This window comes from Papaver somniferum, chromosome 8 (assembly GCF_003573695.1).
Source record: "Papaver somniferum cultivar HN1 chromosome 8, ASM357369v1, whole genome shotgun sequence".
NCBI classification, from domain to species: domain Eukaryota; kingdom Viridiplantae; phylum Streptophyta; class Magnoliopsida; order Ranunculales; family Papaveraceae; genus Papaver; species Papaver somniferum.
Window position 1 is genome coordinate 27367954 of NC_039365.1, and position 72089 is coordinate 27440042.

At 37.1% G+C, this 72089-nt stretch overlaps 4 protein-coding genes and 1 pseudogene across 4 annotated transcripts; 4 read left to right on the forward strand and 1 right to left on the reverse strand.

Annotated features, from left to right (window-relative positions):
• Nucleotides 1-12448: 12448 nt before the first annotated feature.
• On the forward strand, nucleotides 12449-20049 carry LOC113304654 (K(+) efflux antiporter 5-like). The gene is made up of 21 exons (XM_026553795.1): nucleotides 12449-12858; nucleotides 14346-14389; nucleotides 15038-15105; nucleotides 15252-15336; nucleotides 15431-15492; nucleotides 15571-15646; nucleotides 15887-15961; nucleotides 16141-16212; nucleotides 16313-16396; nucleotides 16517-16585; nucleotides 16683-16760; nucleotides 16872-16960; nucleotides 17129-17225; nucleotides 17787-17840; nucleotides 17928-18023; nucleotides 18524-18712; nucleotides 18802-18879; nucleotides 19003-19047; nucleotides 19131-19223; nucleotides 19317-19418; nucleotides 19588-20049. The coding sequence occupies exons 1-21, from the start codon at nucleotides 12645-12647 to the stop codon at nucleotides 19609-19611; spliced, it is 1794 nt and encodes a 597-aa protein (XP_026409580.1). The 5' UTR covers nucleotides 12449-12644; the 3' UTR covers nucleotides 19612-20049.
• Nucleotides 20050-20697: 648 nt separating this feature from the next.
• Nucleotides 20698-22404, forward strand: LOC113305310 (11S globulin subunit beta-like). The gene is made up of 3 exons (XM_026554373.1): nucleotides 20698-21043; nucleotides 21172-21434; nucleotides 21526-22404. Exons 1-3 carry the CDS (start codon nucleotides 20698-20700, stop codon nucleotides 22402-22404), a joined length of 1488 nt encoding a protein of 495 aa, XP_026410158.1.
• A 789-nt stretch (nucleotides 22405-23193) lies between these two features.
• LOC113301950 (serine/threonine-protein kinase fray2-like) lies at nucleotides 23194-24291 on the forward strand. Its single transcript, XM_026550781.1, has one exon. The coding sequence runs from the start codon at nucleotides 23200-23202 to the stop codon at nucleotides 24289-24291; it is 1092 nt and encodes a 363-aa protein (XP_026406566.1). The 5' UTR covers nucleotides 23194-23199.
• A 6898-nt stretch (nucleotides 24292-31189) lies between these two features.
• On the forward strand, nucleotides 31190-32293 carry LOC113305311 (annotated as a pseudogene).
• Nucleotides 32294-33365: 1072 nt separating this feature from the next.
• LOC113304656 (argininosuccinate synthase, chloroplastic-like) lies at nucleotides 33366-36665 on the reverse strand. Its single transcript, XM_026553797.1, has 9 exons — nucleotides 36456-36665; nucleotides 36212-36334; nucleotides 35841-35976; nucleotides 35607-35655; nucleotides 35246-35428; nucleotides 34787-34861; nucleotides 34518-34703; nucleotides 34142-34230; nucleotides 33366-34017 (listed from the first exon to the last, which is right to left on the reverse strand). The coding sequence occupies exons 1-9, from the start codon at nucleotides 36523-36525 to the stop codon at nucleotides 33465-33467; spliced, it is 1464 nt and encodes a 487-aa protein (XP_026409582.1). The 5' UTR covers nucleotides 36526-36665; the 3' UTR covers nucleotides 33366-33464.
• Between the last annotated feature and the right edge of the window lie 35424 nt (nucleotides 36666-72089).

Consider the following 72089-nt stretch of genomic DNA (forward strand, 5'->3'; position numbering starts at 1 on the left):
ATTTTTCCAAAAATGTTTACTGGCCAAAAATACCTACACACATAAAACACCATAATAAGTAAAAAAGTGAGCACTATCAATATATAGAATCAAGATAAATTAGACACAAAAATGTGTCTATCAAATACCCCCAAACCTATTATTTGCTAGTCCTCGAGCAAAATAAAATAAAATAAAATCCTAACTCACTGACGCAGGCATCGTCGATTGCATTTAGCGTATGCAATAAGCCTTTAAACCCCTAAGTGTCCCTAGTGGCGGAGTGTTGTCTCCGGAGGGCTTACAAGAGGTATACCCACAAAACCTTTACTCCAGACCTTAGATATCTACACAGAACCTTGGAAGGCACTAAAGAATCTCCTTGGTTGGCATACTTATTGACTACAGGAGGAAGTACCCTGATGCGAAATTCCAATTGATGTACACGAGTTTGCACTCAAGCATACTAAAATTCATATAAAGTGACAGAGCTCTACTCAGATAGTTGCACTATGGACATCAATATTCGAAGTCAAACCAATCACACGGATAGATTAAGAGATGGATATAGAAAAACATAGAGGGTTTTGATGTTTACTAAGTGAACGACGTTTCCCATATCTGTCTGAAGGCCTCCGCCAAAATGAACCTATCCTAATGGATTGAGATACTAGTCTGACTAATATCAACACACTGGCATATACAAGGGTACCAGTGGTCGATAAGCTAACTCTAGGTCAACACAACTGGCATATACAAGGGTACCAGTGGTCGACTTTATTGAATTTTCCTTTTGGTCAAATGGTCCGGTCTCAATTTTTTTTTCATTTTTTTTTTCACTTTTTTTTTCAATTTTTTTTTTGGTATCTCAATCACTCTAATTCACCCTAGCATTGGTAACAACTTGAATCGTGGCCCCACCTATCACTTAGAGAAACATAGTTTAAAAACAAATAAAAATAGAAGTGAAAAGGACTCAACGAGATATGGTGAAACTATCATGTTATTTCTAACACCTGAGCTCTGTTTTTATGAATAGACTCTAGATGTTGCCATCTAATCAGATTGGTTCCTCAACTCCTACAACCAAAATGTTCCATCCACTTAGATTAGTTAGTGCTATCCTTAATATGCATAAATTTCTAGGCTCTGGAGTTTATTAATGCAACTAAAAAGTTTCTCCCATACCCCAAACTTAAATCTAACATTGTCCTCAATGTTCTAAAGATGAAATTAAAAGCATGAACAAGGAGAAACTGTTACCATTGAAGCAAAAGAGTTAAGGAAAGATATTACCTTGTTGCATGAGATTGGGTTACCTCCCAAGAAGTGCTAAGTTTAAAGTCTTCAGCCAGACATCAAGTTTTTAAAATGGCTAGTTACCTTTCAAATCATATATCAGTAGTCGAAATAACTGTGGGTCATCAAAACCAAATAAAACTGCCACTAATATGAAACAACTGCACAGGATCAGAAAAAATAACATAAGGAGCACAACCTCATTGAAAGTTTCTTGCAAGACAACTGGATTTATTTGGGGCACCCAATTGGGCTTCATATGAGTGTCTTGAAAAACAGATTCATCCGAAAAACGGGACTTTAATAGCTGGATTTCCTCCTGGACAGTATCAGGAGGATCGGGTTGTGGAGTCTGAATAGACTCAAGTGATACCTCATAAGCACTAGGATCGAGTCCCAAGTTAGGGACTTCTACTGGGGATAATTGACGATCACTACCCCCAAACTTAGAATTTTGGGTGTCTCTAGATAGACTAGTCACAATATTCCTAATTTCTAGACCATCAGGTTTCTGAAAAAGGTCAATTGCTTTATCTGGTCAGGTGGTTCATCCTCTAAATTCTTTTGAGGTATACTAGCTGTAGGACTTATATGTTTCATATCTTGTATGGTCAACCCTAGAGTTTCCTTATTGTCTTGAAGCATGATTTCTGGCCTGCTGTCCTGATCGGATGCTATAATCACAGGAAAAGTCTTAGATGGCCCTAAGAATGCAGATTTAGGGTCCAACTTAGGAGGCTCTTCTGAACAAGGGATTAAGGTAGACTCAAAAGCTTGTAATGGTTCGAACCTAGCTTTCCATTTATCAGTATCTAACATAGGAATAGAATCCAACATAGCATTCACTTGTTCAATATTGCTATCTTCGTCGAAATCCATGTTAAAGTGGGCTAGACAACTCTCTAATGGATCTTCCGATGCGATATTTGGTAATGACTCCTGAACTAAGGTTCCTATCATGTTCACCTCTTCAATGCACGTGTCATCTAGCTCAGAATGTAGCTTATTGACATTAAAAATATTTAACTCAATAGTCATATTACCAAAAGATAGATTCATAATACCATTTCGACAGTTTATGATCGCATTAGACGTAGCTAAAAATGGGCGACCTAAAATCACAGGTATATGGTTCTCTGGGTCAGGGACAGGTTGGGTATCTAAGACCACGAAATCCACAGGATAAATAAACTTGTCGACCTCAATAAGAACATCTTCTATCACACCACGAGGAATCTTGACAGACCTATCAGCTAACTGCAATGTTATCTTGGTAGGTTTCAATTCACCGAGCCCTAGCTTTAAGTACACATGGTATGGGAGTAAGTTCACACTGGCTCCTAAGTCAAGTAAAGCTTTGTGTACCCTGTGTTTTCCTATCGTACAAGCAATGGTAGGCGCACCTGGGTCTTTATATTTAGGAGTTGTGGGGTTCTGAATGATCGAACTTACATGACTAGCTAAAAAGGCTTTTTTAGGGACACTAAGCTTTCGCTTTCGCGTACACATATCCTTAAGAAACTTGGCATAAGCTGGAAGTTCCTAATTGCTTCTAGTAACGGAAGGTTTATGGTAACTTTCCTAAAAACCTCCATTATGTCATTAAAGTTGGATTCACTCTTTGTTGGTACTAATAGCTGTGGAAATGGGGCTCTAGGCATAAAATAGGGCCTCTCAGAGCCGAATTGACATCATCAGAAACTTTATCAGTCTCCTCAGCTATGGTTGGTCCTGAGGGGTGAACTACAGTATGCTCACTATCGGGCATGGTTACCTGATTGTCTACTACTCTGCCACTCCTAAGGGTTCTAACAGCATTCAATTGATTCGATGGTTTTGCACCTACTTCATGAACTCCTCTAGGATTGGGATTAGTCTGACTAGGGAACCTTCCGTTATCTCTCTCACTTAAGGTCTTAGCTATTTGGCCGACTTGAAGCTCTAACTTAGCAAGAGTCTGAGCATTAGTTTGAAAGTTCTGCTTGGTTTCCTGTTGAAAACTAACTTGGCTCTTTAATAACATGTCCTGGCTCTGTGCTAACATATCCTGGCTCTTTCTTAATATACTAAGAGATTCCTCTAAGCTCGTTATTCTATTCTCTGAAGAGTTCTGAAACTGACCTGAAGAGTTCTTATCTGAACCAAAACCTGGGGGAGCATTAGAATTACTAAACTGACCTTGACTCTGGCCTTTAGACCACGAAAGGTTCGGATGGTTTCTCCAACCAGGATTATAGGTTTCTGAATATGGGTCAAACTTCTGACGGTTATCGAATCTAGTGTTATTATAGAGAGCATTGGCTTGCTCTTCATTATTCTGGCCTTCCCAAAAAGGCTCCAATCTACCACTAGTGTGACCCACTTCTAAAGCTTCTAACCTTTTCGCTATAGCAGCAATTTTGGCATCTGATTCAAAACTTCCTTCTACCCTATTAACGTTTCCTCTGCCTAGAAGAATTTTTTTCTGGGGTACCCTATTACTTTCCCATTGTTGGGTCTTTTCGGCGATTTCATGCAAGTATGTCATCGCATCATCAACTGTTTGGTTTTCAAACCCACCTGTACACATGGACTCTACTGTAGTTGTGGTGGGATAATCTAAACCCTCATAAAGGATCTGAACTAACCTAACCTTTTCTAAACCATGATGAGGACATTGGGCTAATAAATCATTGAACCTTTCCAAATACCTATACAAGACTCTCCCTCTTGTTGCGAAAACGTGCAGATTTGCGTCCTAATAGACGATGTTTTGTGCCTAGGGAAAAACTTGTTCAAAAAGGCAGGTGTAAGTTGTTCATATGTTTCAATTGATTCGGAAGCCAAACTATACAGCCACGACTTGGCTTTATCTTTTAAGGAAAAGGGGAATAACCTGAGTTTCAAAGCATCATCATCAAGGTTTCTAATTTTCAGGGTACTACAAATTTCCTCAAAGTTCCTATCATGGAAATAGGGGTTTTCATTTTCTTTCCCTAAAAAGATTGGGAGCAACTGTAAGGTTCCAGGCTTAAGTTCATAATTTGCTTCAGTTTCAGGTAACCTGATACACGAGGGACGAGTAGTCCTAGTAGGGTTCAACAAAGCTTTGAAAGTTGTCATTTCTGGCGCTATTGGACTATCAGGGATTTTCTCCTCAAACGGACGTTCAAAAACGGAATTTTCAAGAATCGGACTTTCTAAATTGAGGTAATCGAGATGCTTAGAACTACTAGGTTTCTCTTTAACAAATCTACATAGGGCGTCTCTTTTACGTTCAGGAATACAACAAAATAAGGTAGGGAATTCTATGCAATCACAAAATAAGGCTAACTCAACCAAATCAAACCTAAATTTCTAGCAAACAAAAAGCATGATGGCTCCACTTAGATTATTTCTAGACCAGCTTCTATTCTTTTGAAAAGGAACTCGTTACAATCTGAGCAAACCCCTCTGGAATCAATCCGAGTCAAAGTAAGTTGAATCGAGGCGATGGAAGCTCAGTGGAGCTTTGATATCCAAGGCTTCACCGGTTACAAGGCGGCGTAGTCACGCATTCAACTCACAGAAACCATCAAGAACTTCGAAGTATGCTCAAAAGAGTAACCAATATTTTTCTAACGACTTTCCTATTAAGCTCGTTACCCTATAGGTCTCGTTCTAGTCAAAACATTAGGCTTAGGTTCGCGTTTGGTTTCGTTTTTCTAAGGCGGGCAAGAAGAGAACGATGATGAAATCCGAACCCTTATCTTGTATGGCCAGTCCTTGCCCTTTACTAGGAAATTAAAGCAGCCGTTTTCAAGTCCTCAACATATATGCAAATGAAGGAATACAGTAAACCCGCTGACAGGGGATTCGCGGGTGTTTCGAAAAACTTACCTCCCGTACCAGACGGGCGAAGAACCGCTGAAGTCGACTCGGGCCAAGACTCCTATGTCATGTACGAACCTGAGGGGCCGAGGCGATATCGTAATCATCGTCCTTCCCTGCACACAGTTTGTATTTAAACCAACCCTTCCTTATGGTTTAAAAATAATAATGTCCCAAAGTTCAATGTCCAAAGTGTCCAAAAAGAAAAGAAAAATAACAAACCCTAATACAGTTCTCTCTTTTTTTTTTAATAAAAAAAAATAAACAAAACCCTAGAAAAAAAAAATATCTAAAAAGAAATTGTCTTCTTTTCCGTTCTTTTCGCTTTAATCTTTCGCTCCAAGTCTTTATGCTTTAAGATCCAGTCTTTACGAAATCACCAAACTCCTTGGCTCAATTCTCTTTATGATCCAAAACCTGTAGACAAAAGATAAATACCCAAAACGTAAAAAGAACAAAAATAATAAAAACCTAAAAAATAAAGAAAAATAAGTCTAAAACCCTAAGAGCAAATCCGCGTCGGCGGCGCCAAAAATTGATGTGGTTTATAGATAGTGGTAAAAGTGGTTCGATTCTCAGACTTGCGAAGGATAAAATATAGACTTAAATTCTAAAACTAAAATAGAAAACAAACTAAAAATTGTCACAAACTCAACCAAAGATGATATCAATATTAAAAGAACACTGAGGCTAAGATTCCACTATTTTCCAAGTTCAAAGTGATTTAATCCCAATAATTATATTTATGCAATTTTCTCGTTCAAGTTGATTCTAACTATTTCAACAAGTAGATTCTCAAAATAACAAGTGTAAATCCGAAGCATAAAACATCAAAAACCTAGGTCCAAGTATGCTCTATCAAAAGAAATAACAATTGCTTAACAAAAATCATTCAAACAATTTTCAACCAAGGAAAATAATCATAAAATAATTGCAAATAAATAAGTAAAATAGGATATACCACTTCTTGTTGGAAAAATAGCTTCCTCTATCGCCTCAGCAATGGGGTTTAGTTCCTCATATTAATCACTTGCTCAAAATATTTGTTTATGGTTCAAAAGTTGATTAAAAGAAGAAAAACTATAACACTGATTGTTTGCAACGATGTATTGGTGTTGCAAAATAAAGGACTGTCTGTTACAAAGAAGTCACTGTATCAGCGTTACGAATTTGAGACGATGTTCTTATTTGCAATGCTTTTTCTTCAACAGCAGCAGCAGAAACACGGGTTTTCCTGCAACTTGATCTTCTCAGCTCTGTAGTGTTACAAACTTCTCTGCGACTGCTCCAGTGACTTCGTAACCTTCCCTGGAACTCGAACACACCTTTTATACTGCTCAGAAACCTAAAAATAGCGATTAATTCTCTCTTTTTCTTTTCGTGCAAGCCACGACAATAATCTTATCTGCCGATTTCCTTAAGCGTTTCTAAGACTTCCAAATCATCTGAAACTCTTCCTTAGATAGAATATCACCTTAGGAAACAATCTCACGCCTTTAGTCTCCCTGAAATTCCTAAAATAATTCCACAAAGTTTCCGTGTTCACTTCAAACCTCTGTTTCCTTTTTACGGATTATCTAGCCCAATTTGATCGATTCCAGCGCACATACCAAGCCTGTTATGCTCAATCACGTCCAGCCCAACAAATTTCAGCGATTGAATCTCTCTAAAACATCTTCGAAATCAATCCCCAACTCTGGTTCGTCTGCAACATTTTTTCCCGCCAATTTATGAGTTTAAAAACGATGAAGATGACCTCCCCCTATCCTGTGCTGGTCTCCCTTTAGCAGCTGCCTGGAAATGGATGCCCCTTAGTAATTGGTTACCCCTTATCCATTTGAGGGGTCCGAATAGCAAGTGTCCTCCGGGGGTGCCCCGCGCAACTTTTCGAGCAGATTTTTCCAAAAATGTTTACTGGCCAAAAATACCTACACACATAAAACACCATAATAAGTACAAAAATGAGTACTATCAATATATAGAATCGAGATAAATTAGACACAAAAATGTGTCTATCAATATGCCATGCTCCACGGCAGAGCCCTCGGTACTGACTGGCATCATCTCTACACATGCCAACCACGCATGCTATCCAAACGTGCCAATGACATGCAATGCCATCCACATCTCCGCGCCAACACATGCCAACCATGCCAGCCGCACCACGGTGCCATTGGCATACATTCCAGCTACATCTCCACGCCAAGGCATGCCAACCATGCCAGCCACATCTCCGCGCCAAGGCATGCCAACCATGCCAGCGGCACCACGCTGCCAATGGAATACCATGCCAGCCACATCTCCACGCCAAGGCATTCCAACCATGCCAGCCGCACCACAATGCCAATGGCATACCATGCCAGCCACATCTCCACGCCAGGGCATGCCAACCATGCCAGCCGCACCACAGTGCCAATGGAATACCATGCCAGCCACATCTCCGCGCCAAGGCATGCCAACCATGCCAGCCGCACCACAGTTCCAATAGCATACCATGCCAGCTACATCTCCACGCCAAGGCATGCCAACCATGCCAGCCGCACCACAGTGCCAATGGCATACCATGCCAGCCACATCTCCGCCACAAAGCCATGCCGACGCTACCACATGCTGCCAAACGAAGGGTTGCAACAATCAACGGCTACCCTTCCATCTGAAATGCAGATCTCAACCGTCCAAGTTCGCCACATAACGCATGGAGACTTCCGGACCAAGGCCAAACATCACGATTTTGCCCAAACCCTAATTTTGGCCGCGCCTAAAACATGCCAAAGCCATGCGGCCCTACCACCATGCCGCTGGTTGCCAAACGAAGGGTTGCAACAATCAACGACTACCCTTCTGTCTGAGATGCAAATCTCAGCTGTACAAGTTCGCCACCCAACGCATGGAAACTTCCGGCTCAAGGCCAAACATCACAGTTTTTCCAAAACCCTAATTTTGGCCGCGCCTAAACCATGCCAAAGCCATGCGGCCCTACCACCATGCCGCTAGCTGCCAAACGAAGGGTTGCAACAATCAACGGCTACCCTTCCATCTGAGATGCATATCTCACCCGTACAAGTTCGCCACCTAACGCATGGCAACTTCCGGCCCAAGGCCAAACATCACGGTTTTGCCAAAACCTCAATTTTGGCTGCGCCTAAAACATGCCAAAGCCATGCAGCCCTACCACCATGCCGCTGGCTGCCAAACGAAGGGTTGCAACAATCAACGACTACCCTTCCATCTGAGATGCATATTTCAGCCGTCCAAGTTCACCACCTAACACATGGCAACTTCGGCCCAAGGCTAAACATCAGGGTTTATGCCAAAACCCTAATTTTGGTCGCGCCTAAAACATGCCAAAGACATGCGGCCCTACCACCATGCCGTTGGCTGCCAAACGAAGGGTTGCAACAATTTACGACTACCCTTCCATCTGAGATGCAGATCTCAGCCGTACAAGTTCGCCACCTAACGCATGGCAACTTCCGGCCCAAGGCCAAACATCACGGTTTATTCCAAAACCCGAATTTTAGCCGCGCCTAAAACATGCCAAAGCCATGCCGGCCCTACCACATGCCACTGGCTGCCAAACGAAGGGTTGCAACAATCAACGACCGCCCTTCCTCCTGAGATGCAAATCTCAGCCGTACAAGCTTGGCATAAAACACATGGCCACTTTTGGCCCAATACCAAGCACAAATTTTGGCTGCACCTAAACTATGCCAAAACCCTAGTTTTGGACGCGCCTAAACAACGCCAAAATCCTAGCTCGGCCGGGCCTAAACCATGCCAAACGAAGGGTTGCAACAATCAATGGCCACCCTTCCTTCTGAGATACGAATCTCAGTCATACAAGCTTGCCACCAAACGATTCATGACAATCTCTTGGCCACGACGCCAAAACCCTAATTTGGTAGTGCCAAGAGCATGCAAGCGCTGCAACCATGCCGCTGGTTTCCAAACGAAAGGTTGCAACAATCTACGGCTACCCTTCCTCCTGAGATGTAGATCTCATCTGTACATACCTACCACCAAACGACTCGTGGAAATGTCTTGGCTGCGATGCTAACTCTTGGTCACGCCACCAACTTAGCTGCGATGCTAACTCTTTGGTAACGACGCCAACCTGGATATGATGCCTATTCTTTGGTAACGGCACCAACTTGGCTACAAACGCCAAATCCTTTGGCCACGCCACACGTAGCAACATGCTACACGTTTTCCATGAATACACTCGAGACATCAAAACATGTCACAAACTGGGGGATGCTCATCAGGGTATTGGTCTGGCGGTTTACAGCGTGCGGCGTACACTGCGCCCGTTATAGGAAAGGGTCATAAGGGTGAGGCGGTTAGTAAATACAAGAAGTAATGGTGAAACGTTTCCTTCGTTATGAAAACATCAATTCTCGGCGTTACCCGTAACCATTTTCTTCCATTTACTCAACCGTTTCCACTTCTTACGAGACCAGGGTACGTTTCGTTGCGACTTGTATAAATAGGTCTCACCTATTTCCATGAAAAACAAGTTTTGGTCAGGAGAATACAACACTCAGAAATCACTTGTTAGCTTTCCACTTTCCGATACAAGTCGTCAAACAACAACTCTTCCCGAATCAACTATTCTGGTCTCAACACTCTCTTCGCTTCCCTCCCTAGACCAACCCTTCTCCTTCACTTTGTGACCGAAGCAAGTCTGGAACGACCATTTCTTGGTTTAGGCCGGATTTGTACAGATTGATCTCTCGAATCAAAGTACTCCATTGCAGTACATTGTTTAGGGTTTAGACTCGTTTCTCACCCACACACTCGAAATTATCAAAATCAACAGAAATTGTTTTCACCCTCAAACAGGTACATTAATTAATCTAGACGGTTTTTAGCGCGATAATAAAGATCCTACAAGACTTTGTCTCGTTGAAATTCGTATCTTGAACGGTTCGGTTACGTACTAGATTGACCTTGATACAATCAAGAACAAGAATTTTATTATTAGAAATCTATATGTTTTTCCATACAGGTTCATGAAATAAAAAGACGGTGGTGTTCTAGATACCTTCCTTAGTCAGTACTCACCATCCTAGTATGTAGCGACAACACCTAACTTCTTAGGTCCTGCAGTTGCCAGTTGGATTGGCCGTTACATTGATCCTACTGCCACATTCCATGTGACTGTTGTAGATGTGAACAACCGATAAACAATAATTTGGCCAACCTCAGATTGAATTCTTGGATCATCATTTCTCGAGAAGATGACCCGTAAAAAACAACTTGCCTAAATAACTAGCTAAACATTTTGCAATTTTTGGTAATACATGGTTCTTACAATAAAATCTCAAACTCTCGGTCCTTTTATAAAAAAAATCCATTCAAATATTGATATTTCATCTTGTCCATTTACCATAATAACGCTCCTTACTTGTAACCAAAGGAAAACCTAGTTGAAAATCTAGTTCCCGTAAAGGCATGATGTTATTATGCATATAGATTATTCAAGTGATCCATGGGTTATTTACGTTCACTTCACGAGATTTCCACACCAACAAACATTTCACTCTATGCTATGATTAGCTCTAGTAATTGCCCTACACTGGCATTTGACATATGGTAAGTGATGCATTGGAGGTAGTAATTAAAGTACTTACCAATAATTATAAAAGCACGCCTTCAACATGGTATGCTCCTTTTTCTTACAACATTTGTATTCTTTTCAATTTCAGAAAAAAATGGAACTTTTACTTACTCTATTGGATTTCTCAATCTGACTCTGGCTCGGGGGCGGAACTACACAAGGGCTAGCTTAAGCCAACTCCAACAAGACAAAAATTCATTTTTTCCATAGCCTATTCTGAGGGAAACCTGTTTTGAGGCATACTCAATTTTCGTGAGACATACTCATTCATTATACCATATAGGGTGGTTTTATAAGGGGTGTCTAAAGGTAGTGCAATTACCTATATATCCTTAAACAATTTAAATTACTAGAGCACCCTTATCCTCAAAAACCTAAAATCAAAAATCAAAATAAACTTTAAACTCAAACATCTTGGACTCCAATTCAATCAAGAAATTGATCAAACAAAGCAAACACGAATCGAAGTGAGCGATATTGGAGTGCGAAATCCAAATCTCAATTGCTCTTAGATGTATTTTAGAATGTATGTGTAACAAACCTATCTTGTTTTTGATTGATTTTATTTTGTTTGATCGATAGAATATGATTTCAAAGATGAAATTAGGGTTTTCAGAAGATCAGTTCGGCTGATCTTGGAGTATCAATTTTGAGCCGAACCTAGTGTATGATCTAGAGAAACACTATGTTCGGCTAATGCGACTTTGCTAAATTTTGTTCAAATCAGCCGAACCTAAATTTGTCAGTTTCAGAGTGAAGTTCGGCTGACAACTTATCAGCCGAACTGTTCATCTGGTCAGTAGATATGGGTTTTAAAAATTCATTTTTTTGACATATTCAACTTATAAAAGAAATTAAACCTCGTATAGAATTCTACCTCTGTTTTGAATCACCCATTTTGGTCACTTCTAATCTCTACAATCTCAAAATTCAAAACAAGTTTTTTTTTCACTTCTTCTTCTTCTTCCTCTCAAAAATCCCAACTCTCTCACATAAATTTGATTTATCTACTATTCACCACTAATAATTTTATTTTTAATCAATTCTTAAAATTCCTAACTAATCAAATCTAATCATAATCATTAACACTAATTATGTAAGGGTAGTTATGTCATTATCAAAAAGGGTGGATAAGAGGTGATGTTGTTTTTTATTTAGTGATCCTATTTTGGCATTATTTAGTATGCCTCAAAAAAAATTCATTATATCTCAAAACAAATTTCTTTTGAGTTAGGCGATAGACGATAGTAGTATGTGTGCGAGGCCTAAGAAAAGGTTCAAACCCATCCCACGGACAATGTCGTGTTCCGTCACTGCTCTGGCCGATGTAGAATTGGTCGAGACTTCCTGGCACAATCATCCGGTCAACTATATTCCAACAGAATTCCCAAATATTTCAGATATATCCAAGATTCCTCCTGGATCCTAATCCCAAACCACTTGATTTTCAAGTACCACCTAACGACAAACACGTACTAACCTCAACTAGTTATATTCCACTGTGAAGCACAAACATATAGCTAGTACACACCATGATGATCAGCCCTTCGATTCTCGAAACGTACCCCAGTAGGCCCTGAGATGAACACGTGTATAAATCTAACAAAAGATAAAGTATAAACGATACACCAGAAATATATACAAGTATTACATAATTTACATGTACGATCCCGCCTTAAACCTAATAACTATTTCGCTGTGTTTTCTGAGAAAACTTACAAATTAAAAAGATTCAAAAAAATAAACAAAACGAGATCTAGGAGGGAGAGGAGAAGAAATTTGTTTTGATTCGTGAATTCATTCGATCGAATCAAAAGAGATACATCTTCAATTTTGATAGATCAGAAAGTTTTCGGAATCCTAGGGTTTGTGAACTTGATTTGAGATCTTTTTTCTAATGGGGAAATCAAATATGAGAATGATGATAGGTGTGATTATATTGATAACATTTTGTATATATGTTAATGGAAGAACGGATAAAGAAACAAGAGAAAGATTTTATGGGAATTTATCAATGACTGCTTCACCACCTAATTCTGATGAAGGAAGTATTGCTAAGATCTTTAATAATGTTCTTGATAAAGAGTTTTCTGATAGTGATCAACCTGAAGGTTAGTTTGTTACGTTTTTTTTTTTTTTTTTCTTCGTTTTTTGGGGATTCAATGTGGTTATTTTTTGTTATTTTTGTATAATGTATGACTTCATTTGGGGAAATTGATTCGTTCTGATTAGACTAAATTAGGGTTTCAGGAATTAATTTTGTTCAGATGATATTAGTTTTTTGATGCTGGAAATTAGAAAGGCATGTGTTTGGTGATACTGAGCATTGGTTTTGACGACTTTTACAATGTACATGACTCATGGTGTCGGATATTTTAGTGCCTTGTGGTCGTTTTTGTGTGTGCTTTATACAGCGGATATTGAATTGCTAACATGAAGTCTAACTTAAAGAGAAACCTTCTTGGTTCAATACTTTCAAGAATCACCGATTATCATGGTCTTAATACCTCATAGAACGTAGACATCTACTTATGCTCATTGTGCTGATTACCTTAGTCTCTTAGTTGCTGTAACACCAAACACATTAGAACAGCACATTTTGCTTGCAGTCTCTTAGTTGCTGTAACCTAGTTTCTTCAGGATATTATGAAACTTCCAGTTCTATCTAGTACATCTTGTTTGCTCAATATTATCTCCAAACATTGCTGAGTAATCTTGCTTGCATGCCAAAATATATGGTTGATCCTGTTCCGTCACATTCATAATGTTAACTTAATTATTGTCTTCATTATGGCCTCAGCAACCTTCACTTCCTTCCTGACCTGCAATCGTCACACTTTATTTGTTGGACAACTTAGTCTGGTTGAGATTTTTGATTAAAAGCATTCATTTAAACCTTTCCTGAGTCATATCTGCTTCCTCAATCTTCTGATGTGTCTTATCTCCTAGCTTTTAGGTACACGTTGTCTGTATGAATAATTTTAATTAGCATCTAATTGTTCGCGACGAAAGTAATGTGTTAGAGAAGTTGAGGGAAGTGAATATTACCTGGTGTTTATGAAGGAATATCTATTTCAAGGGTTTGGGCACGTATAGCATAGCCAGCATATTTTCCGTTTGGTCTGGCCAAGGTAAATGTAGGTTTTATGAAGTATGAAGAGGAGTGCACACCTATATTTGTCAAACTTGTCAATAAGACGCATGTAACAAGGAAAGTTAAAACCTGAGTAGTGACGGGTCAACTTGGTCCGAGAGTGGGGCGAACAAAATGCAGGACATATATGAGTGCTCTCAGTAGTCTGATAGAAGTTGAAAGCTTAGGATGGATTGAGTATGCATGCCTTGGATTACTCTATGCATTTTTTGGATTACTTGTTTTCACAATGTCATCTTTGATGATTAGGAACAAATTTAGTTAATTTTATCCATTTCTTGTCTGTCACACGCAGTTTTCCTTTCTTGATGGATGAATGTTTTTTGCTTGTTATTTGTCTTACTAAGACATATAGAAATGTGTATACCATATTCTCCTCATTTATAAAACATGCTGTATCTCTTTTGTATGATTTAACATTTCTCTTCTATCTCTTTGTTTCAGAACCTGATGCAAACAGCTTCAACAACAGTGTAGCAGATCAACAAGTAGGTGTGACATTTTTTTAAACTAGGTACAACATTCCTTTTTGAGTCCTGAGAGCAGCTGTTTCTCACAGAGCAAATTTGTTCGATATTGCCATCGACCCCAGACGTGTCTAAGTGTTTTAAGTTTAACTAAACGAGATGAAGCGACTGGTTACTCTTTTATATGGTCAAGGTTGTGTTTGCTCTTAGGACTTTAATTGCGTCACCCATATACCATGATAGTCGTATCTTTCATGGCAGTATCTCGCCATACTCTGTTTGAAGAGAATCATCAATGACAGTATAAAAATTTATTATCTTTATATTGGGAGTTCTAGATATTGCTTAGAACCTCCTTGGCTCCTTATTCTTATTCGGTACACCCACCTTTTGTGTTCGCTGGTCTTTTGATGCTTTCTTTGACTGTCATCATAAATTTTGTTTTACTGTAAAAAGGCTTGTATCGATGGTGAGGCTTGTATCATGCAGTGTAACATATAGCTCTTTTTTAGCTTATAAGGCTGGGAAGTAAACATTTGCATACCAATATTGAACTTCTGACATGAACACAATGAAGTTGTGGATCCTACTTGCCTTCTACTGTTCTCTTGTTCTTTTCTTTTTTTAGTTTTGTATATGTGGTTGATCATTTTTTCACTCTCTCTACAGGCTGTGTTGGAGACTGTAGCAAAGATTACCCATGACAAGCCCAAGAAAAATGATACTCAAGAGAAGAAGTATGAATAAACTCTTCTGAAATAGATTTATCGTTATCTAGTTTCTTTTTTCTTAAAGGGAACTTGGTTTTTAATCAGTGTGCAAGTTTTTGTAGAACCTCCATTCTGGTGGGTTATAACTTAAATCAATAATGTTTATCATGCAGTGCCACTAGATCTTTCCAGTTTCAAGATGTTTTTTCGTTGGAAAATGAAAATTCTGATGACATGACGACCTTAATTGATAAAAAGGTTTGTTAACAGGGAACTGGAAGGTTGTTACTGTAAATTGATCCTCGCAAATGTATATTCCTTCTGACTTCCTGTCTTTGCTTCCCGGTTGTAGGATAATGTTTTCGTGATGTCCAACAAGAAATCGAAGTATCCAGTTCTTCAAGTTGATCTAAGGTTTATTTCCTTTGCCGTTGTATTTCTTCTTTCCATAACCACCATTTATCTGTGACTTATCAAAATGGGTTCATGCAGGTTGATTTCAGACTTGGTGGTTGTAATTGTTTCTGCTACAATTGGTGGAATTGTATTTTCCTGTTTGGGACAACCGGTTCGTATACTAGTATCACTTAAAATATAATTTCTCCTGGGTCCGGAAAGTTCTTTTTAGTTATCGGCTTATCGCTATATGATGCCCAGATACAGTGTGATGCAATATGGATACTACTGTGTGCTTGAAAAAGAGTATACCTGGCTGTCTAAGGGCAGCATCCAACATAGAATTCCAGACTCAGTCTTTAGTATGATTTCCACATGAGGTTTTCATTCTCTTGATGCATTTGCATGCTAGGTTATCGTCGGTTATCTGCTTGCGGGATCTCTAATTGGACCAGGAGGTTTGAGTTTTATCAGTGAACTGGTCCAGGTATGCTGTCAACTATGGCATTTCGTTAGGGTTTCTTATAAGAAGCTATCAGTTTTAGTCTCTCGGTGTTTATTTTTTTAACAAGCACCTGGCCGTATTTCCTCATATTAGTAATTTTGTTTTTTGTTACCTTTTCCACTCTTAGACTATTAATATAGCATTTTTCCATCCTTCTTCAGGTTGAAACTGTTGCTCAGTTTGGTGTTGTCTTTCTTCTTTTTGCATTAGGCCTTGAGTTCTCCTTGACAAAGGTAGGTAAACTGGCGATGATTTTGACATTGGTAGGGATATTTTCATTGAATATCTTGCTCTTTGTGTAGAAGTTATCCTAATCTGCATTCACTGATGCAGTTAAAAGTTGTTGGGCCTGTTGCTGTTCTAGGAGGGCTACTCCAAGTAATCATATTTATGTTCTTATGCAGCACAATTGCCCTGGTAAAATTTGCTTCTATAGAGTTATGCTTTTAGTTTATGTTATAGCTGTTGAATATTCGCTGTAATTTATTATTCTTGTATATACAACTTATTTAAAATTATGTATTGCTTCTGGTTCAGGTGTGTGGTGCACAATTATCAGAGGGTGTGTTTGTCGGTGCCTTCTTATCAATGTCATCAACTGCAGTGGTAATGCTTTCTTTATCTTCAATTTGTTTATTTTCTTTCTTCTTTTTCATTTTCGTCTCCATTGTTGCATCTGATCAGCCTCCTTTTCTTCTTCCAGGTTCTGAAGTTTTTGGTTGATAAGAACAATAACAACGCTCTTCATGGTCAAGTAACTATTGGAACACTAATTTTTCAGGTAATGGGAGATCTTTCTTGAGTAGTATATATATATACATCTCGATGGCACATTATATCGAGCTTTTGTTATGACGAATATATCAGTATTTTCCTGTCTCCGTAATTGCAGGATTGTGCAGTTGGCTTACTCTTCGCCCTACTTCCAGTTTTGGGTGGTAATAGTGGCATTTTTCAAGGAATAATGTCCATGGCAAAGCTGTAAGTTCAGTTTGTTCTACAGATATGATTGTGATTCTGTTTAAATGTATTCTCTTAATTATAACAACCTAGTATTGAAATCGAAGTTTCCAGATACACCATTTCTTATTTCTATCTTTCGTATTAGCTTCTGACTTTTTCTTGCTTTGCGACTACTATCTTGTGCAGGTTACTTCTTTTGTCCATCTTCCTAGCTGTTGCGTCTATATTGTCCTGGTCCTTTGTTCCTCGCTTCTTGAAGCTAATGGTACAATTATCATCGCAAGTAAGTAATCACCTGTCCGTGTGTGTCATTAATGTTCAACCTACTTTTTTTCTCCTTTTCTTCTCTTTTTCTTTTTTTGGGTTAAGTTTTTCTATACGGCTGAGATAAATAAGCTTATGAGTAATAAAATTTGTTCTGAAGATTTTATTTTACATTGCCATTGTTGTCAATAAATTTTTTGACAAGCTAATAAAGGTATCTACATGATTTTGTTGGGTTTAGTTTCTAGCAAAAACCATGTAGAAGAAAACTAAGCAACATGCTGCTCCTGCCAAAAGTTACTGTTTGAGGATGTTATGTCTTAGTGGCCACTCGGCTCAACAAAGTTTTAAAAAAAGTAAACCTCATTATATCTGCATGATTGCCTTTTTTGCTTAAATAAAGCTAAGAAGTAACGTTTTTTAAGTGTCCTGCTCTAATTATTACTGAGGAGCTTTATAGAGAGATTGCTGACTTTATAGTTGAAGGTTTATAGATATCCGTTGATCATATTGTGTATAATATCTGATCTGATACTGTCTCTTAAGTTAATAACCAGCTGAATTATATGTTGGTATGCAGACAAATGAACTCTATCAGCTTGCTGCTGTGGCTTTCTGCCTATTGTCAGCTTGGGTGAGTCCCAGCACGTAACGGTTTCTCTAATAATTATCTTTTTTAGTAACAGATCCTAATGCTTTACTCTGGGATGCACTTTTTCAGTGTAGTGATAAACTGGGGCTGAGTCTTGAGTTGGGATCATTTGTAGCTGGCGTTATGATATCTACCACTGACTTTGCCCAACACACTTTAGACCAGGTAGTCACTTTTTTCCTGATAGGCTGTATTATTCTAATTGTATGTTTGTCAATTCATACACTGGCAGTCCTCTGTTAAACTAAATGAACCCCTTCTATTTTCTTTCCTTCTGTGTTTGTAAATAAATACATACGTAGGCTATCACAGTTTGTTACAATTTACATGTTATGAGCACTGGTTATGTGAAAATATTGATTTAGTGTGTATCTTCAGAAGGTTCACTTTAGCTTGTTGCATATTTCAAGTAGAGGTAGTGTTTATGTGCATACGCACTGAGGGTTGTGGTGGAAGCATGGATGCGGCCATGTCTTTATGAGTTAAAAGTAATATCCTTGGATGGCTTTCAAGCATGGGTATGAAGCCAATGCATGCTGTGGACACAAGATATGCGTGGACCTATACACACAATTCTTAACCATCTAAATGAATGTGTTCCTTCAAAAGCTGTTTTTACTTGATGAAATGACATAGTTTCTAATTGTCGCTTTCATATAATGCAGGTGGAACCAATTCGCAATTTGTTTGCCGCTCTTTTCCTTGCTAGTATTGGAATGCTCATAAATGTCCACTTCTTGTGGAACCATGTTGATATTTTACTTGCGTCCGTGATTCTGGTTGTAGTCATTAAGACCACTGTGGTCACGATGGTGACTAAAGCATTTGGATACAATATCAAGACATCAATGCTTGTAAGTGTAGTAGAACTTGTTCAAAGTGGTTTCTTTGTTTCTACATGTTACTCTTTACTTTGTATCTAACTTTTCAATGTGTTCCAAAGGTGGGTGTGCTTCTCGCGCAAATTGGAGAATTTGCCTTTGTTCTTTTAAGTCGTGCCTCTAATATTCACCTTGTTGAGGTTCTCTCTCCCTCTTGCTCTATCCATTTATTTTGAAGTGAATAAACTACTTATAGCCCTGGTAATTGTCTATTTATTTTATGCAAACTACGCGTAATAATTGAATACCATTTTCCATTTCAGGGAAAAATGTATCTTCTTCTCCTGGGAACAACAGCTTTCAGTCTGGTGAGCTTCTTTTCTGCTGGGAATCAAATTAGTTGGAGATGAATTATTTTTTTGACATTGTTCTACTGGGTATATCTTTACAGGTAACCACTCCTCTCATGTTCAAGTTGATACCTGCTCTGATGCATCTGGGTGTTCTCATGCACTGGTTTCCTGCAGAAAGCACACAGAATGAGGTGTGATTTCTAACTCTAATTACCATAAAGTGATTCAACCAATTTACTTCTCTTTTGCTCACTCGCATGATTTTCAATCTTTAATTGTTACAGCATATACTGGCTGGTCGTACAACTTCAATCGAAGTAACACATGCTTTGGATATACTTGCAAAGCCAAACAGCCCGAAAGTCCGACAGCAAACTCATCAACCAGTAAGTCGTCATGTTTATATATGTGCACTGGAGCGTTTACATCTTTCACATTAAGGATAGCAGTGTGATAGTGTGTTCCGCTTAATCATGTATAGCCTCTTGTTTAAGTTTCTCACAGTTTTATTACCGGGTCATCATGAAAACTAAAATTTTGGTTTGTTATTTACAGGAGAGGAGTAGAGGACTTCCGTGATACAAAGACACTAATAGCTTGTTTTTATCTTCAATTTTGATGCTGCTGATATATCTGATACAATCAAATGGATCACCGAATTGATGTGGATTTATTTGGTTTATTGTCGCTGCTGAGTCGAAGGCAAAATCTGGAAACAACATGTAACAGGAAAAGCAATTTCTCAGCTGAACTCGGCTCGGAGGCCTCATGTAAAATTGTGTTTTTTTGGTATACTGTAAATAGGACTCTGTTGGGTCTGGTAAAATTAGTTTGTTGCTAATCATCAGAGTTGAGCAAATTTACTGAAGATGATCCCTCACACGAGTAATTTACTGCGGGAAGGTGGATTGTATTACACTGTAAAAGACATTTTAACAAGCAGAGTTTTCACTTATCCACTACTCTCTTGTAGCGCTCTACTAACATGAGATTACTTGTTCTTAATCTTTTTTGACACTGTAACTTTGTGGTTGCATACTGTCCTCGAATATTTCTACAGGTTTGCTGATGTTAAATGGTTATTGTGGTGAACACAATAACTGAATTAGTCAAATCAAAGACCTAAGGTTTATCTTTTTAGAGAGATTCACAATAATAGAAAGTGCTCGTCTTTTAGAGGTCATTTTTCAAGTCTTTTATGTTTCTTTGCAAGACTGGAACATTTTGCAAGGGAGAGTTACACTCAGTTTTTCTACCACTTTCAACACTAGCTGTACGTTCCTATTAGTTTCTTAAATTCGATAGGAAATCTTCCATTGGAATTTTGATAATCATAACAGTCAAGCTTGGGGCACACAGTTTGATCTGTCCATGCAATGCGCACCCTGCTTAATTTGTCCATTCCAAAAAGTTTAAAATCCTGTCACTCAATGCAAGCACTCACAAAGAGAATCCGATTCTTTTATTTCTGCATCACAATGTATTCGTGATTGAGCAAATCCATGCAAACATGAAAATTGCCTGAAGATGGCATCTTTTTCACCAACCATCTGCAATGTGTCAAACACTAAAAACCTCCTGTTCTCCTATAAATACCAATCCAAACTCATTCACCATTTCACACCTCAATCTGAATCTAAAAAATCTCAAAAGAGTTAATTCAGTATGGCGACAAAGTCCTATTTGTTTTCTCTTGGTCTTTGCATCCTTCTCTTGCATGGTTGTGTAGCTCAGATAGAGCAACAAGGAGGAGGATGGCAAAGCCAGCAGCAGCAACGACAGCCACAACGTCGATACCAAGCAGGTCAAAGCCAATGTCAAATCCAGAGCCTAAATGCTCAAGAACCTAATAGGCGATTTGAATCAGAGGCAGGTGTAACTGAGTTCTGGGATCAGACAAATGAACAATTTGACTGCGCCGGTGTATCTGCTACTCGACACATAATCCAGCCTAGAGGACTTCTTTTACCTTCTTTTGCCAATGCACCAAGACTGATGTACATAGTACAAGGCATGTCCTTTTTTAATATGCACAAGCTTATATTCTTCATATTATTGTAATTACCATTTATAAGCTTATTGTCACTCCACTTCAAATATCGGTAACACGGAAATTTAATTTTCTACATGTCCATCCAGGTAGGGGAATGACTGGAGCACTCATTCCTGGATGCCCTGAAACATTCCACTCAATACAGCAATCTCAGCGATTGAGAGAAAGAGGTCAGCAACCGAGATCCAGAGACCAGCATCAAAAGATTCGCCAGATCCAACAAGGAGACATCGTGGCTTTGCCAACAGGTGTAGCACACTGGTGCTACAATGAGGGTGAAACCCCGCTTGTCATGGTTGTTGTTCACGACACCAGTAATAATGCTAACCAGCTCGACCGTAACCTCAGGGTACGAAAATCTATTACTGATCACAGACTAGTAGTTGATAGCGACACTATAATAATCACTAACTCGATTTGTGCTTGTTGAATGCATACAGAAATTCCAACTGGCCGGAAGCCAGCAATCACAGACTGGGACGGCGTACCAACAACAACAACAGCAGCAACAGCAACTTAGAGGGCAGCAAGAGATCCCAACAAACAACATTTTCAGCGGATTCAACGTTGAGACTTTGGCAGAGGCTTTTGGTGTCAGTACTGAGACAGCTAGAAAACTACAAGGACAAAATGACCAGAGAGGAAACATAGTTTTCGTTCAAGAAGGACTTCAAGTGATTAGGCCACAGAGGGGAGAAGAAGAGGAGAGTGAAGAGCAATATCCAGTAACTAATGGACTAGAAGAGACTATCTGTAGCATGAGACTGAAGCAAAACATAGCCAACCCAACTCGGGCCGATATTTACTCTGAAAAGGGTGGAAGAATCACTAGCCTTAACAGCCAAAAGTTACCCATCCTTAACTTCATCCAAATGAGTGCTGAGAGAGGTGTTCTTTACCAGAATGCACTAGTGGCCCCACACTGGCACTTGAACGCCCACAGTGTGATTTACGTTACAAGAGGAAATGCTAGAGTTCAGGTTGTAGGCAACGCTGGTCGCCAAGTTTTCAATGGACAACTCAATCAAGGACAAATTTTGGTTGTTCCTCAAAACTTTGCAGTGGTGAAACAAGCTGGAAATGAAGGATTTGAATGGGTAGCTTTCAAGACTAACGACAATGCAATGATGAGCCCACTAGTTGGAAAGACTTCTGCTTTAAGAGCAATGCCTGCAGATGTGCTAATGAATGCTTATCAAATCTCAAGGGAAGAAGCTAACAGGTTGAAGAATAACAGAAGAGAAGAAACCTTGATACTTACTCCAGGACTCAGGTCGCAGGTTAGACTTGCACTCAAGTCTGAGACAGTGAGTAATTAAGATGTCGTACGTGTTTCGCTTCTAGACTAGATAATAATAATAGTAGTAGTACTAGTTTGGTTAGCTAGCTTGGAGTATTAATAAAAGCTGCTACATATCTAATGCAGTAGTATGTTACAACTAGTTGAGTGCAAAAGAAATAAAATTACAATTTTCTAGATCATATTTCTCCCATCTTCCTATGTCTCTCCGACATAAACTAAGCATTTGCAATTGTCCGTAGACTCCTCATAATCTCCATAATTTTACCCTTGATCATGCACAAGATGGTATGGCAGTAACCAATGTCACCTGACAAGGTTTGAAACCTTGCTTCTTGTAATGTATGCATGCATTTGTTGTGCTTCTACTTTTACTTTCAACAAATCCGAAAGCAGAAGTAATATATGCTGAAGCTGCAGCTGAACTACAGAATAGACATTCTGAAAAGAAAAAAAATCTCTGGAGGAAGTTCCATTGGTAGGGGGAACTTGGGAAGGAAGCATGATATTTCCTTGTTTCTAGATTTACTTAGGAATAATAACTCCACTCCTTTTCAGAATAGAAGGCCTAATGTTGGAAATAGGATTCGGCCGCCGTATAACTGCTGTATAGGCCAAGCTAGCCAATGAAATTAGAGACCGGGTCTAAGTAAGTTTTTATAAGGCGGCATAGTTTCTTATAAATATATTGTGTCAGGGTTCCGTATAGAGAATAACACTAGCTACTCTTAAGTTTTCAGAGAGATCTGTCAAGAAAAGAGATCTTTGAAGAAAACGAAAGAGAAGAAGTCTGAGAAGAACTCTTGAAAGCAAGATGGAAAAGCAGCAGAAATACCCTTTAGGAGCCGAGCATTATTATCTGTTTGAAGAAATAGGTAGCGGAGCTACTGCAACAATTTATCGTGCAGTTTGTATTCCAACACAGGAAACTGTTGCAATCAAAGTGTTGGATTTCGAAAAGGAAAAAAGTGAATTCTGTAAAATCGCTCATGAAGCACAGACCATGACTTTGATGGATCAGCCAAATCTTTTAAAGGCGCACTGTTCGTTCGTTACAGATCACTATCTGTGGGTTGTTATGCCATTCATGGCTGCTGGTTCATGTCAGCATATCATGAAGTCATCTTTTCCAGATGGATTCCAAGAGGCTGTGATCGCTACAATTTTACGTGAAGTTTTGAAAGGATTAGTGAACATACACCAACACGGGGACATACATCGAGATGTGAAGGCAGGCAATATTTTAATGGATTCACGCGGTGCAATAAAGCTTTGTGATTTCGGTGCTTCTGCAAGCCTTTTTGATGAGGGGAAGAGGCTACACGGAAGAAACACTTTTACGGGAACTTTCTGCTGGATGGCACCTGAGGTTATGCAGGAAGAAGAATACGACTTTAAGGCTGACATCTGGTCTTTTGGTATAACAGCGATGGAACTTGCTCATGGGCATGCCCCGTACTCTGGATTTCCCCCGATGAAGATTCTTATGAATATTATACGAGATGCACCTCCTAGTCTTGATCATAGCGAAAGGGACAAGAAGTTCTCAAAGTCTTTCCGAAAAATGATCGAGGTGTGCTTGCAGAAACAACCACACGAGCGTCCTTCAGCACAGAAATTATTAAAGCATCCCTTTTTTAAGAAAGCTCGGTCCAGTGAGTATCTTACACGTACACTGCTGAAGGAACTACCTAGTCTGGGGGATTCCGCTAAGGAATTAAAGATAAAAGAAGACGTGGTTATACAGAAGAAACTGGCAGAAGTGGAAAGGGGAGAATTACCACGATACAGGATGAGTGGTTGGAATTTCGACGTCGAAGCTATAAAGACACAGGCTTCACAGCTTCCGGATGGTGAAGAAGAAGTTGAACGCTTACTTCCTAGTTTGATTAGTAGTTCTTGTTGAATTGTTCAAACACATACCACAAGTATATAATAAAAAAGTTTTTGTTGTTTGTTTAGATGCTTTGAGTTGATCGAGTGGTCTTTTGTTGTTTACAAAATCAATCGATATTTTGTTGTTTTCTTTTGATTCTGAAATTTGTTCACCTGTTGGGATTCAAAGAGTCATAAGCCGGTCGGATCCATATCCTAATGGCAGGCTGAGTCTACTTTTAATGACCCCAAAAAGTTACCAGGCCAAAACATGCTTTGCTGATGGCTATAATCTTCGGGAGTAGTGGCCATGGAAAAAAAAACCTGTTCTTCTGTTATTTAGGCAGATCCTTGAACAACATTGGTTTTAGGATAAACGATAGTTATCGACTAGAGAGGGATTTGTGAAGGAATGTGTAATTTACTAATTTCTCTTACTTAAAATTGTTACAGCTTTCAGCTTGTATTGGCGGGTAAGTTTCAGTATCTGATTGCCTACCATTCATTTGTTTTCCTACCAGCATACTGAGCCTGACATTGTTTTTGTAGGGTTATTTTTGTTTTGTTGGGATACTACAGTAGTTAATATGGATGACTCGAAACATCCTCTTACCTCTTTCAACAGTTTGCCAGAAGCAGCTACAACACATTCCTCCAACAAGTTTCTGGCCATTCTAAATTTCGGAACAATGCCTTTGCTTGGGTAGTTGCATTTTAAAAGAACCTGGAGTTGTAGGAATTATATACTGCTCCCATGAGGTAAATACGTGCTTCAGAAAATACAAGTGTTACTGAATTTACTTCTTTTGATTATAAAAACTGTAGACAGAAAACCAATGGTAGGCTCAAGTTGCCCACGGTTGTTGTTGTAGGATCGAGCAACACCTTAAACCCAGCAACACTCTTATCTTCTTTATTTTCTTCGACAGCGCATGAAAAAACTCACACGAACAAATTTTGATAAGCAACAAACCACAGAAAAATATCCTTGCTTTCAAGACAACATCTTCCTTCTAACAATCTCAATGATGTTGTGGACAAGCCACAAAAACGACAGCAATCTCTGTCTTGTCTTGACAACTTCTCGAACCCTGATGAAGACAAACACCAACGCAGTTTTGACAGACTCCAGTTTTAATCTCATCACAACTTCGCACACTACTTCTCTTTTGATGAAAAACAATTCTCTATCACCGGAAAACTTATGAAAATTCTTTATCTTCTTCTTTATCTCCTTCTCCTCTCCCTTCCTCTCACCTTGCTCTGATACCAATCAATTAATGGCAACTGCAAGATGAAAATTAGCTTATATAAAGACAACTCTCTTTATTGATGTTTAGAAAATCTCTCAAAACTAAACACAAGCTCTTATCTTGCTCATATGATCAACCACAACTTTGGTGATCATATATATATAGAACTATGAATTCCTTTTCCTAGTTATATTACCTTATTACATGTCTTTCATTTTCTTAGAGCTAGATGACTTCTAATTCCCTTATGATTACATCAATTTCCTAATCTTGTCCTAACCAGCTTGTTAATGACTTCTATGTTGAAGTTTAACCAACATTCTCCCCGTTAAGCTTCAACCTTACCCGTGACATATCTTGTACTCCGATCAATTGTCTCATTTCTTCAAACTTGATCCGAGCTAATGCCTTTGTCAATATATCTGCTTTCTGCTCAGTTCCTGGTATGTGTTCAACGTTGATGATCTCCTTATCGATACATTCTCGTATGAAATGATACCTTTTGTGAATGTGTTTCGTCTTCCCATGAAACACTGGATTTTTAGTGAGTGCAATTGCAGACTTATTATCAATCTTGATGAGAACTTTTTCAGGTTCTCTTCCTTTGATTTCACCCAACAGTTCTTGAAGCCATATTGATTGTTTAGCTGCTTCTGTTGCAGCCATAAACTCAGCTTCACAGGATGAGAGGGCTACAGTGTCTTGCTTCTGTGAACACCATGTAATAGGTGCTTCTCCTAGATAAAATATATGACCAGTTGTACTTTTTCCATCATCTTGGTCAATATTATGACTGTTGTCACTATACCCAACAATTCCTTTTGATCCTGCTCGACCATACTTCAATCCATAGCTGATTGTTCCTCTTAGATATCTCAATATCTGCTTTATTACATCACCATGAGACTTGTGTGGACTCTGCATATAACGGCTTGCTACTCCTACAGAGAAAGCCAAGTCTGGTCTTGTGTGTAGCAAGTATCTAAGGCATCCAACATTTCTTCTATAACTCGTTGGATTAATCTCAGCTTCTTCTTGTGCCTTTGAAACTTTAAGTCCAAACTCAATTGGTATCTTAGTTGGATTACAAGTTTCAAGTCATGCTTCTTTCAGAATTCTCCTTGCATAAGCTTCTTGTTTAATCTGAAGCCCATCTACTCCTTGATGGACTTCTATGCCAAGGTAATAAGTGAGTTTTTCGAGGTCTGACATCTCAAACTTTGATGACATTTCTCTCTTGAACTCATTGATCACCTTAAGGGAGTTGCCAGTCAAAAATAGATCATCTACATAGACTGCAATCACAAGAAGCGTTCCCTTTTCTTCTCTTTTGTATACTGATGTTTCTTTAGAGCACTTAACAAATCTGATTTCTCTTAAGATTTGATCTAAATTTGTATTCCAGGCTCGAGGGGCTTGTCTTAGACCATAGAGAGCTTTTGACAACTTGTAAACTCTATGTTCTTGTCCTTTTACTTCGAAACCTTCTGGTTGTTCAACATACACATCTTCACTTAGTTCGCCATGCAAGAATGCTGTCTTAACGTCTAAGTGGTGAATTTCCCATGAGTTTGATGCTGCTTCTGCTATTAAGAGACGAATTGTCTCTAGTCTAGCAACTGGTGCGAAAACTTCATCAAAGTCTATGCTTGATTCTTGAACGTATCCCTTAGCTACAAGTCTTGCCTTATATTTGTTGACAGTACCATCATCATTCCGTTTTATTTTGAAGATCCACTTAAGACCAATCACTTTTACCCCACCTGGCTTATCAACTAGAAACCAAGTCTTGTTTCTGTTGATTGAAATAATTTCTTCTCTACATGCTTGTGTCCATTTAGTCGAGACCTTTGCTTCCTGAAAATTCCTTGGTTCATCATTAACAGAAAGTAGCATAATCTCACATTCTTCTGCAACTTGAAGAACATAATCCTCCAGATACTGTGGCTTTTGTATCTGTCTTGTTGATTTTCGCAGTGGAATGGGTTGAGTTATTTCATCGATCTCTTCTTCTTCTCCTTCTTCTTCTTCTTCTTCTTCTTCTTCTTCTTCTTCTACTTCTTCGTTATTCTCAGTGGTTTCATTATTCTCTTCTTCTTCTTGATTAACATCATTGTTTCCATTGGTATTGATGATTATGGGTCCTTCGCCTTCATCAATTACTTGACCCCATCTCATGTGAAACATTCCTGGATCCCTACTTGGTCCATCGTTAGTTTCTTTCCAGTTCCAGTTTGCTTTTTCATCGAATACCACATCTCGACTCACTATCACTCTTTTCGTTGTTGGATTGAATAATCTGTAAGCTTTGGATCCAGGATCAATTCCTAGATTCACAAGAGTCTGAGATCGATCATCCAGTTTCTTAAGAGTTGCAGAATCAACTTTTGCGTATGCTATGCAACCAAACACTCTTAAATGATCTATGTTTGGTTTTCTCTTTCGCAAACTTTCATATGGAGTCATGTCTTTCAGAGCTTTCGTAGGTATCCTGTTTATTAGGTATGTGGACTGTCGTACAGCATCTCCCCATAGATAATCAGGTATCTGCATAGCCTTTAAAGAACTTCTTGTCATCTCCATTAGAGTCCTGTTTCTCCTCTCCACCACTCCGTTTTGTTGTGGTATCCCTCGAACCATCTTGTTCTGAGACATATTTTTTAAGGTTCTGAAACTTATGTGTCCTAATCTTGCATGCCACTTCCATGTCTGATCTTCCAGTCTCATATTCAGACACAATGACCTTCCAATCATGAGACTTATCTTGTAGAGTCTATTCTGTGAGCGTGAGATTCTAACTAAAAGTCTTCCACTTGGGTCATGAACTGTTAAATAATCTTGTCGCATTCTAACATCACATCCAACTTCTGTAGCTTGTCCTAAACTTAGAATGTTGCTTTGTAAGTTTGGGATGAAGTAGATGTTTGTGACAAGCTTCTGTTCTCCGGTCTTGCTCTGAAATAGAATTGATCATTTCCCTCCAATTTCTACAGAAGATCCATCCCCAAACTTCACTTGTCCTTTGATTTTCTCATTGAGTTCAGAAAAGTAGTGTCTCTTACCATTCATGTGATTGCTGGCTCCATTATCTAAATACCAGATTCCTTCTTCTCCATCCTTTGATTCGTAGTTCTTTGGTATTAGTTTCCATTCGTTTAAGAATATAACTTTGTGCATGAAAAGAGCTGTATCTGCTTCCCTTGTTTCATTCTTGTTTGCTTCTTCCATCTTTTGTATTCTTTCAGGGCATACAGAGGAGAAGTGTCATGGTTTATCACATCTGTAACAAATAATGTTTGATCTATCCTTCTTTTCTTTCCCTTGGTTTTGATCATTCTGACTTGTTGTTCTATCTTGTGAGTTAAACCTTCCTCCCCTTCATCGACCTCTGTTTCCTCTACCACCTCTTCCACGACCTCTTCCTCTTGTCGCAGAGTTTTGTTGGTAAGAGTTTGTGTACAAGAGTTTTCCTTGAGTTTCTCCATTGTTTTCTTCATCAAGGATTCTTTCTTCATATGCTTTCAATCTTCCAATTATATCTTCATAGCTAGTCTTCTTTAAATCTAAGACTTGTTCGAGAGAAGCTATGATATGAATATACTTGGATCTTGGTAAACTATTGAGAAACTTCTTTACCAGTTTATCTTCATCAATGGATTGTCCAAGTGACGCAGCTTTTGAGGCTAACTCTGATAGCTTTCCCGCAAAGCTATCAATAGTATCTGTGTCTTTCATCTTCACTCTTTCAAATTCAGACATTAAGGTTTGCAGACAGGCTTCTTTAACTCGATCAGCTCCGAGATTACGTGCCTTTATTGCATCCCAAATTTTCTTTGAAGTTTCCTGTTCACCAACTTGTAGAACAAGACATTCTGGTATTGCATGAAAGAGTAATCCAATGACAACATTGTTTTTGTCTGGGTCCAATGTACCAGGATCAATTGTTTCCCAAACTTTGTAGATTTTCATCAGTACCTTCATTCTCATGGCCCATAATGTGTAGTTTGTGGCGTTGAGGATTGGAACTTGTATTGATGGTGGCGTGAACTGTTTTGCACCCACAATGGCGGTTTCGTTTTCCATGGCTCAGAAACAAGCTCTGACACCAATTAATGGCAACTGCAAGATGAAACTTAGCTTATATAAAGAAAACTCTCTTTATTGATGTTTAGAAAATCTCTCAAAACTAAACACAAGCTCTTATCTTGCTCATATGATCAACCACAACTTTGGTGATCATATATATATATAGAACTATGAATTCCTTTTCCTAGTCCTATTACCTTATTACATGTCTTTCCTTTTCTTAGAACTAGATGACTTCTATTTCCCTTAGGATTACATCAATTTCCTAATCTTGTTCTAACCAGCTTGTTAGTGACTTCTATGTTGAAGTTTAACCAACAGTTGTTAGAGAATCAACAGATTTTATCACTCCACTAGAGAGCGCATAACATTATTGAACCATTTTAACCGCTAACTGAATAGCTAGCAAGTGATTTTTTTTGCTTCAGATGGCGTGTTAGGTGCGCCGTTTAGTTTGTCTCTTCCATAAAGCTCAAAAACTTCTTGTTACAATTAAGACAAGCACGAGAGAATCTGATTCATACGTGGCTAATCAAATGCATGCAAACATGCAAATTACCTGAAGATAGAATCTTTATCACCAACCATCTGCAATGTGTCAAAAACTAAAAACTTCTTTACCTCGTACTATGAATACCAATCAAAACTTCATTCACCACTTCACACCTCAAGCTCAGTCTCAAGTCCCAGGCTTATTCAGAGTATGATGAAGTCAAGATAGTATAGTGTAGTAGCTTAGGGTAGAAAATGAATAAAGCTGCTCCATATGATGATGAAATCAAGGACTGCTAATTAAGCTTACATATATGTAAGAGTCATGTAAATAAATTATGGTTTTTAGACATTTAAATAAATCTCGAAAAAATAAAGAGATAACAGCTTCTATATATGTTGTTGAGCTTTGTGTAAATACGATCACCTACCTAAGTATCATGAAGCCATACTCATGGGAAGTGATCACTTATCAAAAAAAATAAAATCACATGTTAGAATCACAACTGACATTTCAGTGCGCAAATTCTTAACCCGGAAATGGATTTGCTGGGAAACAGTAATCCTGATCATGCATTCATGCACAAGATGGTATGACAGTAACCTGACAAGGTTTACAACCTAGACTAGTAATGTATGTCTGTTGTGCTTGTACTTTCACTTTCAACAAATCCGAAAGTAAAGAGAAGGTCATGAGGTGCTGAGCTCCAAAATTGGTTCGAATAGAGATTCTGAACATTTGTTTTCCGTGGAAGATGGTTTTAGAAAGGAATTCCATTCGTAGGGGGAACTTGGGAAGGAAGCATGATATTTCCTTGTTTAGTTTTCTAGTTTTTCTTAGGACTCCTTTTCAGAATAGAAGGTGGAATAGGATTCTGCCGTATAACTGCTGTATAGGCCAAGCTAGCCAATGAAATTAGAGACCGGGTCTAAGTAAGTTTTTATAAGGCGGCATAGTTTCTTATAAATATATTGTGTCAGGGTTCCGTATAGAGAATAATATTAGCTACTCATAAGTTTTCAGAGAGATCTGTCAAGAAAAGAGATCTCTGAAGAAAACGAAAGAGAACAAGTCTGAGAAAAACACAAGAAAGCAAGATGGAAAAGCAGCAGAAATACCCTTTAGTAGCCGAGCATTATAATCTGTTTGAAGAAATAGGTAGTGGAGCTACTGCAACAATTTATCGTGCAATTTGTATTCCGACACAAGAAACTGTTGCAATCAAAGTGTTGGATTTGGAAAAGGAGAACAGAGAATTGTGTAAAATCGCTCATGAAGCACAGACCATGACACTGATGGATCAGCCAAATCTCTTGAAGGCGCACTGTTCGTTTGTTACAGATCATTATCTGTGGGTTGTTATGCCATTCATGGCTGCTGGTTCATGTCTGCATATCATGAAGACAGCTTTTCCAGATGGATTCGAAGAGGCTGTGGTCGCTACGATTTTACGTGAAGTTTTGAAAGGATTAGTGAACGTACACCAGCACGGTGACATACATCGAGATGTCAAAGCAGGCAATATTTAAATGGATTCACGCGGTGCAATAAAGCTTTGTGATTTTGGTGCTTCTGCAAGCCTTTTTGATGCAGGAAGTAGGCTGCATGGAAGAAATACTTTTACGGGTACACCATGCTGGATGGCACCTGAGGTTCTGGAGCAACAAAAGGGATACGACTTTAAAGCTGACATCTGGTCTTTTGGTATAACAGCATTGGAACTTGCTCATGGGCATGCCCCGTACTCTAAATTTCCTGCGATGAAGATTATTATGAAGATTATACACGATGCACCGCCTGGTCTCGATTGCGAAAGGGACAAGAAGTTCTCGAAGTCTTTTAGGAAACTCATTGAGTCGTGCTTGAAGAAAAAAGCTCACGAGCGTTCTTCAGCACAAGAGTTGTTAAAGCATCCCTTCTTCAAGAAAGCTCATTCCAGTGAGTATCTTACACGTACACTGCTGAAGGAGCTACCTAGTCTGGGGGATTCCACTAAAGAATCAAAGATAAAACAAGACATGATTATACAGAAGAAATTGGCAGAAGTGGAAACGAGAGATATAGGACGATACAAAAAAGGGTTCAGCGGTTGGAATTTCGACGTTGAAGCTATAAAGACACAGGCTTCACAGCTTCCGGATGATGGAGAATTGACCCCTCTGCTCGAGTGGCTGATTGAATACAGATACAGTGTATTTTAATAGTTCCTGAATACAGATACAGTGTATTTTAAAAGTTCCCGTTGAATACAGTGTATTTCAAACATCAAAAATATATAATCAAATCTGTGGTTTTTTTTTAGATGCTTCGAGTTGAGTGGTCTTTTGATGATTGATCCCGTCTTAGTATGTATATCTATTGTTGTTTTCAGCTGATTCTGAAATTTGTTCAAAAGATTCATCCGGAGTCCGTGTTGGAATATTTTCAACGCCGCTAACCAAAGGGGGGTCCTGGGGGGCATCGCCCCCCAGGCTGTGGTCGACCTGACAGGTCAGGTCGTGGGGGTCCAGGGGAGACCGCCCCTGGTGGGGGTTTCAAGGGGGCAACGCCCCCGGAAGAACTTTTTGAACTGACGGTTTTATTTGGCCGATAAAAGCCTGTTCGAAAATTTCGAATCCAAAAGACACCATTAATGTCTGTTGATGAAGGAACCTGACGTTTCGTGAATAGAAACCTGTTGGCGAATAAAAAACCTATTCCCAACAGGTGCAAAACCCTTTATAAATAGCTTCTCCCAGTTTCGTTTAAGATATAAGAAAAATCAATCTGTTTTCTCTGTTTCAAAAAGCATCATCAGAAATCAGAAATCTCTTTGTGTGTTCTTGATTGAATCAAGGGGTACAAACCTTGAATTCAGTTTTCGTTGCAGGGCTTTCATTGTATCCTGAAGGCAATATTTCGCATACCTGTTGTAATCGCCAATTGTTATTGGGAGGGTAGAAATATTTGTCTAAAAGAAATTTATACAAGCCTTGAAAGTTTTGGAGTGCAACACTTTCTTCTCTGATTCATTCATCCTTTGTGAAACCCAATATTTTCCAACAGTCCGGACCCTATAAAAATCCCAATTTTGTGTGCTAATTGGGTTTGCAGTAAACTTTACAGCCCTCTGTCTGGGCACTATGAGTTGGTGTCTGCAGGAACACTTGCAGAGATTTAGACATATTCCGCAAGAAACCTATTTTGAGGCAGACCGAGGCATACTCAACTTTCAGCCGAACGTATGCCTCAAAACATATCCGAATGCCTCAAAACAGGTTTCTTTCGCAAAGATTTCTATTTTTCTCTAATGTTATTAAGCTCATCTAATCCAAGTCTTACATTGAAGTTCAATTTCCTAGTACAACAAAAAAACAATCAGGAGAAACACATTCAGATACCCTTCTCAAGCATAGCTCGAACTCTCATTGGAAGGCCATAGAGCTTAATAAACCCAGCAGCATCAGCCTGATCATAAATCTGTCCGCTCTCGAATGATGATATATCTTGCCTGTACAAGCTGTATGGGCTTGTTCTGCCTGTTACAGTGACTGATCCTTTGTATAGTTTTAGAGTCACAGATCCTGTTGTGGTCTCTGTAATTTTCTTCATAAATTCATCCATTGATTCGCGGAGTGGATCGAACCACCTTCCTGCGTAAACTAGCTCTGCATATTTTAAGGCAAGTTGATCTTTCACCTGAATTGTCTCACGGTCAAGTGTTAAAGATTCTAGCTCTCTAACAGCAGAGAAGAGGATGGTTCCACCAGGCGTCTCATATACACCACGGCTTTTCATTCCCACGAGACGGTTCTCAACCATATCGATTCGGCCTATTCCATGTCTCCCACCAGTTTCATTGAGCTGTGAGAGGAGTGATGCTGGAGAGAGCTCTTTCCCATTTACTGAGACGGGGATTCCGGAAACTATTCCAATTTCAACGTATCTGAAATGCATAAGAAGTGCAAACCATATCACATGATTATAACTGGGAAAGAAAAGAGAAAAGACTAGCCTATGGTGATACTGAAGAACAAATTAGGACACACGGACAAGCAATGATAGCTTACTCAGGCTGGTCGGGTGCATCTTCAGGGTCAACTGACATCATGTACATATCCTTCGTTGGTTCATTCGCTGGATCTTCCAGAATATCTCCCTTTTATGACACAGATCAAAGAAAAGATTGAAGTTCAGATAACAGGACGGATGAGGTTTTCTTCATTTGGACACAATTTCAAGCCAGGGAGGTGTCTACTAGAGCGGCAAATAAGAAAATTCAACGAGTTTATAGAACAAACAAATCATCCATGTGAGAGGTCAAAGGAAGCCTCACAAAAAGTGGAGCATGTTGTTCCATCCGACGCAAGCGGGAGAAAATCGGATTAATACCCCAGTAGTAGTCCTAGGTGTAAATGAAATAATTCACTTAAAAAGAAAGTATACCTCATGACTAAGGTGCCACAGGTTCCGGTCTCTGCTGTAGATAGATTTTTTGGTCACTGGAATAGGTATATTGTGTTTCTTAGCATACTCGATAGCATCTTCGCGTCCTGTAATTTCCCACTCTCTCCATGGAGCTACAACGTTGAGTTCGGGATTCAGGGCAAAAAAGGTGAGTTCAAACCGGACCTGCGGGATAAAGTTGCAAGGTAAGACAAAGAAGAACATGAGAATATAGAGAGTATTCCAAAAATGTCATGTGCTAGACATACCTGATCATTTCCCTTCCCTGTGCACCCATGTGAAACAGCATCAGCTCCAACTTCTTTAGCGACATCAACCATGGCCTACAAAGTAGATGTATTGAAAACTTACTTTAGGTGTTCCACATTAAAATACATATGATTGTATGAATGGAATCAAAAAATAAAGCATCACAAAGATTGTCAAAAAATTTACCGAACCACCCAGTCAACCACTGGAAAGAGCATCCTAGTATGAACGGATAAGTTTCTCATGATGTTAACTAACTAAAGTAAAATTCATGGAAAAGGGGCCAAAATAGGTGCCACCTTGATAGTGTAAGATAACCAACCACTAGAAAAGCAGATGACACAGATTCACCCAAGGGGCTTAAATAGATTCGGAATCACTTCAAAGAAGAACTTTATGTATGAACCTTATTGAGGATCTGGATTTATAGTAAAAAAAGCGCAGAATACAAGACGAACCTTGGCAATAACAGGGCGCGCCATAGAAGTTCCCAGCAAATACTTCCTTTCGTAGATGGCACCAGCTCGCAAGCAAGGAAAAATGTAATCTTTGACAAACTCTTCCTGTAAATCCTTGACAACTAACTGGCAAGCTCCACTTGCTTTAGCTTTTGCTTCCAATCCATCCAACTCCTTGATACCCTGCGACAATTAAGGACCAGAAGTAAGTAACGAAAAATAACCAACAGAAAGAAAGTTGTTGCTCTTTATAACAAGTTCATGTATGGTATCACTGTAAGAATCACAATAAAACTAATATTTATACTGAACTTGAGCATAACATAATAACCTAAGAGTTACATTTATTCTCATAACATACTTGTCCAACATCGGCAGTGAAGCAAACAACTTCGCAACCATAATTCTCCCTGCAATGGGGATTGATAGAAAAATAAGAACTATGAGAAATATCCAAAACGACAATAGAAACCAGAAACAACTGAACCTACAATCCATATCCCCGAACACCTTTGCCAAAGGAACCACGACATTCATATACAACAGATACACTTCATACAACAAAATGCAGCCGTAAATCACTCAACAAAATTACCTTAGCCACGGGACAATAACTGAGGTATCCAAACCACCGCTATAAGCTAAAACCACTTTATTCAACTTTCCACGCAGACCACCACCAGTCTTTGGAGACACAGAAACTTTTTCACTCGCTGCAACCGCCTGAATAACTGCATGAAGGGGATACCAAAACAAAAAGAATCAAAATCATATTCAAAAGACCCCCTTAAGCTGAATTTTCAAAAGCTTGCCCAAAGGGCGGCGGTTTTCTCAAAGTGGCTACTACTAATACACCTACATTGCCCCAATGTTAATCAGATATGAACAGAATCCTTGAATTTTAACACTGAAAAAAAAAAACAAAAAATACTGACCAGCTAAAATCAAGCTACAGTGAATGAATACCTTTGTTATTGGAAGCTCGAGTGAGGTTAAGATTGTTGTGAACTAGGGCATTCCCGTTAAACCCACTTGACACTGATGAAAACTTGTTCGAGTAGCATATTTGATTACGACCTAAAGCTGATTCTGTAATCAGTTAAGAAAACAAAAATCTAATTAAATCCAAGAAACAAAAATGTCTTAATTGGTTTCAGAAAAATGCTAAGCTTTTCAATTGAAGAAAAAGCTGATTTTTTTTATTTGGTACCTGGTTTGTTAGCCCCATTGAAGACGAAATTCGTAGAGGAAGAAGATGAAATAGCACGTAACTGAGCCATGAGTTAGCACAGTCTGTCTCGCAGCAGGCAGAAGATAAGAAGAGTTTTAGGGTTTCTTAACTCTTTCTTCTTTCTTTCTTATCACTGGACAAAAAGGAGGGGATGGGGAGCGAATAGTGGTAGAGTTTTAATTTTTGGGAACTCAGCGACTCGTGAGTGCTTTATTTTTGGGGCCTCAGACTATAAGGGCTACTCGTTCGTTCGAAAGAGAGTATGAAAGTTTTCACCATATGGCTAATGAAATGCCGTGCGAAGAAAAGAGAAAGAAAAATGGCAAATCAATTACCGGGTAAATCTTAGGTAATTTTTGTTTGCTTTTTTGAAGAGGAAGATTAAATTAAAGAAAAAATAAAATGAAAAGAGTATAAGCCTACGAATAACACATCATGAATTACATATGAATGGATGTATCTCAATGAAAAAAAACTTGATTTATAGAAATAAATCTAAAAACATCCATATCTGAAAGCCACGCGACAATTGTCTGCTTGATATGCTTCCTCAACCTCCATAAATCTGCCTCCAAAAACCCTTCGATTCCATACAAATGTCATAACATAACTCACCTTCCACCAAACCTCCTTACAACTGCCTTGTAGATTATTTAGTTTCCAAGTTTCTTGTCCAAAAATTAGTTTATAGTCTATACATGCTCACGGGCATGTATAAATGCATGAAAACTTAAAAGTACCTCGTCCAAAAATTTGATCTTGTTTAACCATCACCATAGACGTCCAGAAGTATCGAAAAACTCAAAAGCTTTTTGTCCAAAAGTTAGTTTATGGTCTAGACATGCTCATGGGCATGCATAAATGCAGGAAAACTTAAAAAGTACCTCGTCCAAAAATTAGATCTTGTTTAAACATCACCCTAGACGTCCATAAGTATCGAAAAAATCGAAAGCTTCTTGTCCAAAAAATAGTTTATGGCTAGACATCCTCAAGGGCATGCATAAATGCAGGAAAACTTAAAAGTACCTCGTCCAAAAATTAGATCTTGTTTGAACATCACCCTAGACGTCCATAAGTATCGAAAAATTTGAAAGCTTCTTGTCCAAAAATTAGTTTATAGTCTACACATGCTCACAGGCATGCATAAATGCAGGAAAACTTAAAAGTACCTCGTCCAAAAATTTGATCTTGTTTGGCCATCACCCAATACGTCCAGAAGTATCGAAAGTTTCTTGTCAAAAAATTATTTTATAGTCTAGACATGCTCACGGGCATGCATAAATGCAGGAAACTTAAAAGTACCTCGTCCAAAAATTTGATCTTGTGTTGACCATCACCCTGGACGTCCATAAGTATCGAAAATTTCGAAAGCTTCTTGTCCAAAAAATTATTTTATAGTCTAGACATGCTCACATGCATGCATAAATGCAGGAAAATTTAAAAGTACCTCGTCCAAAAAATTTATCTTGTTTGACCATCACCCTAAACGTCCAGAAGTATCGAAAAATTGGAAAGCTTCTTGTCCAAAAATTAGTTTATGGTCTAAACATGCTCACGGGCATGCATAAATGCAGGAAAACCTAAAAGTACCTCGTCCAAAAATTAGATCTTGTTTGAACATCACCCTAGACTTCCATAAGTATCGAAAAATTTGAAAGCTTCTTGTCCAAAAATTAGTTTATAGTCTACACATGCTCACATGCATGCATAAATGCAGGAAAACTTAAAAGTACCTCGTCCAAAAATTTGATATTGTTTGACCATCACCCAATACGTCCAGAAGTATCGAAAATTTCGAAAGTTTCTTGTCCAAAAATTAGTTTACAGTCTAGACATGCTCACGGACATGCAAAAATGCAGGAAAACTTAAAAGTACCTCGTCCAAAAATTTGATCTTGTTTGACCATCACCCAATACGTCCAGAAGTATCGATAATTTGAAATCTTCTTTTCCAAAAATTAGTTTATGGTCTAGACATGCTCATGGGCATGCATAAATGCAGGAAACCTTAAAAGTACCTCGTCCAAAAATTTGATCTTGTTTGACCATCAACCTAGACGTCCATAAGTATCGAAAAATACGAAAGCTTCTTGTCCAAAAGTTAGTTTATGGTCAAGACATGCTTATGGGCATGCATAAATGCAGGAAAACTTAAAAAGTACCTCGTCCAAAAATTAGATCTTGTTTAAGCATCACCCTAGACGTCCATAAGTATCGAAAAATTTGAAAGCTTCTTGTCCAAAAATTAGTTTATAGTCTACACATGCTCACAGGCATGCATAAATGCATGAAAACTTAAAAGTACCTCGTCCAAAAATTTGATCTTGTTTAACCATCACCAATACGTCCAGAAGTATCCAAAGTTTCTTGTCAAAAAAATATTTTATAGTCTAGACATGCTCACGGGCATGCATAAATGCAGGAAAACTTAAAAGTACCTCGTCCAAAAATTTGATCTTGTGTTGACCATCACCCTGGACGTCCATAAGTATCGAAAATTTCGAAAGCTTCTTGTCCAAAAAATTATTTTATAGTCTAGACATGCTCACATGCATGCATAAATGCAGGAAAACTTAAAAAGTACCTCGTCCAAAAATTAGATCTTGTTTAAACATCACCTTAGACGTCCATAAGTATCGAAAAAATCGAAAGCTTCTTGTCCAAAAATTAGTTTATGGGTCTAGACATTCTCAAGGGAATGCATAAATGCAGGAAAACTTAAAAGTACCTCGTCCAAAAATTTGATCTTGTTTGACCATCAACCAATACGTCCAGAAGTATCGATAATTTGAAATCTTCTTTTCCAAAAATTAGTTTATGGTCTAGACATGCTCATGGGCATGCATAAATGCAGGAAACCTTAAAAGTACCTCGTCCAAAAATTTGATCTTGTTTGACCATCAACCTAGACGTCCATAAGTATCGAAAAATACGAAAGCTTCTTGTCCAACAGTTAGTTTATGGTCTAGACATGCTTATGGGCATGCATAAATGCAGGAAAACTTAAAAAGTACCTCGTCCAAAAATTAGATTTTGTTTAAACGTCACCCTAGACGTCCATAAGTATCGAAAAAATCGAAAGCTTCTTGTCCAAAAATTAGTTTATGGTCTAGACATGCTCAAGGGCATGCATAAATGCAGGAAAACTTAAAATTACCTCGTCCAAAAATTAGATCTTGTTTGAACATCATCCTAGACGTCCATAAGTATCGAAAAATTTGAAAGCTTCTTGTCCAAAAATTAGTTTATAGTCTACACATGCTCACGGGCATGCATAAATGCAAGAAAACTTAAAAGTTCCTCGTCCAAAAATTTGATCTTGTTTGACCATCACCCAATACGTCCAGAAGTATCGAAAATTTCGAAAGTTTCTTGTCCAAAATTATATTTTTTAGTCTAGACATGCTCACGGGAATGCATAAATGCAGGAAAACTTAAAAGTACCTCGTCCAAAATTTTGATCTTGTGTTGACCATTACCCTGGACGTCCATAAGTATCGAAAATTTCGAAAGCTTCTTGTCCAAAAATTATTTTATAGTCTAGACATGCTCACGGGCATGCATAAATGCAGGAAAACTTAAAAGTACCTCGTCCAAAAATTTGATCTTGTGTTGACAATCACCCTGGACGTCCATAAGTATCGAAAATTCCAAAAGCTTCTTGTCCAAAAATTAGTTTATAGTCTAGACATGCTCACGGGCATGCATAAATCCAGGAAAATTTAAAAGTACCTCGTCCAAAAAATTTATCTTGTTTGACCATCACCCTAAACGTCCAGAAGTATCGAAAAATTGGAAAGCTTCTTGTCCAAAAATTAGTTTATGGTCTAGACATGCTCACCGGCATGCATAAATGCAAGAAAACTTAAAAGTACTTCGTCCAAAAATTTGATCTTGTTTGACCATCACCCTAAACGTCCAGAAGTATCTAAAAATTCGAAAGCTTCTTTACAAAAATTAGTTTATGCTCTAGACATGCTCAAGGGCATGCATAAATGCAGGAAAACTTAAAATTACCTCGTCCAAAAATTAGATCTTGTTTGAACATCATCCTAGACGTCCATAAGTATCGAAAAATTTGAAAGCTTCTTGTCCAAAAATTAGTTTATAGTCTACACATGCTCACGGGCATGCATAAATGCAAGAAAACTTAAAAGTACCTCGTCCAAAAATTTTATCTTGTTTTACCATCACCCAATACGTCCAGAAGTATCGAAAATTTCGAAAGTTTCTTGTCCAAAAATTATTTTTTAGTCTAGACATGCTCACGGGTATGCATAAATGCAGGAAAACTTAAAAGTACCTCGTCCAAAAATTTGTTCTTGTGTTGACCATCACCCTGGACGTCCATAAGTATCGAAAATTTCGAAAGCTTCTTGTCCAAAAATTATTTTATAGTCTAGACATGCTCACGGACATGCATAAATGCAGGAAAACTTAAAAAGTACCTCGTCCAAAAATTAGATCTTGTTTAAACATCACCTTAGACGTCCATAAGTATCGAAAAAATCGAAAGCTTCTTGTCCAAAAATTAGTTTATGGGTCTAGACATTCTCAAGGGAATGCATAAATGCAGGAAAACTTAAAAGTACCTCGTCCAAAAATTTGATCTTGTTTGACCATCACCCAATACGTCCAGAAGTATCGATAATTTGAAATCTTCTTTTCCAAAAATTAGTTTATGGTCTAGACATGCTCATGGGCATGCATAAATGCAGGAAACCTTAAAAGTACCTCGTCCAAAAATTTGATCTTGTTTGACCATCAACCTAGACGTCCATAAGTATCGAAAAATACAAAAGCTTCTTGTCCAACAGTTAGTTTATGGTCTAGACATGCTTATGGGCATGCATAAATGCAGGAAAACTTAAAAAGTACCTCGTCCAAAAATTAGATCTTGTTTAAACGTCACCCTAAACGTCCATAAGTATCGAAAAAATCGAAAGCTTCTTGTCCAAAAATTAGTTTATGGTCTAGACATGCTCAAGGGCATGCATAAATGCAGGAAAACTTAAAAGTACCTCGTCCAAAAATTAGATCTTGTTTGAACATCACCCAATACGTCCAGAAGTATCGATAATTTGAAATCTTCTTTTCCAAAAATTAGTTTATGGTCTAGACATGCTCATGGGCATGCATAAATGCAGGAAACCTTAAAAGTACCTCGTCCAAAAATTTGATCTTGTTTAACCATCACCAATACGTCCAGAAGTATCCAAAGTTTCTTGTCAAAAAAATATTTTATAGTCTAGACATGCTCACGGGCATGCATAAATGCAGGAAAACTTAAAAGTACCTCGTCCAAAAATTTGATCTTGTGTTGACCATCACCCTGGACGTCCATAAGTATCGAAAATTTCGAAAGCTTCTTGTCCAAAAAATTATTTTATAGTCTAGACATGCTCACATGCATGCATAAATGCAGGAAAACTTAAAAAGTACCTCGTCCAAAAATTAGATCTTGTTTAAACATCACCTTAGACGTCCATAAGTATCGAAAAAATCGAAAGCTTCTTGTCCAAAAATTAGTTTATGGGTCTAGACATTCTCAAGGGAATGCATAAATGCAGGAAAACTTAAAAGTACCTCGTCCAAAAATTTGATCTTGTTTAACCATCACCCAATACGTCCAGAAGTATCCAAAGTTTCTTGTCAAAAAAATATTTTATAGTCTAGACATGCTCACGGGCATGCATAAATGCAGGAAAACTTAAAAGTACCTCGTCCAAAAATTTGATCTTGTGTTGACCATCACCCTGGACGTCCATAAGTATCGAAAATTTCGAAAGCTTCTTGTCCAAAAAATTATTTTATAGTCTAGACATGCTCACATGCATGCATAAATGCAGGAAAACTTAAAAAGTACCTCGTCCAAAAATTAGATCTTGTTTAAACATCACCTTAGACGTCCATAAGTATCGAAAAAATCGAAAGCTTCTTGTCCAAAAATTAGTTTATGGGTCTAGACATTCTCAAGGGAATGCATAAATGCAGGAAAACTTAAAAGTACCTCGTCCAAAAATTTGATCTTGTTTGACCATCAACCAATACGTCCAGAAGTATCGATAATTTGAAATCTTCTTTTCCAAAAATTAGTTTATGGTCTAGACATGCTCATGGGCATGCATAAATGCAGGAAACCTTAAAAGTACCTCGTCCAAAAATTTGATCTTGTTTGACCATCAACCTAGACGTCCATAAGTATCGAAAAATACGAAAGCTTCTTGTCCAACAGTTAGTTTATGGTCTAGACATGCTTATGGGCATGCATAAATGCAGGAAAACTTAAAAAGTACCTCGTCCAAAAATTAGATTTTGTTTAAACGTCACCCTAGACGTCCATAAGTATCGAAAAAATCGAAAGCTTCTTGTCCAAAAATTAGTTTATGGTCTAGACATGCTCAAGGGCATGCATAAATGCAGGAAAACTTAAAATTACCTCGTCCAAAAATTAGATCTTGTTTGAACATCATCCTAGACGTCCATAAGTATCGAAAAATTTGAAAGCTTCTTGTCCAAAAATTAGTTTATAGTCTACACATGCTCACGGGCATGCATAAATGCAAGAAAACTTAAAAGTTCCTCGTCCAAAAATTTGATCTTGTTTGACCATCACCCAATACGTCCAGAAGTATCGAAAATTTCGAAAGTTTCTTGTCCAAAATTATATTTTTTAGTCTAGACATGCTCACGGGAATGCATAAATGCAGGAAAACTTAAAAGTACCTCGTCCAAAATTTTGATCTTGTGTTGACCATTACCCTGGACGTCCATAAGTATCGAAAATTTCGAAAGCTTCTTGTCCAAAAATTATTTTATAGTCTAGACATGCTCACGGGCATGCATAAATGCAGGAAAACTTAAAAGTACCTCGTCCAAAAATTTGATCTTGTGTTGACAATCACCCTGGACGTCCATAAGTATCGAAAATTCCAAAAGCTTCTTGTCCAAAAATTAGTTTATAGTCTAGACATGCTCACGGGCATGCATAAATCCAGGAAAATTTAAAAGTACCTCGTCCAAAAAATTTATCTTGTTTGACCATCACCCTAAACGTCCAGAAGTATCGAAAAATTGGAAAGCTTCTTGTCCAAAAATTAGTTTATGGTCTAGACATGCTCACCGGCATGCATAAATGCAAGAAAACTTAAAAGTACTTCGTCCAAAAATTTGATCTTGTTTGACCATCACCCTAAACGTCCAGAAGTATCTAAAAATTCGAAAGCTTCTTTACAAAAATTAGTTTATGCTCTAGACATGCTCAAGGGCATGCATAAATGCAGGAAAACTTAAAATTACCTCGTCCAAAAATTAGATCTTGTTTGAACATCATCCTAGACGTCCATAAGTATCGAAAAATTTGAAAGCTTCTTGTCCAAAAATTAGTTTATAGTCTACACATGCTCACGGGCATGCATAAATGCAAGAAAACTTAAAAGTACCTCGTCCAAAAATTTTATCTTGTTTTACCATCACCCAATACGTCCAGAAGTATCGAAAATTTCGAAAGTTTCTTGTCCAAAAATTATTTTTTAGTCTAGACATGCTCACGGGTATGCATAAATGCAGGAAAACTTAAAAGTACCTCGTCCAAAAATTTGTTCTTGTGTTGACCATCACCCTGGACGTCCATAAGTATCGAAAATTTCGAAAGCTTCTTGTCCAAAAATTATTTTATAGTCTAGACATGCTCACGGACATGCATAAATGCAGGAAAACTTAAAAAGTACCTCGTCCAAAAATTAGATCTTGTTTAAACATCACCTTAGACGTCCATAAGTATCGAAAAAATCGAAAGCTTCTTGTCCAAAAATTAGTTTATGGGTCTAGACATTCTCAAGGGAATGCATAAATGCAGGAAAACTTAAAAGTACCTCGTCCAAAAATTTGATCTTGTTTGACCATCACCCAATACGTCCAGAAGTATCGATAATTTGAAATCTTCTTTTCCAAAAATTAGTTTATGGTCTAGACATGCTCATGGGCATGCATAAATGCAGGAAACCTTAAAAGTACCTCGTCCAAAAATTTGATCTTGTTTGACCATCAACCTAGACGTCCATAAGTATCGAAAAATACAAAAGCTTCTTGTCCAACAGTTAGTTTATGGTCTAGACATGCTTATGGGCATGCATAAATGCAGGAAAACTTAAAAAGTACCTCGTCCAAAAATTAGATCTTGTTTAAACGTCACCCTAAACGTCCATAAGTATCGAAAAAATCGAAAGCTTCTTGTCCAAAAATTAGTTTATGGTCTAGACATGCTCAAGGGCATGCATAAATGCAGGAAAACTTAAAAGTACCTCGTCCAAAAATTAGATCTTGTTTGAACATCATCCTAGACGTCCAAAAGTATCGAAAAATTTGAAAGCTTCTTGTCCAAAAATTAGTTTATAGTCTACACATGCTCACGGGCATGCATAAATGCAAGAAAACTTAAAAGTACCTCGTCCAAAAATTTTATCTTGTTTTACCATCACCCAATACGTCCAGAAGTATCGAAAATTTCGAAAGTTTCTTGTCCAAAAATTATTTTTTAGTCTAGACATGCTCACGGGCATGCATAAATGCAGGAAAACTTAAAAGTACCTCGTCCAAAAATTTGATCTTGTGTTGACCATCACCCAGGACGTCCATAAGTATCGAAAATTTCGAAAGCTTCTTGTCCAAAAATTATTTTATAGTCTAGACATGCTCACGGGCATGCATAAATGCAGGAAAACTTAAAAGTACCTCGTCCAAAAATTTGATCTTGTGTTGACAATCACCCTGGACGTCCATAAGTATCGAAAATTTCAAAAGCTTCTTGTCCAAAAATTAGTTTATAGTCTAGACATGCTCACGGGCATGCATAAATGCAGGAAAATTTAAAAGTACCTAGTCCAAAATATTTATCTTGTTTGACCATCACCCTAAACGTCCAGAAGTATCGAAAAATTGGAAAGCTTCTTGTCCAAAAATTAGTTTATGGTCTAGACATGCTCACCGGCATGCATAAATGCAAGAAAACTTAAAAGTACTTCGTCCAAAAATTTGATCTTGTTTGACCATCACCCAATACGTCCAGAAGTATCGAAAAATTCGAAAGCTTCTTGTCCAAAAATTAGTTTATAGTCTAGACATGCTCACGGACATGCATAAATGCAGGAAAACTTAAAAGTACCTCGTCCAAAAATGTGATCTTGTTTGACCATCATCCAATACGTCCAGAAGTATCGAAAAATTTGAAATCTTCTTTTCCAAAAATTAGTTTATGGTCTAGACATGCTCATGGGCATGCATAAATGCAGGAAACCTTAAAAGTACCTCGTCCAAAAATTTGATCTTGTTTGACCATCAACCTAGACGTCCATAAGTATCGAAAAATACGAAAGCTTCTTGTCCAAAAGTTAGTTTATGGTCAAGACATGCTTATGGGCATGCATAAATGCAGGAAAACTTAAAAAGTACCTCGTCCAAAAATTAGATCTTGTTTAAACATCACCCTAGACGTCCATAAGTATCGAAAAATTTGAAAGCTTCTTGTCCAAAAATTAGTTTATAGTCTACACATGCTCACAGGCATGCATAAATGCAGGAAAACTTAAAAGTACCTCGTCCAAAAATGTGATCTTGTTTGACCATCATCCAATACGTCCAGAAGTATCGAAAAATTTGAAATCTTCTTTTCCAAAAATTAGTTTATGGTCTAGACATGCTCATGGGCATGCATAAATGCAGGAAACCTTAAAAGTACCTCGTCCAAAAATTTGATCTTGTTTGACCATCAACCTAGACGTCCATAAGTATCGAAAAATACGAAAGCTTCTTGTCCAAAAGTTAGTTTATGGTCAAGACATGCTTTTGGGCATGCATAAATGCAGGAAAACTTAAAAAGTACCTCGTCCAAAAATTAGATCTTGTTTAAACATCACCCTAGACGTCCATAAGTATCGAAAAATTTGAAAGCTTCTTGTCCAAAAATTAGTTTATAGTCTACACATGCTCACAGGCATGCATAAATGCAGGAAAACTTAAAAGTACCTCGTCCAAAAATTTGATCTTGTTTAACCATCACCCAATACGTCCAGAAGTATCGAAAGTTTCTTGTCAAAAAAATATTTTATAGTCTAGACATGCTCACGGGCATGCATAAATGCAGGAAAACTTAAAAGTACCTCGTCCAAAAATTTAATCTTGCGTTGAACATCACCCTGGACGTCCATAAGTATCGAAAATTTCGAAAGCTTCTTGTCCAAAAAATTATTTTATAGTCTAGACATGCTCACATGCATGCATAAATGCAGGAAAACTTAAAAAGTACCTCGTCCAAAAATTAGATCTTGTTTAAACATCACCTTAGACGTCCATAAGTATCGAAAAAATCGAAAGCTTCTTGTCCAAAAATTAGTTTATGGGTCTAGACATTCTCAAGGGAATGCATAAATGCAGGAAAACTTAAAAGTACCTCGTCCAAAAATTTGATCTTGTTTGACCATCAACCAATACGTCCAGAAGTATCGATAATTTGAAATCTTCTTTTCCAAAAATTAGTTTATGGTCTAGACATGCTCATGGGCATGCATAAATGCAGGAAACCTTAAAAGTACCTCGTCCAAAAATTTGATCTTGTTTGACCATCAACCTAGACGTCCATAAGTATCGAAAAATACGAAAGCTTCTTGTCCAACAGTTAGTTTATGGTCTAGACATGCTTATGGGCATGCATAAATGCAGGAAAACTTAAAAAGTACCTCGTCCAAAAATTAGATTTTGTTTAAACGTCACCCTAGACGTCCATAAGTATCGAAAAAATCGAAAGCTTCTTGTCCAAAAATTAGTTTATGGTCTAGACATGCTCAAGGGCATGCATAAATGCAGGAAAACTTAAAATTACCTCGTCCAAAAATTAGATCTTGTTTGAACATCATCCTAGACGTCCATAAGTATCGAAAAATTTGAAAGCTTCTTGTCCAAAAATTAGTTTATAGTCTACACATGCTCACGGGCATGCATAAATGCAAGAAAACTTAAAAGTTCCTCGTCCAAAAATTTGATCTTGTTTGACCATCACCCAATACGTCCAGAAGTATCGAAAATTTCGAAAGTTTCTTGTCCAAAATTATATTTTTTAGTCTAGACATGCTCACGGGAATGCATAAATGCAGGAAAACTTAAAAGTACCTCGTCCAAAATTTTGATCTTGTGTTGACCATTACCCTGGACGTCCATAAGTATCGAAAATTTCGAAAGCTTCTTGTCCAAAAATTATTTTATAGTCTAGACATGCTCACGGGCATGCATAAATGCAGGAAAACTTAAAAGTACCTCGTCCAAAAATTTGATCTTGTGTTGACAATCACCCTGGACGTCCATAAGTATCGAAAATTCCAAAAGCTTCTTGTCCAAAAATTAGTTTATAGTCTAGACATGCTCACGGGCATGCATAAATCCAGGAAAATTTAAAAGTACCTCGTCCAAAAAATTTATCTTGTTTGACCATCACCCTAAACGTCCAGAAGTATCGAAAAATTGGAAAGCTTCTTGTCCAAAAATTAGTTTATGGTCTAGACATGCTCACCGGCATGCATAAATGCAAGAAAACTTAAAAGTACTTCGTCCAAAAATTTGATCTTGTTTGACCATCACCCTAAACGTCCAGAAGTATCTAAAAATTCGAAAGCTTCTTTACAAAAATTAGTTTATGGTCTAGACATGCTCAAGGGCATGCATAAATGCAGGAAAACTTAAAATTACCTCGTCCAAAAATTAGATCTTGTTTGAACATCATCCTAGACGTCCATAAGTATCGAAAAACTTGAAAGCTTCTTGTCCAAAAATTAGTTTATAGTCTACACATGCTCACGGGCATGCATAAATGCAAGAAAACTTAAAAGTACCTCGTCCAAAAATTTTATCTTGTTTTACCATCACCCAATACGTCCAGAAGTATCGAAAATTTCGAAAGTTTCTTGTCCAAAAATTATTTTTTAGTCTAGACATGCTCACGGGTATGCATAAATGCAGGAAAACTTAAAAGTACCTCGTCCAAAAATTTGATCTTGTGTTGACCATCACCCTGGACGTCCATAAGTATCGAAAATTTCGAAAGCTTCTTGTCCAAAAATTATTTTATAGTCTAGACATGCTCACGGGCATGCATAAATGCAGGAAAACTTAAAAGTACCTCGTCCAAAAATTTGATCTTGTGTTGACAATCACCCTGGACGTCCATAAGTATCGAAAATTTCAAAAGCTTCTTGTCCAAAAATTAATTTATAGTCTAGACATGCTCACGGGCATGCATAAATGCAGGAAAATTTAAAAGTACCTCGTCCAAAAAATTTATCTTGTTTGACCATCACCCTAAACGTCCAGAAGTATCGAAAAATTGGAAAGCTTCTTGTCCAAAAATTAGTTTATGGTCTAGACATGCTCACCGGCATGCATAAATGCAAGAAAACTTAAAAGTACTTCGTCCAAAAATTTGATCTTGTTTGACCATCACCCTAAACGTCCAGAAGTATCGAAAAATTCGAAAGCTTCTTGTCCAAAAATTAGTTTATAGTCTAGACATGCTCACGGACATGCATAAATGCAGGAAAACTTAAAAGTACCTCGTCCAAAAATGTGATCTTGTTTGACCATCATCCAATACGTCCAGAAGTATCGAAAAATTTGAAATCTTCTTTTCCAAAAATTAGTTTATGGTCTAGACATGCTCATGGGCATGCATAAATGCAGGAAACCTTAAAAGTACCTCGTCCAAAAATTTGATCTTGTTTGACCATCAACCTAGACGTCCATAAGTATCGAAAAATACGAAAGCTTCTTGTCCAAAAGTTAGTTTATGGTCAAGACATGCTTATGGGCATGCATAAATGCAGGAAAACTTAAAAAGTACCTCGTCCAAAAATTAGATCTTGTTTAAACATCACCCTAGACGTCCATAAGTATCGAAAAATTTGAAAGCTTCTTGTCCAAAAATTAGTTTATAGTCTACACATGCTCACAGGCATGCATAAATGCAGGAAAACTTAAAAGTACCTCGTCCAAAAATGTGATCTTGTTTGACCATCATCCAATACGTCCAGAAGTATCGAAAAATTTGAAATCTTCTTTTCCAAAAATTAGTTTATGGTCTAGACATGCTCATGGGCATGCATAAATGCAGGAAACCTTAAAAGTACCTCGTCCAAAAATTTGATCTTGTTTGACCATCAACCTAGACGTCCATAAGTATCGAAAAATACGAAAGCTTCTTGTCCAAAAGTTAGTTTATGGTCAAGACATGCTTATGGGCATGCATAAATGCAGGAAAACTTAAAAAGTACCTCGTCCAAAAATTAGATCTTGTTTAAGCATCACCCTAGACGTCCATAAGTATCGAAAAATTTGAAAGCTTCTTGTCCAAAAATTAGTTTATAGTCTACACATGCTCACAGGCATGCATAAATGCATGAAAACTTAAAAGTACCTCGTCCAAAAATTTGATCTTGTTTAACCATCACCCAATACGTCCAGAAGTATCCAAAGTTTCTTGTCAAAAAAATATTTTATAGTCTAGACATGCTCACGGGCATGCATAAATGCAGGAAAACTTAAAAGTACCTCGTCCAAAAATTTGATCTTGTGTTGACCATCACCCTGGACGTCCATAAGTATCGAAAATTTCGAAAGCTTCTTGTCCAAAAAATTATTTTATAGTCTAGACATGCTCACATGCATGCATAAATGCAGGAAAACTTAAAAAGTACCTCGTCCAAAAATTAGATCTTGTTTAAACATCACCTTAGACGTCCATAAGTATCGAAAAAATCGAAAGCTTCTTGTCCAAAAATTAGTTTATGGGTCTAGACATTCTCAAGGGAATGCATAAATGAAGGAAAACTTAAAAGTACCTCGTCCAAAAATTTGATCTTGTTTGACCATCACCCAATACGTCCAGAAGTATCGATAATTTGAAATCTTCTTTTCCAAAAATTAGTTTATGGTCTAGACATGCTCATGGGCATGCATAAATGCAGGAAACCTTAAAAGTACCTCGTCCAAAAATTTGATCTTGTTTGACCATCAACCTAGACGTCCATAAGTATCGAAAAATACGAAAGCTTCTTGTCCAACAGTTAGTTTATGGTCTAGACATGCTTATGGGCATGCATAAATGCAGGAAAACTTAAAAAGTACCTCGTCCAAAAATTAGATCTTGTTTAAACATCACCTTAGACGTCCATAAGTATCGAAAAAATCGAAAGCTTCTTGTCCAAAAATTAGTTTATGGGTCTAGACATTCTCAAGGGAATGCATAAATGCAGGAAAACTTAAAAGTACCTCGTCCAAAAATTTGATCTTGTTTGACCATCACCCAATACGTCCAGAAGTATCGATAATTTGAAATCTTCTTTTCCAAAAATTAGTTTATGGTCTAGACATGCTCATGGGCATGCATAAATGCAGGAAACCTTAAAAGTACCTCGTCCAAAAATTTGATCTTGTTTGACCATCAACCTAGACGTCCATAAGTATCGAAAAATATGAAAGCTTCTTGTCCAACAGTTAGTTTATGGTCTAGACATGCTTATGGGCATGCATAAATGCAGGAAAACTTAAAAAGTACCTCGTCCAAAAATTAGATTTTGTTTAAACGTCACCCTAGACGTCCATAAGTATCGAAAAAATCGAAAGCTTCTTGTCCAAAAATTAGTTTATGGTCTAGACATGCTCAAGGGCATGCATAAATGCAGGAAAACTTAAAAGTACCTCGTCCAAAAATTAGATCTTGTTTGAACATCATCCTAGACGTCCATAAGTATCGAAAAATTTGAAAGCTTCTTGTCCAAAAATTAGTTTATAGTCTACACATGCTCACGGGCATGCATAAATGCAAGAAAACTTAAAAGTTCCTCGTCCAAAAATTTGATCTTGTTTGACCATCACCCAATACGTCCAGAAGTATCGAAAATTTCGAAAGTTTCTTGTCCAAAAATTATTTTTTAGTCTAGACATGCTCACGGGTATGCATAAATGCAGGAAAACTTAAAAGTACCTCGTCCAAAAATTTGATCTTGTGTTGACCATCACCCTGGACGTCCATAAGTATCGAAAATTTCGAAAGCTTCTTGTCCAAAAATTATTTTATAGTCTAGACATGCTCACGGGCATGCATAAATGCAGGAAAACTTAAAAGTACCTCGTCCAAAAATTTGATCTTGTGTTGACAATCACCCTGGACGTCCATAAGTATCGAAAATTCCAAAAGCTTCTTGTCCAAAAATTAGTTTATAGTCTACACATGCTCACGGGCATGCATAAATGCAAGAAAACTTAAAAGTACCTCGTCCAAAAATTTTATCTTGTTTTACCATCACCCAATACGTCCAGAAGTATCGAAAATTTCGAAAGTTTCTTGTCCAAAAATTATTTTTTAGTCTAGACATGCTCACGGGCATGCATAAATGCAGGAAAACTTAAAAGTACCTCGTCCAAAAATTTGATCTTGTGTTGACCATCACCCTGGACGTCCATAAGTATCGAAAATTTCGAAAGCTTCTTGTCCAAAAATTATTTTATAGTCTAGACATGCTCACGGGCATGCATAAATGCAGGAAAACTTAAAAGTACCTCGTCCAAAAATTTGATCTTGTGTTGACAATCACCCTGGACGTCCATAAGTATCGAAAATTTCAAAAGCTTCTTGTCCAAAAATTAGTTTATAGTCTAGACATGCTCACGGGCATGCATAAATGCAGGAAAATTTAAAAGTACCTCGTCCAAAAAATTTATCTTGTTTGACCATCACCCTAAACGTCCAGAAGTATCGAAAAATTGGAAAGCTTCTTGTCCAAAAATTAGTTTATGGTCTAGACATGCTCACCGGCATGCATAAATACAAGAAAACGTAAAAGTACTTCGTCCAAAAATTTGATCTTGTTTGACCATCACCCTAAACGTCCAGAAGTATCGAAAAATTCGAAAGCTTCTTGTCCAAAAATTAGTTTATAGTCTAGACATGCTCACGGACATGCATAAATGCAGGAAAACTTAAAAGTACCTCGTCCAAAAATGTGATCTTGTTTGACCATCATCCAATACGTCCAGAAGTATCGAAAAATTTGAAATCTTCTTTTCCAAAAATTAGTTTATGGTCTAGACATGCTCATGGGCATGCATAAATGCAGGAAACCTTAAAAGTACCTCGTCCAAAAATTTGATCTTGTTTGACCATCAACCTAGACGTCCATAAGTATCGAAAAATACGAAAGCTTCTTGTCCAAAAGTTAGTTTATGGTCAAGACATGCTTATGGGCATGCATAAATGCAGGAAAACTTAAAAAGTACCTCGTCCAAAAATTAGATCTTGTTTAAACATCACCCTAGACGTCCATAAGTATCGAAAAATTTGAAAGCTTCTTGTCCAAAAATTAGTTTATAGTCTACACATGCTCACAGGCATGCATAAATGCAGGAAAACTTAAAAGTACCTCGTCCAAAAATTTGATCTTGTTTAACCATCACCCAATACGTCCAGAAGTATCGAAAGTTTCTTGTCAAAAAAATATTTTATAGTCTAGACATGCTCACGGGCATGCATAAATGCAGGAAAACTTAAAAGTACCTCGTCCAAAAATTTAATCTTGCGTTGAACATCACCCTGGACGTCCATAAGTATCGAAAATTTCGAAAGCTTCTTGTCCAAAAAATTATTTTATAGTCTAGACATGCTCACATGCATGCATAAATGCAGGAAAACTTAAAAAGTACCTCGTCCAAAAATTAGATCTTGTTTAAACATCACCTTAGACGTCCATAAGTATCGAAAAAATCGAAAGCTTCTTGTCCAAAAATTAGTTTATGGGTCTAGACATTCTCAAGGGAATGCATAAATGCAGGAAAACTTAAAAGTACCTCGTCCAAAAATTTGATCTTGTTTGACCATCAACCAATACGTCCAGAAGTATCGATAATTTGAAATCTTCTTTTCCAAAAATTAGTTTATGGTCTAGACATGCTCATGGGCATGCATAAATGCAGGAAACCTTAAAAGTACCTCGTCCAAAAATTTGATCTTGTTTGACCATCAACCTAGACGTCCATAAGTATCGAAAAATACGAAAGCTTCTTGTCCAACAGTTAGTTTATGGTCTAGACATGCTTATGGGCATGCATAAATGCAGGAAAACTTAAAAAGTACCTCGTCCAAAAATTAGATTTTGTTTAAACGTCACCCTAGACGTCCATAAGTATCGAAAAAATCGAAAGCTTCTTGTCCAAAAATTAGTTTATGGTCTAGACATGCTCAAGGGCATGCATAAATGCAGGAAAACTTAAAATTACCTCGTCCAAAAATTAGATCTTGTTTGAACATCATCCTAGACGTCCATAAGTATCGAAAAATTTGAAAGCTTCTTGTCCAAAAATTAGTTTATAGTCTACACATGCTCACGGGCATGCATAAATGCAAGAAAACTTAAAAGTTCCTCGTCCAAAAATTTGATCTTGTTTGACCATCACCCAATACGTCCAGAAGTATCGAAAATTTCGAAAGTTTCTTGTCCAAAATTATATTTTTTAGTCTAGACATGCTCACGGGAATGCATAAATGCAGGAAAACTTAAAAGTACCTCGTCCAAAATTTTGATCTTGTGTTGACCATTACCCTGGACGTCCATAAGTATCGAAAATTTCGAAAGCTTCTTGTCCAAAAATTATTTTATAGTCTAGACATGCTCACGGGCATGCATAAATGCAGGAAAACTTAAAAGTACCTCGTCCAAAAATTTGATCTTGTGTTGACAATCACCCTGGACGTCCATAAGTATCGAAAATTCCAAAAGCTTCTTGTCCAAAAATTAGTTTATAGTCTAGACATGCTCACGGGCATGCATAAATCCAGGAAAATTTAAAAGTACCTCGTCCAAAAAATTTATCTTGTTTGACCATCACCCTAAACGTCCAGAAGTATCGAAAAATTGGAAAGCTTCTTGTCCAAAAATTACTTTATGGTCTAGACATGCTCACCGGCATGCATAAATGCAAGAAAACTTAAAAGTACTTCGTCCAAAAATTTGATCTTGTTTGACCATCACCCTAAACGTCCAGAAGTATCTAAAAATTCGAAAGCTTCTTTACAAAAATTAGTTTATGGTCTAGACATGCTCAAGGGCATGCATAAATGCAGGAAAACTTAAAATTACCTCGTCCAAAAATTAGATCTTGTTTGAACATCATCCTAGACGTCCATAAGTATCGAAAAATTTGAAAGCTTCTTGTCCAAAAATTAGTTTATAGTCTACACATGCTCACGGGCATGCATAAATGCAAGAAAACTTAAAAGTACCTCGTCCAAAAATTTTATCTTGTTTTACCATCACCCAATACGTCCAGAAGTATCGAAAATTTCGAAAGTTTCTTGTCCAAAAATTATGTTTTAGTCTAGACATGCTCACGGGTATGCATAAATGCAGGAAAACTTAAAAGTACCTCGTCCAAAAATTTGATCTTGTGTTGACCATCACCCTGGACGTCCATAAGTATCGAAAATTTCGAAAGCTTCTTGTCCAAAAATTATTTTATAGTCTAGACATGCTCACGGGCATGCATAAATGCAGGAAAACTTAAAAGTACCTCGTCCAAAAATTTGATCTTGTGTTGACAATCACCCTGGACGTCCATAAGTATCGAAAATTCCAAAAGCTTCTTGTCCAAAAATTAGTTTATAGTCTAGACATGCTCACGGGCATGCATAAATCCAGGAAAATTTAAAATTACCTCGTCCAAAAAATTTATCCTGTTTGACCATCACCCTAAACGTCCAGAAGTATCGAAAAATTGTAAAGCTTCTTGTCCAAAAATTAGTTTATGGTCTAGACATGCTCACCGGCATGCATAAATGCAATAAAACTTAAAAGTACTTCGTCCAAAAATTTGATCTTGTTTGACCATCACCCTAAACGTCCAGAAGTATCGAAAAATTTGAAAGCTTCTTGTCCAAAAATTAGTTTATAGTCTACACATGCTCACAGGCATGCATAAATGCATGAAAACTTAAAAGTACCTCGTCCAAAAATTTGATCTTGTTTAACCATCACCCAATACGTCCAGAAGTATCCAAAGTTTCTTGTCAAAAAAATATTTTATAGTCTAGACATGCTCACGGGCATGCATAAATGCAGGAAAACTTAAAAGTACCTCGTCCAAAAATTTGATCTTGTGTTGACCATCACCCTGGACGTCCATAAGTATCGAAAATTTCGAAAGCTTCTTGTCCAAAAAATTATTTTATAGTCTAGACATGCTCACATGCATGCATAAATGCAGGAAAACTTAAAAAGTACCTCGTCCAAAAATTAGATCTTGTTTAAACATCACCTTAGACGTCCATAAGTATCGAAAAAATCGAAAGCTTCTTGTCCAAAAATTAGTTTATGGGTCTAGACATTCTCAAGGGAATGCATAAATGAAGGAAAACTTAAAAGTACCTCGTCCAAAAATTTGATCTTGTTTGACCATCACCCAATACGTCCAGAAGTATCGATAATTTGAAATCTTCTTTTCCAAAAATTAGTTTATGGTCTAGACATGCTCATGGGCATGCATAAATGCAGGAAACCTTAAAAGTACCTCGTCCAAAAATTTGATCTTGTTTGACCATCAACCTAGACGTCCATAAGTATCGAAAAATACGAAAGCTTCTTGTCCAACAGTTAGTTTATGGTCTAGACATGCTTATGGGCATGCATAAATGCAGGAAAACTTAAAAAGTACCTCGTCCAAAAATTAGATTTTGTTTAAACGTCACCCTAGACGTCCATAAGTATCGAAAAAATCGAAAGCTTCTTGTCCAAAAATTAGTTTATGGGTCTAGACATTCTCAAGGGAATGCATAAATGCAGGAAAACTTAAAAGTACCTCGTCCAAAAATTTGATCTTGTTTGACCATCACCCAATACGTCCAGAAGTATCGATAATTTGAAATCTTCTTTTCCAAAAATTAGTTTATGGTCTAGACATGCTCATGGGCATGCATAAATGCAGGAAACCTTAAAAGTACCTCGTCCAAAAATTTGATCTTGTGTTGACCATCACCCTGGACGTCCATAAGTATCGAAAATTTCGAAAGCTTCTTGTCCAAAAAATTATTTTATAGTCTAGACATGCTCACATGCATGCATAAATGCAGGAAAACTTAAAAAGTACCTCGTCCAAAAATTAGATCTTGTTTAAACATCACCTTAGACGTCCATAAGTATCGAAAAAATCGAAAGCTTCTTGTCCAAAAATTAGTTTATGGGTCTAGACATTCTCAAGGGAATGCATAAATGCAGGAAAACTTAAAAGTACCTCGTCCAAAAATTTGATCTTGTTTGACCATCAACCAATACGTCCAGAAGTATCGATAATTTGAAATCTTCTTTTCCAAAAATTAGTTTATGGTCTAGACATGCTCATGGGCATGCATAAATGCAGGAAACCTTAAAAGTACCTCGTCCAAAAATTTGATCTTGTTTGACCATCAACCTAGACGTCCATAAGTATCGAAAAATACGAAAGCTTCTTGTCCAACAGTTAGTTTATGGTCTAGACATGCTTATGGGCATGCATAAATGCAGGAAAACTTAAAAAGTACCTCGTCCAAAAATTAGATTTTGTTTAAACGTCACCCTAGACGTCCATAAGTATCGAAAAAATCGAAAGCTTCTTGTCCAAAAATTAGTTTATGGTCTAGACATGCTCAAGGGCATGCATAAATGCAGGAAAACTTAAAAGTACCTTGTCCAAAAATTAGATCTTGTTTGAACATCATCCTAGACGTCCATAAGTATCGAAAAATTTGAAAGCTTCTTGTCCAAAAATTAGTTTATAGTCTACACATGCTCACGGGCATGCATAAATGCAAGAAAACTTAAAAGTACCTCGTCCAAAAATTTGATCTTGTTTGACCATCACCCAATACGTCCAGAAGTATCGAAAATTTCGAAAGTTTCTTGTCCAAAATTATATTTTTTAGTCTAGACATGCTCACGGGCATGCATAAATCCAGGAAAACTTAAAAGTACCTCGTCCAAAAATTTGATCTTGTGTTGACCATTACCCTGGACGTCCATAAGTATCGAAAATTTCGAAAGCTTCTTGTCCAAAAATTATTTTATAGTCTAGACATGCTCACGGGCATGCATAAATGCAGGAAAACTTAAAAGTACCTCGTCCAAAAATTTGATCTTGTGTTGACAATCACCCTGGACGTCCATAAGTATCGAAAATTCCAAAAGCTTCTTGTCCAAAAATTAGTTTATAGTCTAGACATGCTCACGGGCATGCATAAATCCAGGAAAATTTAAAATTACCTCGTCCAAAAAATTTATCCTGTTTGACCATCACCCTAAACGTCCAGAAGTATCGAAAAATTGTAAAGCTTCTTGTCCAAAAATTAGTTTATGGTCTAGACATGCTCACCGGCATGCATAAATGCAATAAAACTTAAAAGTACTTCGTCCAAAAATTTGATCTTGTTTGACCATCACCCTAAACGTCCAGAAGTATCGAAAAATTCGAAAGCTTCTTGTCCAAAAATTAGTTTATAGTCTAGACATGCTCACGGACACGCATAAATGCAGGAAAACTTAAAAGTACCTCGTCCAAAAATTTGATCTTGTTTGACCATCATCCAATACGTCCAGAAGTATCGAAAAATTTGAAATCTTCTTTTCCAAAAATTAGTTTATGGTCTAGACATGCTCATGGGCATGCATAAATGCAGGAAACCTTAAAAGTACCTCGTCCAAAAATTTGCTCTTGTTTGACCATCAACCTAGACGTCCATAAGTATCGAAAAATACGAAAGCTTCTTGTCCAAAAGTTAGTTTATGGTCAAGACATGCTTATGGGCATGCATAAATGCAGGAAAACCTAAAAAGTACCTCGTCCAAAAATTAGATCTTGTTTAAACATCACCCTAGACATCCATAAGTATCGAAAAATTCGAAAGTTTCTTGTCCAAAAATTAGTTTATAGTCTAGAAATGCTCACGGGCATGTATAAATGCAGGAAAACTTAAAGTACCTCTCCCAAAAATTTGATCTTGTTTGACCATCACCCAATACGTCCGGAAGTATCGAAAATTTCGAAAGCTTCTTATCCAAAAATTAGTTTATGGTCTAGACATGCTCATGGGCATGCATAAATGCAGGAAAACTTAAAATACCTCATCAAAAAATTTGATCTTGTTTGACCATCACCCTAGACGTCCAGAAGTATCGAAAAATTCGAAAGCTTCTTGTCCAAAAGTTAGTTTATGGGTTATATATGCTTATGGGCATGCATAAATGCAGGAAAACTTAAAAAGTACCTCGTCCAAAAATTAGATTTTGTTTAAACATCACCATAGATGTCCATAAGTATCGAAAAAATCGAAAGCTTCTTGTCCAAAAATTAGTTTATGGTCTAGACATGCTCATGGGCATGCATAAATGCAGGAAACCTTAAAAGTACCTCGTCCAAAAATTTGATCTTGTTTGACCATTAACCTAGACGTCCATAAGTATCGAAAAATACGAAAGCTTCTTGTCCAACAGTTAGTTTATGGTCTAGACATGCTTATGGGCATGCATAAATGCAGGAAAACTTAAAAAGTACCTCGTCCAAAAATTAGATTTTGTTTAAACGTCACCCTAGACGTCCATAAGTATCGAAAAAATCGAAAGCTTCTTGTCCAAAAATTAGTTTATGGTCTAGACATGCTCAAGGGCATGCATAAATGCAGGAAAACTTAAAAGTACCTTGTCCAAAAATTAGATCTTGTTTGAACATCATCCTAGACGTCCATAAGTATCGAAAAATTTGAAAGCTTCTTGTCCAAAAATTAGTTTATAGTCTACACATGCTCACGGGCATGCATAAATGCAAGAAAACTTAAAAGTACCTCGTCCAAAAATTTGATCTTGTTTGACCATCACCCAATACGTCCAGAAGTATCGAAAATTTCGAAAGTTTCTTGTCCAAAATTATATTTTTTAGTCTAGACATGCTCACGGGCATGCATAAATCCAGGAAAACTTAAAAGTACCTCGTCCAAAAATTTGATCTTGTGTTGACCATTACCCTGGACGTCCATAAGTATCGAAAATTTCGAAAGCTTCTTGTCCAAAAATTATTTTATAGTCTAGACATGCTCACGGGCATGCATAAATGCAGGAAAACTTAAAAGTACCTCGTCCAAAAATTTGATCTTGTGTTGACAATCACCCTGGACGTCCATAAGTATCGAAAATTCCAAAAGCTTCTTGTCCAAAAATTAGTTTATAGTCTAGACATGCTCACGGGCATGCATAAATCCAGGAAAATTTAAAATTACCTCGTCCAAAAAATTTATCCTGTTTGACCATCACCCTAAACGTCCAGAAGTATCGAAAAATTGTAAAGCTTCTTGTCCAAAAATTAGTTTATGGTCTAGACATGCTCACCGGCATGCATAAATGCAATAAAACTTAAAAGTACTTCGTCCAAAAATTTGATCTTGTTTGACCATCACCCTAAACGTCCAGAAGTATCGAAAAATTTGAAAGCTTCTTGTCCAAAAATTAGTTTATAGTCTACACATGCTCACAGGCATGCATAAATGCATGAAAACTTAAAAGTACCTCGTCCAAAAATTTGATCTTGTTTAACCATCACCCAATACGTCCAGAAGTATCCAAAGTTTCTTGTCAAAAAAATATTTTATAGTCTAGACATGCTCACGGGCATGCATAAATGCAGGAAAACTTAAAAGTACCTCGTCCAAAAATTTGATCTTGTGTTGACCATCACCCTGGACGTCCATAAGTATCGAAAATTTCGAAAGCTTCTTGTCCAAAAAATTATTTTATAGTCTAGACATGCTCACATGCATGCATAAATGCAGGAAAACTTAAAAAGTACCTCGTCCAAAAATTAGATCTTGTTTAAACATCACCTTAGACGTCCATAAGTATCGAAAAAATCGAAAGCTTCTTGTCCAAAAATTAGTTTATGGGTCTAGACATTCTCAAGGGAATGCATAAATGCAGGAAAACTTAAAAGTACCTCGTCCAAAAATTTGATCTTGTTTGACCATCACCCAATACGTCCAGAAGTATCGATAATTTGAAATCTTCTTTTCCAAAAATTAGTTTATGGTCTAGACATGCTCATGGGCATGCATAAATGCAGGAAACCTTAAAAGTACCTCGTCCAAAAATTTGATCTTGTTTGACCATCAACCTAGACGTCCATAAGTATCGAAAAATACAAAAGCTTCTTGTCCAACAGTTAGTTTATGGTCTAGACATGCTTATGGGCATGCATAAATGCAGGAAAACTTAAAAAGTACCTCGTCCAAAAATTAGATCTTGTTTAAACGTCACCCTAAACGTCCATAAGTATCGAAAAAATCGAAAGCTTCTTGTCCAAAAATTAGTTTATGGTCTAGACATGCTCAAGGGCATGCATAAATGCAGGAAAACTTAAAAGTACCTCGTCCAAAAATTAGATCTTGTTTGAACATCATCCTAGACGTCCAAAAGTATCGAAAAATTTGAAAGCTTCTTGTCCAAAAATTAGTTTATAGTCTACACATGCTCACGGGCATGCATAAATGCAAGAAAACTTAAAAGTACCTCGTCCAAAAATTTTATCTTGTTTTACCATCACCCAATACGTCCAGAAGTATCGAAAATTTCGAAAGTTTCTTGTCCAAAAATTATTTTTTAGTCTAGACATGCTCACGGGCATGCATAAATGCAGGAAAACTTAAAAGTACCTCGTCCAAAAATTTGATCTTGTGTTGACCATCACCCTGGACGTCCATAAGTATCGAAAATTTCGAAAGCTTCTTGTCCAAAAATTATTTTATAGTCTAGACATGCTCACGGGCATGCATAAATGCAGGAAAACTTAAAAGTACCTCGTCCAAAAATTTGATCTTGTGTTGACAATCACCCTGGACGTCCATAAGTATCGAAAATTTCAAAAGCTTCTTGTCCAAAAATTAGTTTATAGTCTAGACATGCTCACGGGCATGCATAAATGCAGGAAAATTTAAAAGTACCTCGTCCAAAAAATTTATCTTGTTTGACCATCACCCTAAACGTCCAGAAGTATCGAAAAATTGGAAAGCTTCTTGTCCAAAAATTAGTTTATGGTCTAGACATGCTCACCGGCATGCATAAATGCAAGAAAACTTAAAAGTACTTCGTCCAAAAATTTGATCTTGTTTGACCATCACCCTAAACGTCCAGAAGTATCGAAAAATTCGAAAGCTTCTTGTCCAAAAATTAGTTTATAGTCTAGACATGCTCACGGACATGCATAAATGCAGGAAAACTTAAAAGTACCTCGTCCAAAAATGTGATCTTGTTTGACCATCATCCAATACGTCCAGAAGTATCGAAAAATTTGAAATCCTCTTTTCCAAAAATTAGTTTATGGTCTAGACATGCTCATGGGCATGCATAAATCCAGGAAAATTTAAAATTACCTCGTCCAAAAAATTTATCCTGTTTGACCATCACCCTAAACGTCCAGAAGTATCGAAAAATTGTAAAGCTTCTTGTCCAAAAATTAGTTTATGGTCTAGACATGCTCACCGGCATGCATAAATGCAATAAAACTTAAAAGTACTTCGTCCAAAAATTTGATCTTGTTTGACCATCACCCTAAACGTCCAGAAGTATCGAAAAATTCGAAAGCTTCTTGTCCAAAAATTAGTTTATAGTCTAGACATGCTCACGGACACGCATAAATGCAGGAAAACTTAAAAGTACCTCGTCCAAAAATTTGATCTTGTTTGACCATCATCCAATACGTCCAGAAGTATCGAAAAATTTGAAATCTTCTTTTCCAAAAATTAGTTTATGGTCTAGACATGCTCATGGGCATGCATAAATGCAGGAAACCTTAAAAGTACCTCGTCCAAAAATTTGCTCTTGTTTGACCATCAACCTAGACGTCCATAAGTATCGAAAAATACGAAAGCTTCTTGTCCAAAAGTTAGTTTATGGTGAAGACATGCTTATGGGCATGCATAAATGCAGGAAAACTTAAAAAGTACCTCGTCCAAAAATTAGATCTTGTTTAAACATCACCCTAGACGTCCATAAGTATCGAAAAAATCGAAAGCTTCTTGTCCAAAAATTAGTTTATGGGTCTAGACATGCTCAAGGGCATGCATAAATGCAGAAAAACTTAAAAGTACCTCATCCAAAAATTAGATCTTGTTTGAACATCATCCTAGACATCCATAAGTATCGAAAAATTTGAAAGCTTCTTGTCCAAAAATTAGTTTATAGTCTACACATGCTCACCGGCATGCGTAAATGCAAGAAAACTTAAAAGTACCTCGTCCAAAAATTTTATCTTGTTTCACCATCACCCAATACGTCCAGAAGTATCGAAAATTTCGAAAGTTTCTTGTCCAAAAATTATTTTATAGTCTAGACATGCTCACGGGCATGCATAAATGCAGGAAAACTTAAAAAGTAACTCGTCCAAAAATTAGATCTTGTTTGAACATCACCCTAGACATCCATAAGTATCGAAAAATTCGAAAGTTTCTTGTCCAAAAATTAGTTTATAGTCTAGAAATGCTCACGGGCATGCATAAATGCAGGAAAACTTAAAGTACCTCTCCCAAAAATTTGATCTTGTTTGACCATCACCCAATACGTCCGGAAGTATCGAAAATTTCGAAAGCTTCTTATCCAAAAATTAGTTTATGGTCTAGACATGCTCATGGGCATGCATAAATGCAGGAAAACTTAAAATACCTCATCAAAAAATTTGATCTTGTTTGACCATCACCCTAGACGTCCATAAGTATCGAAAAATTCGAAAGCTTGTTATCCAAAAATTAGTTTATGGTCTAGACATGCTCACGGGCATGCATAAATGCAGGAAAACTTAAAAGTACCTCGTCCAAAAATTTGATCTTGTTTGACCATCACCCTAGACGTCCCAGAAGTATCGGAAAATTCGAAAGCTTCTTGTCCAAAAATTAGTTTATAGTCTAGACATGCTCATGGGCATGCATAAATGCAGAAAAACTTAAAACTACCTCGTCCAAAAATTAGATCTTGTTTGAACATCACCCTAGACGTCCATAAGTATCGAAAAATTCGAAAGCTTCTTATCCAAATATTATTTTATGGTCTACACATGCTCACGGGCATGCATAAATGCAGGAAAACTTAAAAGTACTTCGTCCAAAAATTTGATCTTGTTTGACCATCACCCTAAACGTCCAGAAGTATCGAAAAATTTGAAATCTTCTTTTCCAAAAATTAGTTTATGGTCTAGACATGCTCATGGGCATGCAAAAATTCAGGAAACCTTAAAAGTACCTCGTCCAAAAATTTGATCTTGTTTGACCATCAACCTAGACGTCCATAAGTATCGAAATTTACGAAAGCTTCTTGTCCAAAAGTTAGTTTATGGTCAAGACATGCTTATGGGCATGCATAAATGCAGGAAAACTTAAAAAGTACCTCGTCCAAAAATTTGATCTTGTTTGACCATCAACCTAGACGTCCATAAGTATCGAAAAAATACGAAAGCTTCTTTTCCAAAAATTATTTTATGGTCTAGACATGCTCATGGGCATGCATAAATGCAGGAAAACTTAAAAAGTACCTCGTCCAAAAATTTGATCTTGTTTGACCATCACCCTAGACGTCCATAAATGTCGAAAAATTCGAAAGCTTCTTGTCCAAAAATTAGTTTATAGTCCAGACATGCACACGGGGATGCATAAATGCAGGAAAACTTAAAAGTACCTCGTCCAAAAATTTGATCTTGTTTGACCATCACCATAGACGTCCAGAAGTATTGAAAAATTCGAAATCTTCTTGTCCAAAAATTAGTTTATGGTCTAGACATGCTCATGGGCATGCATAAATGCAGGAAAACTTAAAAAGTACCTCGTCCAAAAATTAGATCTTGTTTGAACATCACCCTAGACGTCCATAAGTATCGAAAAATTCGAAAGCTTCTTATCAAAATATTATTTTATAGTCTACACATGCTCACGGGCATGCATAAATGCAGGAAAACTTAAAAGTACCTCGTCCAAAAAGTTGATCTTGTTTAACCATCACCCTAGACGTCCATAAATATCGAAAAATTTGAAAGCTTCTTTTCCAAAAATTAGTTTATAGTCTAGACAGGCTCACGGGAATGCATAAATGCAGGAAAACTTGAAAATACCTCGTCCAAAAATTTGATCTTGTTTGACCATCACCCAAGACGTACAGAAGTATCGAAAAATTCGAAAGTTTCTTGTCAAAAAATTAGTTTATGGTCCAGACATGCTCAAGGGAATGCATAAATGAAGGAAAACTTAATAGTACCTCGTCCAAAAATTTGATCTTGTTTGACCATCAACTTAGACGTCCATAAGTATCGAAAAATTCGAAAGCTTCTTGTCCAAAAATTAGTTTATAGTCAAGACATGCTCACGGGAATGCATAAATGTAGCAAACCTTAAAAGTACCTCGTCCAAAAATTTGATCTTGTTTGACCATCACCATAGACGTCTAGAAGTATCGAAAAATTCGAAAGCTTCTTGTCCAAAAGTTAGTTTATGGTCCATACATGCACACGGGGATGCATAAATGCAGGAAAACTTAAAAGTACCTCGTCAAAAATTTGATCTTGTTTGACCATCACCATAGACGTCCAGAAGTATCGAAAAATTCGGAATCTTCTTGTCCAAAAATTAGTTTATGGTCTAGACATGCTCACGGGAATGCATAAATGTAGCAAACCTTAAAAGTACCTCATCCAAAAATTTGATCTTGTTTGACCATCACCCTAGACGTCCATAAATATCGAAAAATTCGAAAGTTTCTTGTCCAAAAATTAGTTTATGGTCCAGACATGATCAAGGGAATGCATAAATGCAGGAAAACTTAAAAGTACCTCGTCCAAAAATTTGATCTTGTTTGACCATCACCTTAGACGTCCATAAGTATCGAAAAATTCAAAAACTTCTTGTCTAAAAATTAGTTTATGGTCTAGACATGCTCAAGGGGATGCATAAATGCAGAAAAACTTAAAAGTAACTCGTCCAAAAGTTTGATCTTGTTTGACCATCACCTTAGACATCCAGAAGTATCGAAAAATTCGAAAGCTTCTTGTCCAAAAATTAGTTTATGGTCTAGACATGCTCATGGGCATGCATAAATGCATGAAAACTTAAAAATACCTTGTCCAAAAAATAGATCTTGTTTGACCATCACCCAAGACGTCCATAAGTATCGAAAAATTCGAAAGTTTCTTGTCAAAAAATTAGTTTATGGTCCAGACATGCTCAAGGGAATACATAAATGCAGGAAAACTTAAAAGTACCTCGTCCAAAAATTTGATCTTGTTTGACCATCACCCTAGACGTCCATAAGTATCGAAAAATTCAAAAACTTCTTGTCTAAAAATTAGTTTATGGTCTAGACATGCTCAAGGGGATGCATAAATGCAGAAAAACTTAAAAGTAACTCGTCCAAAAGTTTGATCTTGTTTGACCATCACCTTAGATATCCAGAAGTATCGAAAAATTCGAAAGCTTCTTGTCCAAAAATTAGTTTATGGTCTAGACATGCTCATGGGCATGCATAAATGCATGAAAACTTAAAAAATACCTCGTCCAAAAAATAGATCTTGTTTGACCATCACCCAAGACGTCTAGAAGTATCGAAAAATTCGAAAGCTTCTTGTCAAAAAATTAGTTTACGGTCCAGACATGCTCAAGGGAATGCATAAATTAAGGAAAACTTAAAAGTACCTCGTCCAAAAATTTTATCTTGTTTGACCATCAACTTAGACGTCCATAAGTATCGAAATATTCGAAAGCTTCTTGTCCAAAAATTAGTTTTTAGTCTAGACATGCTCACGGGAATGCATAAATGTAGCAAAACTTAAAAGTACCTCGTCCAAAAATTTGATCTTGTTTGACCATCACCATAGACGTCTAGAAGTATCGAAAAATTCGAAAGCCTCTTGTCCAAAAGTTAGTTTATGGTCCATACATGCACACGGGGATGCATAAATGCAGGAAAATTTCAAAGTACCTCGTCCAAAAAATTGATCTTGTTTGACCATCACCATAGACGTCCAGAAGTATCGAAAAATTCGAAATCTTCTTGTCCAAAAATTAGTTTATGGTCTAGACATGCTCATGGGAATGCAAAAATGCAGGAAAACTTAAAAAGTACCTCGTCCAAAAATTGATCTTGTTTGACCATCACCCTAGACGTCCATAAGTATCGAAAATTTCGAAAGCTTCTTTTCCAAAAATTAGTTTATAGTCTAGACAGGCTCATGGGCATGCATAAATGCAGGAAAACTTAAAAATACCTCGTCCAAAAATTTGATCTTGTTTGACCATCACCCAAGACGTACAGAAGTATCGAAAAATTCGAAAGTTTCTTGTCCAAAAATTACTTTATGGTCTAGACATGCTCAAGGGTATGCATAAATGCAGGAAAACTTAAAAGTACCTCGTCCAAAAATTTGATCTTGTTTGACCATCACCTTAGACTTCCATAAGTATCGAAAAATTCAAAAACTTCTTGTCTAAAAATTAGTTTATGGTCTAGACATGCTCAAGGGGATGCATAAATGCAGAAAAACTTAAAAGTACCTCGTTAAAAATTTGACTTGTTTGACTATCACCCTAGACATCCATAAGTATCGAAAAATTCGAAAGCATCTTGTCCAAAAATTAGTTTATGGTCTAGAAATGCTCATTGGCATGCATAAATGCAGGAAAACTTAAAAGCACCTCGTCCAAAAATTTTACTTGTTTTACCATCATCTTAGACGTCCATAAGTATCGAAAAATTCGAAAGCTTCTTGTCCAAAAATTAGTTCATGGTCTAAACATGCTCATGGGCATGCGTATATGTAGGAAAACTTAAAAGTACCTCTTCCAAAAATTTGGTCTTTTCTAACCATCACCCTAGACGTCCATAAGTATCGAAAATTTCGAAAGAATTTTATCCAAAAATTAGTTTATGGTCTAGACACGCTAATGGGAATGCATAAATGCAGGAAAATTTAAAAGTACCTCGTCCAAAAATTTGATCTTGTTTGACCATCACCCTAGACGTCCATAAGTGTCGAAAAATTCGAAAGCATCTTGTCCAAAAATTAGTTTATGGTCTAGAAATGCTCATTGGCATGCATAAATGCAGGAAAACTTAAAAGCACCTCGTCCAAAAATTTGACTTGTTTGACCATCACCTTAGACGTCCATAAGTATCGAAAAATTCGAAAGCATCTTGTCCAAAAATTAGTTTATGGTCTAGACATGCTCATGGGGATGCATAAATGCAGAAAAACTTAAAAGTACCTCGTCCAAAAATTTGATCTTGTTTGACCATCAACCTAGACTTCAATAAGTATCAGAAAATTTGAAAGCTTATTGTCCAAAAATTAGTTTATGGTCTACATATGCTCATGAGCATGGATAAATGCAGAAAAACTTAAAAGTACCTCGTTCAAAAATTTGACTTGTTTGACCATCACCCTAGACGTCCATAAGTATCGAAAGCATCTTGTCCAAAAATCAGTTTATGGTCTAGAAATGCTCATTGGCATGCATAAATGCAGGAAAACTTAAAAGCACCTCGTCCAAAATTTTGACTTGTTTGACCATCACCCTAGACGTCCATAAGTATCGAAAAATTCAAAATCTTCTTGTCCAAAAATTAGTTTATGATCTAGACACGCTCATGGGAATGCATAAATCCAGGAAAACTTAAAAGTACCTCGTCCAAAAATTTGATCTTATTTGACCATCACTCTAGACGTCCATAAGTATCAAAAAATTCGAAAGCTTATTGTCCAAAAATTAGTTTATGGTCTAGACATGCTCATGGGAATGGATAAATGCAGGAAAACTTAAAATTACCTCGTCCAAAAATTTGACTTGTTTGACCATCACCCTAGACTTCCATAAGTATCGAAAAATTCGAAAGCATCTTGTCCAAAAATTAGTTTATGGTACAAAAATGCTCATTGGCATGCATAAATACAGGAAAACTTAAAAGCACCTCGTCCAAAAATTTGACTTGTTTGACCATCACCCTAGACGTCCATAAGTATCGAAAAATTTAAAATCTTCTTGTCCAAAAATTAGTTCATGGTCTAAACATGCTCATGGGCATGCGTATATGTAGGAAAACTTAAAAGTACCTCTTCCAAAAGTTTGGTCTTTTCTAACCATCACCCTAGACGTCCATAAGTATCGAAAATTTCGAAAGAATCTTATCCAAAAATTAGTTTATGGTTTAGACACGCTAATGGGAATGCATAAATGCAGTAAAATTTAAAAGTACCTCGTCCAAAAATTTGATCTTGTTTGACCATCACCCTAGACGTCTATAAGTTTCGAAAAATTCGAAAGCTTCTTGTCCAAAAATTAGTTTATGGTGTAGACATGCTCATGGGCATGCATAAATGCAGGAAAACTTAAAAGTACCTCGTCCAAAAATTTGATCTTATTTTACCATCACTCTAGACGTCCATAAGTATCAAAAAATTCGAAAGCTGATTGTCCAAAAATTAGTTTATGCTCTAAACAGGCTCATGGGCATGGATAAATGCAGGAAAACTTAAAAGTACCATGTCCAAAAATTTGACTTGTTTGACCTTCAACCTAGACGTCCATAAGTATCGAAAATTTTGAAATCATCTTGGCCAAAAATTAGTTTATGGTCTAGACATGCTCATGGGCATGCATAAATGCAGGAAAACTTAAAAGTACCTCGTCCAAAAATTTGATCTTGTTTGACCATCACCCTAGACTTCAATAAGTATCAGAAAATTTGAAAGCTTATTGTCCAAAAATTAGTTTATGGTCTAGAGATGCTCATGGACATGGATAAATGCAGGAAAACTTAAAAGTACCTCGTCCAAAATTTGACTTGTTTGACCATCACCCTAGACATCCATAAGTATCGAAAAATTCGAAAGCATCTTGTCCAAAAATTAGTTTATGGTCTAGAAATGCTCATTGGCATGCATAAATGCCGGAAAACTTAAAAGCACCTCGTCCAAAAATTTGACTTGTTTGACCATCACCCTAGACGTCCATAAGTATCGAAAAATTCGAAAGCAGCTTGTCCAAAAATTAGTTTATGGTCTAGACATGCTCATGGGCATGCATAAATGCAGAAAAACTTAAAAGTACCTCGCCAAAATTTGACTTGTTTGACCATCACCCTAGACATCCATAAGTATCGAAAAATTCGAAAGCATCTTGTCCAAAAATTAGTTTATGGTCTAGAAATGCTCATTGGCATGCATAAATGCAGGAAAACTTAAAAGAACCTTGTCCAAAAATTTGACTTGTTTGACCATCACCCTAGACGTCCATAAGTATCCAAAAATTCGAAAGCATCTTGTCCAAAAATTAGTTTATGCTCTAGACATGCTCATGGGCATGCATAAATGCAGAAAAACTTAAAAGTACCTCGTCCAAAAATTTGATCTTGTTTGACCATCAACCTAGACTTCAATAAGTATCAGAAAATTTGAAAGCTTATTGTCCAAAAATTTAGTTTATGGTCTACACATGCTCATGAGCATGGATAAATGCAGAAAAACTTAAAAGTACCTCGTTCAAAAATTTGACTTGTTTGACCATCACCCTAGACGTCCATAAGTATCGAAAGCATCTTGTCCAAAAATCAGTTTATGGTCTAGAAATGCTCATTGGCATGCATAAATGCAGGAAAACTTAAAAGCACCTCGTCCAAAAATTTGACTTGTTTGACCATCACCCTAGACGTCCATAAGTATCGAAAAATTCAAAATCTTCTTGTCCAAAAATTAGTTTATGATCTAGACACGCTCATGGGAATGCATAAATCCAGGAAAACTTAAAAGTACCTCGTCCAAAAATTTGATCTTATTTGACCATCACTCTAGACGTCCATAAGTATCAAAAAATTCGAAAGCTTATTGTCCAAAAATTAGTTTATGGTCTAGACATGGTCATGGGAATGGATAAATGCAGGAAAACTTAAAATTACCTCGTCCAAAAATTTGACTTGTTTGACCATCACCCTAGACTTCCATAAGTATCGAAAAATTCGAAAGCATCTTGTCCAAAAATTAGTTTATGGTACAGAAATGCTCATTGGCATGCATAAATACAGGAAAACTTAAAAGCACCTCGTCCAAAAATTTGACTTGTTTGACCATCACCCTAGACGTCCATAAGTATCGAAAAATTCAAAATCTTCTTGTCCAAAAATTAGTTCATGGTCTAAACATGCTCATGGGAATGCGTATATGTAGGAAAACTTAAAAGTACCTCTTCCAAAAATTTGGTCTTTTCTAACCATCACCCTAGACGTCCATAAGTATCGAAAATTTCGAAAGAATCTTATCCAAAAATTAGTTTATGGTCTAGACACGCTAATGGGAATGCATAAATGCAGGAAAATTTAAAAGTACCTCGTCCAAAAATTTGATCTTGTTTGACCATCACCCTAGACGTCCATAAGTGTCGAAAAATTCGAAAGCTTCTTGTCCAAAAATTAGTTTATGGTGTAGACATGCTCATGGGCATGCATAAATGCAGGAAAACTTAAAAGTACCTCGTCCAAAAATTTGATCTTATTTTACCATCACTCTAGACGTCCATAAGTATCAAAAAATTCGAAAGCTTATTGTCCAAAAATTAGTTTATGCTCTAAACATGCTCATGGGCATGGATAAATGCAGGAAAACTTAAAAGTACCATGTCCAAAAATTTGACTTGTTTGACCATCAACCTAGACGTCCATAAGTATCGAAAATTTTGAAATCATCTTGGCCAAAAATTAGTTTATGGTCTAGACATGCTCATGGGCATGCATAAATGCAGGAAAACTTAAAAGTACCTCGTCCAAAAATTTGATCTTGTTTGACCATCACCCTAGACTTCAATAAGTATCAGAAAATTTGAAAGCTTATTGTCCAAAAATTAGTTTATGGTCTAGAGATGCTCATGGACATGGATAAATGCAGGAAAACTTAAAAGTACATCGTCCAAAATTTGACTTGTTTGACCATCACCCTAGACATCCATAAGTATCGAAAAATTCGAAAGCATCTTGTCCAAAAATTAGATTATGGTCAAGAAATGTTCATTGGCATGCATAAATGCCGGAAAACTTAAAAGCACCTCGTCCAAAAATTTGACTTGTTTGACCATCACCCTAGACGTCCATAATTATCGAAAAATTCAAAATCTTCTTGTCCAAAAATTAGTTCATGGTCTAAACATGCTCATGGGAATGCGTATATGTAGGAAAACTTAAAAGTACCTCGTCCAAAAATTTGGCCTTTTCTAACCATCACCCTAGACGTCCATAAGTATCGAAAATTTCGAAAGAATCTTATCCAAAAATTAGTTTATGGTCTAGACACGCTAATGGGAATGCATAAATGCAGGAAAATTTAAAAGTACCTCGTCCAAAAATTTGATCTTGTTTGACCATCACCCTAGACGTCCATAAGTGTCAAAAAATTCGAAAGCTTTTTGTCCAAAAATTTGTTTATGGTCTAGACATGCTCATGGGCATGCATAAATGCAGGAAAACTTAAAAGTACCTCGTCCAAAAATTTGACTTGTTT

Bases quoted from the DNA above. Each gene is read 5' to 3' on its own strand.
- LOC113304656 (XM_026553797.1), bottom strand. From the start codon at position 36,525: ATGGCTCAGTTACGTGCTATTTCATCTTCTTCCTCTACGAATTTCGTC. The intron at 35,977-36,211 runs GTATTCATTCAC...CCCTTCATGCAG, and splicing joins TCGAGCTTCCAATAACAAAG to TTATTCAGGCGGTTGCAGCG. The intron at 35,429-35,606 runs GTATGTTATGAG...TAATTGTCGCAG, and splicing joins TCACTGCCGATGTTGGACAA to GGTATCAAGGAGTTGGATGG.
- LOC113305310 (XM_026554373.1), top strand. From the start codon at position 20,698: ATGGCGACAAAGTCCTATTTGTTTTCTCTTGGTCTTTGCATCCTTCTC. The intron at 21,044-21,171 runs GCATGTCCTTTT...ATGTCCATCCAG, and splicing joins ACTGATGTACATAGTACAAG to GTAGGGGAATGACTGGAGCA. The intron at 21,435-21,525 runs GTACGAAAATCT...GAATGCATACAG, and splicing joins AGCTCGACCGTAACCTCAGG to AAATTCCAACTGGCCGGAAG.
- LOC113304654 (XM_026553795.1), top strand. From the start codon at position 12,645: ATGGGGAAATCAAATATGAGAATGATGATAGGTGTGATTATATTGATA. The intron at 15,493-15,570 runs GTTTATTTCCTT...GGGTTCATGCAG, and splicing joins GTTCTTCAAGTTGATCTAAG to GTTGATTTCAGACTTGGTGG. The intron at 16,761-16,871 runs GTAATGGGAGAT...CCGTAATTGCAG, and splicing joins TTGGAACACTAATTTTTCAG to GATTGTGCAGTTGGCTTACT.
- LOC113301950 (XM_026550781.1), top strand. From the start codon at position 23,200: ATGGAAAAGCAGCAGAAATACCCTTTAGGAGCCGAGCATTATTATCTG.